The sequence below is a fragment of the Hyaena hyaena genome, unplaced genomic scaffold (genome assembly GCF_003009895.1).
Source record: "Hyaena hyaena isolate Hyena2069 unplaced genomic scaffold, ASM300989v1 scaffold_243, whole genome shotgun sequence".
Taxonomy (NCBI): Eukaryota; Metazoa; Chordata; class Mammalia; order Carnivora; family Hyaenidae; genus Hyaena; species Hyaena hyaena.
The window spans coordinates 339318-411406 of NW_024080872.1; the positions used below are offsets into that span (position 1 = coordinate 339318).

The following is a 72089-nucleotide window of genomic DNA, read 5'->3' on the forward strand; positions in this document are numbered from 1 at the left end:
TATTGGCACAAAGTGAGAGAAATAGAGCAACGGGGGCAGAACAGAGAGTTCAGAAACCAAGGTACACACGTATGAACATTTGGTTTCCCTGTAGTGTGGCAGGGACCTTTTCAATAAATGGTGCTGGACTCATGGCCTATTGGGCAGCAAAGAGAAAAAAAGAAAATCTCCCCTCCACAAAACGCCATACGCCGATCAATTCCAGATGGATTATAGATTTAAATGTGAAAGATAAAAAAATGATCAAGTTTCCAGAAAAACACATAGGAGAAGATCTTACTGACTTTGGGGCCAGATTTCTTAAATAGAACACAAAAATGTTATTGATCAAAGACAATGCTATAAAACTGGATAACTAAATGAAGAACCCGTGTTAATCAAAACCATCATTAAAGAGAGTGAATAATTGCGAGAAGATGTTTACAATACATACATCCAGCCACGTCGATGTAGCTAGGATATCTAAAGAATTCCTAACACACCAATAAAGAGAGGCAACCTGAAAATCAAAAGGATTAAACAGATTGAGGCAAACGCACATCCACTTGAATGACTAAAAGGAAGAAGATAGGTAAGAGCAAATTTTGGAGAGGATTTTACATCCTCTCCAAAGCCTCCTTTACAATGGCTTTACGCCATTGGGATACTCATGAACTGCTGGTGGGAATGCAAACTTACACGACCACTTTGCAGAATGAACATTCTGTACTAAAGCTAACACAGCCTATAATCCAGCAATTCCACCTTTCATCAGATACAAGAGAAATGTGAACATAAGTGCACCAAAGATCTGTACAAGAATATTCTTAGCAGTGCTCTTCATAATAGCCAATGATTGGAAACATTCCAAAGGTTCATCAAGTACAGAAGGAATAAACAACCTGTTGTATATCCACACAATGAACTTCTGTACAATAGTAAGGGAGTCTGATTACCGCCATATGCAACCACTTGGGTGAATCTTATACATATAATGAGCCACAGAGGAAGCTAGACACAAAAAACAAGCACATAGCAACAATTCCATTTATACAAAGTTCAGAAACAAAAGTAGTTGGACGGTGAGAGAAGTAAGGATAGTGTTTTACTTTTGGCCTGGGTGGTGTGGTTGGAAGGAAGCCCAAAGGAGAGGCTTAACTTAAGCCAGTAACATTTCATTTCTTGACCTGAGTGATTGATTACATGGGGCACGTTCACTTTGTGAAAAATAGTCCGACCATATACTGACATTTTGTTCTTTTTAAGTGTGATGTGTATATACATATATAGTACTTCTATTATATGTACATATATATGTATACACATTTTCACATGTAAGATAACAGGTAAGGGAAAACACTTGTTAAAAAATATACCAAGTGATCCTTTGTTTAAAATATAGTAAAACCTTGGATTGCGAATAACTTGTTCTGCGAGTGTTCCGCAAGACGAGCAAGCATTTCTAATAAATTTTACCTCGAGAAACGAGTGATGTCTTGCAATATTAGTATGTGATGCCGAATGTCACACGATCACAACTGAGCCAATGGTTCTTGAAATTCGCTTTGATATACAAGTGCTTTGGATGACAAGCATGTTTCCGGAACGACTTACGCTCGCTCACAAAGGAAGGTTTTACTCTACGCATCTCCGTGGAAAATGTTTTAAATTACGTATGTGCCAAAATACTATATTTTTGGCGGGTGGGATCATTGATGATTTAGATTTTATGTTTTGGACTTCTGTTTCTTGGAGGTAGGAGTAATGTAGAAAGAAACGCACGGACATCCTGAAGTCTTAGTTCAGATCTTGAGTAAACCAAGGGAATCTATAGGACGCCTTGAAAGGAAACAGCTTTAAGTCAGGCTGACAAGAGAGGCAAATGCTAGAGAAATCTCTCAGATCCCCCTTAGTTGTAATCATTACGTCAATCAGCAAGAGCTTTTGGGTTTCCAGGTCTGTGCAGGAGCCCTTCGTTGAAGGCTCAGTATAGATCTTCTCCACCAGTACAAACAACACTTCTCTTTCTTGAAGCACTGAGTTACTTGGCTGAGTTCACATCGACGCTGAAACGCAAGGGCCATTTAAGGAGGTTGAGACCAAACTGGAACACTTTCCCGTATTTTTCTCATGGCCCTCACGGAATCTTAGACTTTGTGCCTTAAAGAAAGAGAATAAAAAGGGAGGGGCTGAACAACATAGGAGATGTTTTCAACCGAAATTTTGATGGTTTCCATATTTAATTCGTTGTGATTTAGGGAGGGAGGTACGTGAGCTTGGACTTTCAGTTCAACTGGTGGATTTTTCTGAGTGATACAGGAAAGGTCAGACTTTGGGCCTCATAATGGTGTGTTTTGTCACAGGCCAATTCAGTCACACGTGAACCAAACAGGTCTAACATGGTTTTATTGGCCCAAATCCAGCCACCCTCTGCTGCACTGTCTCCTACTTTACAAGTTTCGAATAATCCTTGTAGTGGTTCTCTTGTGGCTGGAACGTTCTAGTTCCGGGTGCATGGGTGCATATGAATTACAGGTCCTGTAGGCAACACCTCAATGGTTTCCACCATTGTCCTGGCCTAGTTTCTGATAACCACGCATGGATTTAAAATTCAGGGAATCGCTTCCCTGTTACAAGGAAGAGAGCTGAATTCCATCTGGACAGGAAGATTCTTAGAAAGATTGTTCCCGAAAGTTTCTATGGATTAGCTCATAAAAATAGATACGGTACCACTTTGTTGTTGTCGTTTTTGAATTTCCCAAATCATAACATCTAAGTGGAAAAAAACTAGCCAAACAGCTTTCCAAGAGTTTTTTCTTTGTTGTTTACATAAAGGGAGTTACCTTTTTGAAGTGCCTTTCATTTTTTGTCATGATGAGCATTTTATTTACATTCTATTATTGAATCATCACAATAAGCCAATGAAACAAGTACTTTATCATTGTCCCCATTTTACAAGTGAGGAAAATGAGAGACGGAATGCTTAAGAATGTCACTCGGCCAGTACCAGTACGTAGCAGAGCTAGAATTCACATAAAGACCCATTTTATCAGACACATGAAGTTCCTAACCATTCCGATATAGTTCCCATAAATATGCGCTGTCTCACAGTGCAAATACACCTTTCTTGATTCTTAAAAACAGTTCACTAGGGGAGGTCACCTGGAGGACTCAGTCCATAGAGCATGCAACTCTTGATCTCAGGGCTGTGAGTTTGAGCCCTATGCTTGGTGTGGGGCCTACTTAAAAAAAACAAAAACAAAAACAAATAACACCCTCCCCCAAAAAACCTACAAAATAAAATCTAAAAACTTACAACGATGGTTAAAACGATGCAGTAGGGGCGCCTGGGTGGCTTAGTTGGTTAAGCGGCCGACTTCTGCTCAGGTCATGATCTCATGATTTGTGAGTTCTAGCCCCGTGTCAGGCTCTGTGCTGACACATCAGAGCCTGGAACCTGCTTCAGATTCTCTCCCTCTCTCTGCCCCTCCCCCACTCATGAGCGCACGCTTGCGTGCTCTTTCTCTCTCTCTCCTCTCTCTCTCTCCAAATAAGTAAACATTAAAAAAAAATGATGCAGTAGGGGAGAGGTTAAGAGTGTATCAATTTACATATACCCTACCATTCCTAGCAGCCTCTGTCCAACTCCAAGATTTTCCTCTCAAAAGCCATTTCTCCCTTCTTTACCCTAACCTCAAGCTTTAAGTGGGAACTAGAAGCGCCCACCCCACTACAAAGAAGTTACGAAGCCTTCCTGAGAGCTGTAGTTCTCACCTGGGGGAGATTTTGTGCACTACTCCACCACCAGGCACATTTGCCAGTGTGTAAAGACATTTTTGATGGTCGTGACTTGGGTGAGGGCTTCCTTCTGTCATCCACCAGGTAGAGGCCAGGGATGCTCTTGAACAGGAATCCCTCCCCAACAAAAGAGAATCATCTGGTCCAAACTGTCAACCGTGTTAAGGCTGAGAAACTCCAGTTTCGAAAGATCATCACAAATCGCCTTCCAAGGCTCCATGTGTGAGGTGATCTGGGACAATACTTGGTGTGTGACGAGCCTGCTATCTTGTAAATTCCAACAGCTTGAATGTATTCAAGATGGCTCCCGTGGACAGAAAGGATTGTCTCAAGAACTGTTTTCCAAACGTTTATAGGATTCTCACATAAGTGGTGAACAATTTGTTCACAGAAACCAGAAACAGATGCATGGAAAGCAAACCACGCCTTTTAAGGGAAGTGGAAAGGGAGAGATGCTTCGGAAGAAGTTGATTCATACATGAGATTAGTTCTGATCTCATATTTAGGAACTTAATCCGTGAAGCACAGATAGTCAAATTCTGCCCCCAGATATTTATGTGGCACCCTTAGACAACTGCAAGAGTTACAGTAAGGGTGTCTGAGGTTAAGTCTTCTTTCCCAGAAACACAACATAAGAAAGTGAACATCTACTGATAGACTAAGAGATAACATTAAAGTAGGAGCCACCAGGTTTAGGTCATTCCATCTTAGAGTACCTTTAAGGTCATGTACTTTACACAGCTGTGCTGTGCTATAACGTGGGCTGTATTTCGACTTCTAATGCGCTCTGCAATCGCTTATTGATTCATCTTCAGAATATCCCTGTGGCTGTAATAGTCCATGGTGGAAGGTTTGGGCTGGAAATGGAACCGAATGTCGTATGGGACACTAGGGACAGGATGAAGAATATCGAGCATAAGAGATGCTATCCCTGTTTCGACTTCACCTTTCAGAATTTCCTGTGGTGAGGTGGACAGAGCTGCAGCTACGATATCAGAGAGACCCGGGTCTCCCCGGTTGGCCCTGCCATTTCCTAGTAGTCGGAGTAGAGCTACTTAGCTTCTCTGAGCCTCAGTTGTTTGCATCCATAAAAGAGCATACCGCAAGTGTCGCCTAAGGGCCTTGCAATGATTAAAGGAGATGGTGCATGGAAGTTGAGAAGCACACAGTCTCGGGCACATGGTACCACTCAAGAAATCGTAGTCCTCTCCCATATACCTTCTACAGGGACTGAGCGAAGGTCATGGAACTTAGTGCACAAAGCACTAGGGAATTACACTCGAAATTTATTTGATGGCCTCTTTGGCCGTCTCAAAGCACAACTGGCAGATGGTAAAGATTTTCCCGTGGACATTCTTGTCCTGTAATTTTTAACACATTCTCGTGGAGAGTTCGGAAGTAAGTGGGATTCACAGAGAAATGTAGCTAAGAGAGATCGGATAACAAAATTACTCATTGGACTCCATGGCCATGTCAAAAAGTCACTATCTCTAAAGGCCCATAGAGATCCACAGAGAATCTTTCTGTTACCACCTAAACTGGTAAATGGCAGCAAATGGGGGATACAAATAAATAGGGGATACCCTCGCATATCTGGGACTGGAGCGGGGCTCCCAATCTATACTGAAAACACTGGCACAAAGTTTTCATGGACCAAGAATTGCCCAGGTTCTCTGATCTACTTCTGGCGATAATGTGAATTGGCACGCTTCGGGATGGTAATTTGGAAATGCGTCTTAAACCTGAAAACAACCACTCCATCTGATTTCGAATCACACTTCTGGGAATCTGTCCTGAGGGAATAATCCTTAACAATGTATAGACACAGATGCTTATCTCAACATCATGTGTAGCAATGAAAACTTGAAAAACTATAAATCACCAAGAATAGGTCAAATCAATTGCTGTACCCATGTGATAGGAGGCGATGGAGCCATTTTAAAAGATGTTAACATAGAAAACTGCTCAAAATAAAATATTAGGTGCAAAACAGTGGGCTCTAAAACTTTTCTTTATGATATCACACTGATTTTATTCTTTATACATACATATAGACATATAGACATTTACATATATATAAAGCATATGATCAAAAAATAGTTATATCTGGGTGGAGGTATTATGGATAATTTTTGTTTTACTCTATGCCTTTCTTATTTTGTCCTATTTTTAACAAAAATATTCCTTTTACAATCAGTAGGTAAACTAAATACTAACTGCTGTGCAGTTTTGAACTACTTAACAATGGTGAGTTTTACCTCAACCCTGAGAGGTGGGCCTGCTGTTCTGTCAGGAAAGAAGAGGGTCAAATGTATGAGCTGTCCAGCCTTGGAGAAAAATCTAGAGCAACAGCCTCCTTAAGGGCCTAATTAACAAGCAAGCTGTGTCTAGCTAATTTAAATAATAGGTCTGTGTACCTGCAATTGACCTAATCTGTGGATAGTTGATACCTTCAAATCACCACGCTCTGTAAGCAGCTTTGCACTTCAGTTGGCTGACTGAGCATGCGCGAGCATTAGACCTGGTGCAGAGGACGGTCGCAAGGGAGAAGGAAAGAGGAAAGGCTGCGGGCCATGGGGCATAGAGTTCAGAAAAGAACTGCCCTCTCTGGCTGCTACCCAGGCATTACCTTGGGTGATGTCAGCTGAAAGTCAGCCAGCAGGGAATATTACTGCAAAGTTGTTCGGGGGGGGGGGGGGGGAAGTAAACATTGTCAAAACTTCTATATTCTATTTCCTTAATTTTTTTGCAAATTTTAGAGGCGCCTGCGTGGCTCAATGAGTTAAGCATCTGACTTCGGCTCCAGTCATGATCTCGCTGTTAGTGAGTTGGCGCCCCGTGTCGGGCTCTGCGTTGACAGCTCAGAGGCTGGAGTCTGCTTTGGATTCTGGGTCTCCCTCTCTCTCTCTCGGCTCCTCTCCCGCTCACGTGCTATCTCTCTCTCTCTCTCTTTCTCAAAAATAAATAAATTAATTAAAAAAAAAAACCCTCAAATTTTAGACCAACTTTAAGGCCCAGCAGCAGAGGAATGGAGGTTTAGGCCAGAATTAAAAGAGATTCCCAGGCTTAGAGCTACACATGCTACTCTCTTTCCTCCCTGGGACATCACAGAGCAGAAAACCATCTGAACTGAACTGTGTTCTTTGGTTTTATCTTAAAAAAATTTTTTTGTTGTTGTTATTTACTTGGGCAGCCATATTGGGGCAAGCACTGAAGGTAAGGGAGGAATTTGCAGGTTTACTCTGGGAATAGGTTTAGGGAACTCAGGCATAGTCCCTAAATACCCACTGGTATGTTCCTAAATTGCATTGAATTTATTGTTACTTCCATTTCTCTATCCCTTCCCATTATTTTTTGCCTCTGCAGTAAGTATGAGAAGACAAAATCAAAGATAGATTATGAAATAAACTCAGAAAGTGTGGTTTTTCTCTGATTATAAAAATTACACATGATTATTTGGAATATGAATTGTTAATAATCTCACCGTCTGGAGAAAACTCCCTGTAATATTTTAGCATTTTTTCCCAGACTTACTCCAGTCTATTTTGTGTGTATGTTTACAGTTTTGTATGTCATTATTCTACAACAGACATTTTCTTGGTTGAATAGTACAAAATTTACTTGAACGTTCACAAATGTTTAGTTACTCAGTGTGTTACTGGTTTTTCTCAATTATGCTAAATTTTTGTTTACGTCTTCGTTTCCTCAGGCTCCGTTTCTAGAATTAAGAAATACCAAGTCAAAGTATGTGAACGTTCTTCAAATTTTTGACACATGTTGCCACATTGCCTTTCAGAAGTTTATACAAATTTACAGTCCTATCAACTATGCAAATGAATCTGAATCTGCATTTTCAAACCACAGGAAATAGCACAAATACTGTCAGACTTTCTATTCCGATGACAGCCATAGAAATAAAAACGGACACTACTTTGGTCATTCCTCAGCCTTGTTTCATGGCCCGGGACTGCTGGTGTGCCCTTATTAACTTGGAAATATCCTTAGGTAGACTAGAGGTGCAGGATGATGAAGATTGGATACAAAATACAGCGATAAATATTCATGGAGCCTGTTGTGCTCCAGGACTCCTTCAAAGCACTGGCGATACACACCGGTGGACAAGGCAAGGTCCCTCCGTGAATTTTGCATCTGGTAATTCTACAACACAGAATCTTCTGCTCTAGTCAGACGTGTAGGATGCTGCTTCATGCTCCTTCTTCCCTGATTATGTTCTCAACGGGCACTAACCCTTACAGTCAAGCTTTATCCTTAGTCCCCTGTGAAACTCTCCCCAGCTATTCCGATCATCTGAGCACTTAAATCTGTGTTCGCCATCGATTGTTCATTGTCTCCTTCAACTCCCTAAGACCCTCCGGAGCAAGACCACAAGCTCATGATGCATAGCTTGCCCACAGCACCCAGTGTAGTGGATGCAGCAAATAACCCTTTCTTTACCAGAACTTTGCTTTCATCAGCAAGATGAGATTCTGAATAAGGCTTCTCCATCTTAGACCAAGTCTGCCCAAGGAGATGTTATTACAGAAGTCCTGGGGGTCTTCACGTCAGAATAGGGGAGAGACTCTGGAGTCAGTGTTAAGAGTGTGGGCTGGGGGGAGGGGCTCTAGCAAATGGCAGGGGCCTGGGAATCAGGGAACCGGAGTTGGTTCGTGGATCTGCCACTCACAAAGGGGACCTTTGAAAACACTTCTTGAGGGAATCATATACTTCATGGGTTTTAGATTCTTTTGTAAAATGGGGACAATGAGATATTCGCTACCTATTTTGTAGTCCTGTTAGGAGGATCGTATGAGAAATTATGTGAACTTGTGTGTGAAAAGCTGTATGTGTGAAGTGTTATAGTTTTCCTCTTTTTCTTTGGACTTCTTTTTTTATTGAGATGCAACTGACATATAACATTATGTTTGTTTCACTTGTGCAACGTAATGATTTAATATCTGCATATGTTGTGAAATGATCACCACAATGAGACCTTTTACTTCTTCTTAAAGAGGAAGAGGAGGGGTGCCACCTGCGTGGCTCAGTCAGTTGAACTTCTGACTCTTGGTTTCAGCTCAGGTCACCAACATACGGTTTGTGAGTTCAGGCCCCACATCAGGCTCCGCGCTAACCGCCCAGACCCTGCTTGGGACTCTTTTTCTCTCCCTCTCTCTCTGCCCCTCTCCTCCCCCCTCAAAAATAAATAAAACACCTTTTCCAAAAAGAGAAGAGGGGGAGTGTTCCAATGGCAAGTTAGGGTGGAGAGGGCCCCAAGATAACTGCTCACCAGAAATCGCAGGCTTGGCACGTCATCTTTTCTTTCAACCTCTGCTAATCTAGTGGACCATCTGATCTGTCCCTTCCGATGCTTTGAGCAGCGGGAGAAAATAACAGAAGAGAAATGGCAGGGCAAAGAGAGGAGATGTCAGTGGAACCGCCTGAACTCCTAATTTGGCATAGAAACTCTGTATGTGTTTCCCGTTGGCCAAGTGGATGTCACCAAAGGCAATCAGGCTTGAGTCATCTCGCCAGGATGCTACCCAAGAGGGCTGCCAGCTGATGGTTCTCCCAGCAGTCAGAGGCTCTGAAGTATACTACAGATGCTGGCTTGGAAGAAACTGCAGGAGGAGAGCGCAAGCAGTCGTCATACAACCATACAGTTTCAGAAGAGCTCACACCCACCTGTGATTTAGACACCTGCCTCGTAGAGGACACTGATGGCCAGTCGTTCACAGTCAAGAAAGCAGTGACAGCTACAGACAGATTATATCAGGAGCTCTTCCCAACCCCAACCCAGCACGGGAGAAAGGGACCCTGAAAAGAGAGGGAGGAATAACAGCCAGTTGTATTTCCTTACTGCTCCAAGTCCGTAAAGCTGAAGTCTGGCTCTTACTGTGCAGAGAAAGGAGGTGAAGAGGAAATTGACAGTGAATTGGAGTTTAAATTTTTTTTTAATGTTTATTTATTTTTGAGAGACAGAGTGTGAGCAAGGGAGGGGCAGAGAGAGAGGGAGACACAGAATCCGAAGCAGGCTCCGGGCTCCGAGCTGTCAGTACAGAGCCCGACTCGGGGCTCGAACCCACAAACCGTGAGATCATGACCTGAGCTAAAGTCAGATGCTTAATCGAGTGACCCACCCAGATCCCCTATGATTTGGAGCTTTAAAATGGGTTGGACTGGGTGGACTTTTTAATAGCTGAAAGTGACTAAAGAGCTCTGATATATGCCTGAGGTCTTGGGGATTTTTTCCTCATGCGTCCTTTGCTTTGTTTGTCTGTTTCCAGCTATAATTGACATGTAACATATTAGTTTCAGGTATACAATATAATGATTTGGTATTTGTATATATTCCCAAATGATGACCACTGTAATTCTAGTTAATATCTTTCACCATACATAGTTAAAAAAGTTTTTTTTCTGGGCCAGGAAGTTTTAAGACTTATTCTCTCAGCAGCTTTCAAGTATGCAATACAGTATTGTTAACTATAGTCACCACACTATATATTATACCCCGTGAATTATTAATTTTGTAACTGGACATTTGTACCTTTGGACTCCCTTCACCCTTTTTGTCTATCCTCTCCACCTCCCACTTCTAGCAGCCTCCAATCTGTTCTCTGAATCTAAGAGCTTGCTTTTTAGATGCCGCATATAAGTGACATCATGATGTCATACAATATTTGTTTTTCTGACTAGCTTATTTCACTTAGCATAATGTCTTCAAGGCCTATCCATGTCCATTTGCAGCAAATGATGTGATTGTATTTTTTTTAAATGTTTGTTTTTTTAAGTTTTTTTTTTTTTTCGAGAGAGATAGGGAGCGAGCAGGGGAGGGGCAGAGAGAGAGGGAGACAGAGAATCCCAAGCAGGCTCCGTGCTGTCATGTGGGGCTTGAATTCCTGAACCATGAGATCATGACCTGAGCCAAACAAGAGTCAGATGCTTAACTGACTGGGCCACCCAGGTGCCCCATGATCTTATTCTTTTTATGGCTGAATAATATTCCACTGCATATATATATATATATATATATATATATATATATATATATACATTTTCATTATCCATGTATTCATCAGTGGACACTTAAATCTTGGCTATTGTAAATAATGCCACTATGAACAAGGGGGTATAGATATCTTTTTGAGGTAGTGTTTTTGATTTCTTTGGATAAATACCCAAAGTGAAATTGCTGAATCATATGATAGTTTTGTCTTTATTTTTATTTTTTGAATAAACTCCATACTGTTTTCCAAAGTGGCATTGATTTGCATTTCCACCAAATAGTGCTCAGGGTTCCCTTTTCTTCACATCTTTGCCAACACTTATTTCTTGTCTTTCTGACAGTAGCCATTCTGACAGGTGTGAGGTGACATCTCACTGTGGTTTTGATTCGCATTTCCCTGATGATTAGTGGTGCCAAGCATCTAATCATGTGTTAGCCGTCTGTATCTTCTGTGGGCAAATGCCTATTTAGATTTTCTGTTCATTTGTAAATTGAATTGTTTGTTGGTTGGTTAGTTATCGAATTATATGAACTCTTTATAAATTTTGGATATTCACCCCTTAACAGATACATGATTTGCGGATGTCTTCTCCCAGTCAGTACGTTGCACTTTTGTTTTGTTGATGCTTCCTTTGCTGTGCAGAGGCATCTTAGTCTGATGTGGTCCTACTTGTTTACTTTTGCTTTTCTTTGCTTTTTAAATTTTTTTTCTAAACATTTATTTATTTTTGAAAGACAGAGAAAGACAGGGCATGAACGGGAGAGGGGCAGAGAGAGAAGGAGACACAGCCAAAGCAGTCTCCAGGCTCTGAGCAAGCTGCCAGCACAGAGTGCGACGCAGGGCTCGAACCCATGAACCGTGAGATCATGACCTGAGCTTATGTTGGATGCTCAACCGACTGAGCCATCCGAACGCCCCTCTTGTCTTTGCTTTAGATGTGAGGTCTGAACTATCATCACCAAGACTGACGTCAAGCAGTTTACCACTTATGTTTTCTCCTTGGAGTTTTCTGGTTTGGGGTCTTACATTCAAGTCTTCTATCTATTTTGAGTTAATTTTTGTGTGTGATGTAAGATAGTGGTCCGGTTTTATTCTTCCGCCTGTGGCTGTCCAGTTTTCCCAACACCATTTACTGAAGAGACTGTTTTTTCCCCATTGCTTATTCTCGGCTCCTTTGTCATAAATCAGTTGACCATTTATGTATGGGTTTATTTCTGGACTTTCTATTCTGTTGCATTGATTGATCTATGTGTTTATTTTTATATCAATACCATACTATTGATTCTTGTAGCTGTGTTCTAGAGTTGAAATCAGGGGTTGTGGTGCCTCCGGCTTTCTTTTTCATTCTCTTTTTAAAAATTTTAAAGCATTTTTAATGTTTTATTTATTTCTGAGAGAGAGAGAGACAACATGAGCAGGGGACAGTCAGAGAGAGAGGGAGACACAGAATCTGGAGCAGGCTCCAGGCTCTGAGCTGGCTGTCAACACAGAGCCCGATGCAGGGCTCCAACCTATGAACTGTGAGATCATGACCTGAGCCGAAGTCGGACGCTAAACCGACTAAGCCACCCAGGCGCCCCTCATTCTCAAGATTACTTTGGCTATTCAGGGTCTTTTGTGGTCTCCCCACAAATTTTAAGATTTTTTATTCTATTTCTGTGAAAAAATGCCATTGGAATTTTGATAAGGATTGCATTGAATCTGTAGATGGTTTTAGGTAGCAGGGGCATTTTAACAATATTCACTCTTCCAATCCATAAACATGAAATATCTTTCCATTTATTTGTGTCTTCTTCAATTTTTTTTAATCAATGTCTTACAGTTTCCAGTGTACAGAAGTTGTACATCCTTGATTCAATTTATCCCTAGGCATTTTATTCTCTTTGATGCAATTGTAGCTGGGATTTTTATTTCCTCAGCTTTTCTTTCTGGTAGCACGTCATTAGCCTATAGAAAAGCAACAGATTTTTGGATATTGATTCTTCTATCCTGCAACTGTGCTGAATCACTTTATTAGTTCTAACAATTCTGAGGGGGAGTCTTTAGGGGTTCTTATATATCATGCCATGTCACCTATAAATAGGGACTGTTTTACTCCTGAGGTATTTCTAAGGTTCAGGAAATGGAGATTCAACACACTGGGGTAAAGGCAGTAAACAGAAAAAAAAAAGGTTACAGGTGTACACAGCACTGTTCAATAAACTGCATATCAATATGATTATTTTTTCTATTTCTTAAAGGATGTGCTAGTCAGAACAGATAATAGGGTTTAGTATCTCTGTCGGGAGACGTTGCCATTTTTCTAACCCCACAGAATTTTTTCTTTTGCATCACGAACTTCTGAAACGGCAACATGAGTGGTTTTCAGTTAACCATATAGAAAAATAAGACTAGTACACATTGCACCTGTTTCACCTGGTGTACGTCATTGTAATGGGCAACTCAAATTGGTAAAATGATTTAACGGAAAAGCATTATGTAAGAGGTTGTGTTTTCCTTTTTCCTGCACTTTTCAATAATATTTCCCAGTAAGTCTTAATCATATAGCTCTCTTCGTTTCTAGACACAGAAGATCTAAACAAATGAGTCAGTCTGTAACCCACACGGAGCCACTAGTTCGTGTTGTGTCATTACGAAACAGGTGGATCACCACTCCTAAGCCCGAAAACAACCACATCCCAACAACACAGGGTCATGGGTGGCCTGAAATCCTGATCACCAGGGGCTGGGGCCCTGCTGATGTTAGTAACTGTAAGGAAACTGATCATAGAGCTGGCCTCCATTTTATCTACAAGCCCTTCCTCCCATGGGTATGGGCAGAGGCCTTGGTCCTGGCTGTATGAACTGATCTCTGAATGCAGGTAAGCCCATGGGACTGATCCAACTGGCTTATACATTGAGTCGCCCCTCTTCGCTTCAGCGGTCCCCCAAAAGAGATCCCTAGCTTGGAGAAGTGAGATACCTGGCATGTGTTAAGGTGTTCCCTGTTCAGGCTGGGGATGAACACTGATTAACCTTTGTTTGTGTTTTAAAGAGAGGCTGACCGAGAGGGGAGGGATCGAGGGAGGGAGACTGCCAAGAATGAGAATATGATTTATATGAAGGACTGGGTTAGGCGTGATAAGCGGTGAAGGAAGAAGTCACAGGTAAACAGCAAAAGGGTGGAATGCCGGGAAGAGAGAAAGAAGTTATAGAATAATCAAGAAAGGCTGCGGCAGGAAGGAGAAGCCTCAAAGTATGATGAGTGCGGGGAAAGGTCGGATTTGGTTAACAGAACTGGCGTTTCCGGCTCGATGACCCTGGACAAGTGATTTCACCCCTCTTGCGCCTGCTTATGATTCTATAAAATCTTATCTGGGGATAAGAATAGGACGTATTTGGTAGATATAAGGATTGAAAAGAGCGCACACAAAGGGCATAGCTTAGGGTAGCTACTTAAACACAGGGTAGCTGCTATTATTACTGTTGTAGTGGTTATTGTTATTCTTAGAGGCAGTGACATTATTGTTGTTAGTGACAGTATTGTTAGATTGTAATAAAACACAAACAGGTCAGTTGCCATGGCACTCACCAATAAAAGAGAGTGCCTAGAGGCGCCTGGGTGGCTCAGTTAGCTAAGCGTCTGACTCTTGGTTTGGGGCTCGGGTCATGGTCTCACAGTTCGTGAGTTTGAGCCCCACATCGGGCTCTGCACTAAAAGCTCGGGGCGTGCTTGGGACTTTTCTCTCCCTCTCTCCCTGCCCTTCACCAGCTTGCTCTCTTTCTCCGTCTCAAAAAATAAGCACACATAAGCATTATAAAAACTAAAAGAGTTCATAGGTGAGGAAGAGGTCAGCTAGTTCTCCACGTGTCAGTTTCAGCAAAAGAAGCTAGAACATCGCTGTGTTGGTGAAGGAGAAAAAGAATTGTATTATGTTATTCACATATCAGACATTCTATTGCACATTACTTTTTAAAATAAATTTTTTAATGCTTACTTATTTTAGAGAGAGAGAGAGACAGAGTACAAGTGGGGGAGGGACAGAAAGAGAGGGAGACCCAGAATCTGAAGCAGGCTGACAGCACATCACTTTTACATTAAAGGACCTCAGCCAAGCAAGGAAAAAATAAATGCTGTATTTTATGCACATGATAGATTTTGTTCATCGCACTTCCTTCTCCGGTTCTTCAGCAGATGTAGCAACACCCAATTTGATCTTTATTAATTAGAATAAGGTATTGAAAATTCTTGCACAGGGGCGCCTGGGTGGCTCAGTCGGTTAAGCCTCTGACTTCGGCTCAGGTCATGATCTCACAGTTTATGAGTCTGAGCCCCGTGTTGGGCTCTGTGATGACAGCTGGGAGCCTGGAGCCTGCTTCGGATTCTGGGTCTCCCTCTCTCTCTGCTCCTCCCCCCCCAAATAAAATTCAAAAGTTAAAAAAAAAAAAGAAAATTTTTGTACAGGAACATAGATAGGATTAACATAACTATTCTTTAATTGATTTCGTGTCCTCAGAGGATTTTCTCGAATATAGATTTCAGATAGGTCCCATAATGAAATGATTTTTTTCAAGTGTATTTATTTATTTTTGAGAGAGAGCATGCATGAGTGCACACAAGTGAAGGAGGGGCAGAGACAGAGGGAGACACAGAATTTGAAGCAGGCTCCAGGCTCCGAGCTGTCATCGCAGAGCCTGATGCAGGGCTTGAACTTGAGAACCGTGAGATCATGACCTGGGCTGAAGTCAGATGCTTAACAGACTGAGCCACCCAGGCACCCCATGAAGTGATTTTTTTAATGCTCGCTTTTATTTAAGAAGTTAACGAGAGCAATTGTTCTGTGGCTTAAATGAAGTGAATGATATCTTTCAGTGGGAAAGCAGACGATCGGGCACCTGGATCTCTTCATAAAGGACCTAAGTGTGTAAGAGCTCTAGCACGTAGTTCTCATACAGTTTATTATTGTAAATGCAAACAGAGACTAAGCACGGCTTATAGCAATGCTTTTCAAAGGGGAAATACCAGTGTATCAAGAGGGAAGCCTAAATATTTCTCTCCTTTAATGCATCATTACCATAGTATCATATAAATAGGTCAAATTCAAATGTTTATTCATTGTTGTTAACAATTGAAAGAGTACCTCTAGCGGCTACAGTCCATGTTTAAGGGTGATAGAAAGAATGAATACTGATGTATTGGAGATAGGCCTGGGAGAGAAAATTCTTGATTCGTTTGTTCACAACACACCAAATAGATAAATGAGTAAAGATTTTAAAATTAAAACAATTCACATTAGCTCTATGGCCTAGTTTGATTCACATATCTCTTATATTAAGGATTGGTTTGGTTAAAGATACACCTTTGTAAAAAGCTGCACTGGATCCACAGGTTTCAAATCCCATGTGTTTGGGACAGAGAGCGCATTGCATGTCTTTCTTGGTCTCTAAGCTCTAGCTACTGAAATCCAGCCCTCACCCTCAACACTAAGAACTGATTAGCCTCACTATGAGTCAGCTGAATGCAAATCTCTCCATGGTGACTCTTGCAAGCTGACAATGTGAGACTCACCTGGGCAGGCGTCACAAGTGTTGAAGTCATGACTTCTCTTTCAAGGAGGCAATACGGAAATGCTTATTCAATCTTACCGAAGATGGCATCAAAAAGTTCCGTTTCTGTGGACTGTTCTACCAGGGTCAAGTGATGCCTAATCGCACCCTATCATCGCTCATGCTGATGCATTGCCTCATCCTATGCCGGAGGAATTCCACGGATAAAGCATTATCTAACATCTAGTGCTCATGCTCTTATAGTAAGGTGTTTTGAGGGCACAGACTGTTGAGTCAGATAGTCTGGGTTCAAGTATCAGACCTGCCACTTAGTTGCTGTGTAACTTTGAGTAAGTCATTTACCTTCTCTGGGCCTCTGGGTCCTCATTTGTAAAATGGGCGTTTCTACCTTCAAAGTGTCTTTATGAGATTAAATGATATCATCAATGCGGCTCCATTAACACAGTACCTGGCTCAGTAAGGATTCCTTCTCTTTTCCCATCAAGCACCCACTTCCTTCCATCTGCCTTCTCCTCCTTCCACAAGCCTATTCTATTCCTTGTGGCCTTTAAAACCAATATGGTAGTGCTGGTGGTAATGTAAATTGCAAAATTACTTGGGAAGAATGTTCGACAACATCTACTAAAGCTATATCGGGTAAACCTTGTGATCCAGACCATCCACGCAAGGCCTATGCTTAACAGAAATACACACAGAAGACCTGTTACAGGAAGTTCATGGCCAGTCTTCAATTTTTTCTTTTTATTTATTTTTTATATAGAGAGAGACAGAGCATGAGCAGGGGAGGGGCAGAGAGAGAGGGAGACACAGAATCCGAAGTAGGCTCAAGACTCTGAGCTGTCAGCACAAGGCCGGATGCGGGGCTCAAACCCACAAACCGTGAGATCATGACCTGAGCCAAAGTCGGATGCTTAACCGACTGAGCCACCCAGGTGCCCCATGACCACTCTTCAAAATAGCCCCAATCTGAAAACAGCCCAATGTCCATCAGTTAAATAGATAAAGGGGCACCTGGGTGGCTCAGTCAGTTAAGCGTCCAAGTTCGGCTCAGGTCATGATCTCACGGTTTGTGAGTTCGAGCCTCGCATCCAGCTCTGTGCTGACAGCTCAGAGTCTGGAGCCTGCTTCGGATTCTGTGTCTCCCTCTTTCTCTCTGCTCTCCCCTGATCATTCACGGTCTCCCCCCCACCTCCAAAATTAAAAATTAAAAAAAAAAAAAAACAAAAAACAACCAGGCAAGTAAATTGCGGTATAGTCAAACATGGGAATACCATGTTGAATGACCACAGATGAACTATAGGTCTATGTTAACAGTACGGCCGGATGTCCAGAACATAATGTTGAACCAAAAGAAGTCAGGCATAAAAGTATACATGCAACAATATCTATATATAAGAAATTAAAAAACCACCCAGAATAATTTATGGTGTTAAAAGTCCAAGATAGTGGTTAGCCTTGAGGAGGAGGGTAGGGAGGGATCTTCTGAGGTTCTGCTATTGGTGTTCCTTCAACTTGATATACGATGCATGAGGGTGCCATATTTGTGAAAATTCATCAAGTTGTACACCTTTGAACTGTACACTTACTACCTAAGAAAAGTTATACAATGTGCTACAGCAAGTGTAAAAATTATAAAGTTTAACAGAATAACTACTCTGGTGTAGAAAGCACTCGTCTGGAGGCGTCTGGGTGGCTCAGTGGGTTGAGTGTCCAACTCCAGCTCAGGTCATGATCTCGCAGTTCGTGGGTTCGAGCCCCGCGTCGGGCTCTGTGCTGACTGTCAGCTCAGAGCCTGGAGCCTGTTTCAGATTCTGTGACTCCCTCTCCTTCTGTGCCTCCCCTGCTCATGCTCTGTCCCTCCCCCAAATATAAATAAACATTAAAAAAAAGAAAGTACTCATATGAAACTATGCATAAGAGCTGTTTTTTCCTTTCAAGCTTCTCTGGTATGGTACCATCTGATAATCTGTGGGAGCGGAATGTATATTTTCTCAGTCCTTTCACTCGTTTTTCCAGCTAGAGAATCATTACCCTCTTGGATGGCAGCAAGAAGATCTGTGCAATTGTCTTTCCTAAGTAAGTCTTGCTTTCTAGAATTGAAAAGACCCTTTTTAAAGAAGTCATTAATTATTAATTTGTTTCGATGATGGGTAGAGTCAGATTTTTTATAAAGTGGTTAATGTCTGAAACTATAGATTTTAAAGGGATCACACATTTACTATCACAGGAATTTTAAAAATATTTATTTCTTTGTCCTGTCGATAGACTAGTAGGGTTCCTTTTCTTCGACTTTCAGCTGATGAAGTTTAATGGGGTTCTTCCAGACAAGGGCTACAAAACAGTGTGGTTGCTCAATAAGGCATTGGGTTTGTGAGATCATTCAGAGGCCTTCTGAATAGTGCAAATATTTCACGTCTAGGTAGCTAGGGGAAAGCTTTAAGTAATGAGTGTCCTTTGTTTTTAGTGACTAAAAACAATACTGAAGGGACTTACATGAATAATGACATAATTTGAATCTTAGTCTAAGGGAAAAGAATGTGGGATATAACGACTGGATTGGTTTTTATTTTAATTTTTTTCTGGACAAATCAATTATAAAATGATCTTTAGTTGCTGGTGACTTACTAAATAAATCTTTAAATTGCTATCGGGGCGCCTGGGTGGCTCAGTTGGTTAAGGGTCCAACTTCGGCTCAGGTCACCATCTCGGGGTTCGTGAGTTTGAGCCCCTCATCGTGCTCTGTGCTGACAGCTCAGAGCCTGGAGCCTGCTTCAGATTCTGGGGCTCCCTCACTCTCTGACCCTCCCTCACTCATGCTCTGTCTCTTTCTGTCTCCCAAAATTAAATAAAAGTTAAAAAAAATTAAAAATAAAAAAGATAAAATGCTGTCAATGATTTTTAAAACTTTTTAATGTTTGTTTGTTTGTTTTTTTCCTGAGAGAGAGCAAAAGACAGCATGAGCAGGAGAGGGTCAAGGAGAGAGGGAGATACAGAATCTGAAACAGACTCCAGGCTCTGAGCTGTCAGCACAAAGCCCAATGCAGGGCTCGAACCCACGAACTGTGAGATCATGACCTGAGCCGAAGTTGGAGGCTTAACCGATTGAGCCACCCAGGCGCCCCTCCCTTTTTTTTTTTTTTTTTTTTAAAGCTAAACAGATTCATGGCTGTAGTGCAGGTGTCCTTGGAAGAGATGACCCACGGCTAAAAGTCCAGCAGTGCACAACTTGGTGCGTGAAGATCATTAATTATAATTTTGCGGTGTTTTGCACAACAAAAGTAGAGTGTACTATGTGTCATTTCGAAGTTAACAATCACTTTACCATTGCCTGCTAGACCATGGCTTTGGCCTAGATTTCAAGGCACATAAATGGTCACACTTTCTCTCTCCAACTCTTTTTCTTATCTGATCAATGAACAGACTCTTCCCATATTCTCCCATGAACCCTGTGATTGAGTGTCTGTAGTTCCCTCTGTCTTATGCCTGCTCAACAACTAGACTTCTTTCAAGTCTCAAATAAATTTTTTAAAAAATTCACAAACACAATTTATGATCAGTTAATAAGTCAGAACCCAAAGGAAAGGAGATGCAGTCCTGGTATTTTATGCTCTCTCGGGGACGGATTGTAGATCAGCTGTCCTTTCCCCTTTTTTTTTTTTTTTTTTGACCACGGAGTTATTACGTGGCCTCTCTGAGTCAAATTTTCTCCTAAGCATTTACTGAGTTGCCTGTGTGTGTCAGGTTTTGTGCCAGGTGTTGGGAACATAGGGATGGTGAAGACAGTTTCCTCGACCTTCCTCAGAGAACCGGCAGCCTCGAGGGTCGTAGGCAAATAATGTCACACAGCGTAACCGGAGTATACGGTAGGCAGCATAGACCTACGGAGAGGCATCCAAACCCAGTCTGTGGTAACAGAGGTGCAGTCATCATGGAAAGATTTGGAAGAAGTGACATCTAAGCAGAGTCTTAAAGGATGAGTAGTAGTTAGCCAAATGAGTAGGGCAGGAATTTCCCAAAGAAGAAATAGCATGAGCAAAGGCACAGAGGTGGGAAACGACATGTATGCGCGTGCACAGGAAGGGACACACAAACTTCAGAGTCTGAGGCAGTGGGTGGCAAGAGATGGATAACAACAGAAATGTATCCCCCAAACAAACAAATGATACATTCTCTAAAATACCTTCCATTTTATTTTTTTAATGTTTGTTTTATTTATTTTTGCGAGACAGAGAGAGAACACAAGCAGTGGAGGGGCAGAGAGAGAGACAGAGAAACAGAGAGAGAGAGAGAGAGAGAGAGAGAGAAGAATCTAAAGCTGGTTCCAGGCTCTGAGATGTTAGAGCAGAGCCCGACGCAGGGCTTGAACTCACCAACCATGAGATCATAACCTGAGCCGAAGTCTGGCGCTTAACCGACTAAGCCCCACAGGTGCCCCTAAAATACCTTCTATTTTATTTTATTTTACTTTTTGTAATGTCTATTTATTTTTGAGAGAGAGAAAGACAGAGTGCAAGTGGGGGAGGGGCAGAGAGAGGAAGACACAGAATTCGAAGCAGGCTCCAGGCTGTGAGCTGTCAGCACAGGGCCCGACGCGGGGCTCAAACCCACGGACCGTGAGATCATGACCCGAGCTGAAGTCGGATGCTTAACTGACTGAGCCACCCAGGCGCCCCATTTTTTAAAAAATACCCTCTACTTTAAAGTTTATGCCTTTGGCGCTCTAACCTGTTGTTCGAAGCTCCTCTCCTGCATAAGAGGCAGGGAGAATTGCTAGTTCCTTCCTCTGAATCCCCCCTCCTCCTGCCTTGATATCCCCGTAATCTATCTATCCCTGAGGCTCCTATTCTCCTTCTAGTCCCACAGTCGCCATCTGTTTTCAGTGCCCCTTGCTGGGTCCCTCTAATTTCTATGAGATGTTGATCATTTGGCAAATGCTATCAGATTTGCTTTTCAGCTCATGCTTTTACAGAGAAGGTTATACCTCCCTTTTCCACTTCTCTCTTCTATCTGAGACAGGAGAGTAATCCCTTCATTTTAGCCTTTAGGTCACAGCTAGTAGTGTGTATATAGTACTAATAGGTAGTATATAATACTCATAGGCGCACGCGCACACACACACACACACACACACACTCACACACCAGCCTGCACCATGTTCAAGATAAAGTCAGATGGAATTCATGGATGCCTTCTCATTAACTACCTTCTCACTTCCCTTGTGAGCTTTCCTGTGCTTGACCTGCCCAGATTCCGGGGGGTATATTTCTACTGCAAATGGGAAATTCATGTCGGTTGATGGAGAACAAAGGACAAAGGAGCTGCACGTAGGATACAGAATTTGACTCTGATTCATACTGTTTCACAGAACTGCCACCGTCTTTTACCTGAGTCCGGTTAAATCCTCTGAGCGTTTTGATGACAAGGTGCCACACGGGTAAACAGCATTATAAAATTCTTTTCCTCCCTGGCCAGGCTGGGATGCTTCCTCATAGCTCACTTTCTGGGCCCTGCTCTTGCAGAGTGGAGTCCTTTGTTGGGGTTAGAATTTCCCATAAACCCTGCTCGATAATTTGTTTTTGTTTGGCCTCTTTGAAATACTACACAAAGCGGTCCCTGTAAAGGGCAACGTCGTCCCAAAGGCTGAGAAAGATCCCTGAGACATCGGCTCCAAGTGGCCCTTTTCAGACAGAGCCAGCTGAGTAATCTTATCTCAGGTGGCTGCTTTTCAAGGTGCCCAGTCTAGGAGCCTTTGCCTCTGGGAGCACCGTTTGCCCCAGGGGATCAAGTGCTTTCTAGTGAGGGGAAAACGTTGAGAAATTCCGGGGCCCAGGACGATATGGGCTGTTCGGAAGAATCTTGGGCAGCAGCATGGGCCCCCAGTCCGTCCCCTTCTTTCCCTCCTCTGTCCTGACCCCCTCACGCCAGTGGAGATCAGCACTTGGCGTCGGGACAGAGACCAGACTGAAAGAGGAGGTTAGGAGGAAGCAGGGAACCCGGGAAAGGAGGTGAGATTGCGAAGGCACCTGCTGGGCTCTGAGTCAAAGGCTGTCAGTCACTTCAGCTCGGGCTGCTCCCTGCTCCGCCGCTCGCTCACAGCCCAGCCCTTTCCCGGGGCCAGGGCAGGGGATTGCTCCATGCCAGCTTACCTGGGGAAAAACCAGAGCCTCACTTTGGTCCCTTCCGGTAATTGACACGACAGGGCGCCCTGAAAGGGGAGGGGAGAGCTCCCTCCATAAATGGTCCCACCCCTGGGTAAGGTGGCTCGCTCAGGCAGGTAGCAACGAGGGAGTGTGCACCTGCCAGCAGCCAAGCTCAGCCAGACTGCGAGACGAGGTGGAGCGAGCGGAGGGAGTGAGTCAACCATGGACAAGTTGAAGTGCCCGAGCTTCTTCAAGTGCAGCGGGAAGGAGGTAGGGGTCTGGAAGCGGCGGGAGGTGTGGGAGGCCTGGCAAGGGAAAACCTCAGGGGAAGCAGTCTCCGAACTTGCCTTCTGCGGCCGTTCCTTATTCTCCGCGTTTCTCTTCAACTGCCTTCAGGTGTGCCTGAGGTGTCCCCATAGAGTACCGGAAAACTAGAACAGCTCTTACTAGGGTCGCCAGAACACTTAGGATCACCTCAACCTGGGCCTTGGGTACATACACCCACAGAATCCTGTTTTCTGTCCCTCTCCGGACTGTGTCCATATGCTGGTGGGAAATGAGAAAATGCACTGTCCTCATCTGACCTGAGGAAGGCTCTATACCTTAGAGCAGCTAACAGGTTGGGAGAGAACCTCCTCCCTCTGAGGCTGAGAGAGAGAGAGAGAGAGAGAGACAGAGAGAGAGAGAGAGAGAGCTGCTCCACCTGGTGGGACAGGAGAATTGGCCTGGGAATACTACTCTGTGGCTTTCAGCAAAGCACTGATTTCACTCTCCAAGATAGAGAAGTTAAATGTCCCTTAACCCAAAACATCCCAAACTATGAGCCTATGGGGAAAAAGAGTCTGTAAATTCTTTTTGTTTGTCTGTTTTAGTGGAAGCTAAATTGAATCCTTCTTCTCAAAGATCCCCTACAGTCTCCGGAGTGTTCCTTTTACCTAATTCATCTTTAAGACTCTTATATTTGAAGCCTTGTTTATTTGTCCACCTTCCTTTGCTCCCCAAAAGTAGTTAGGATCTCCACCTAAAGAGTTTTTTTTTTTCTTTTCATTTTAAGAGGTAAATGTTGTAAAGTAAAAACAGCCAGTAGCAGAAAAGACCTCAGGCTTTGAAAAGTGTTTCCCTTGGCTATGGCTTTCTGTGTTCATGCTCTCTCCCTCTCCCTTTCCCTCTCTCTCCCTCTCTCTCTCTCATCTCTCTCTCTCTCTCTCTCTCTCTGTGGAATTACATTTCTGTGGACTTTTAATCATATGAAGACAAACTCTTGATATCTTCCCTTCTCCAGAAAGTGACGGCTTCATCTGAGAATTTCCATGTTGGTGAAAATGATGAGAATCAGGACCGTGGTAACTGGTCCAAAAAATCGGATTATCTTCTATCTATGGTTGGATACGCAGTGGGCCTGGGAAATGTGTGGAGATTCCCCTATTTGACTTACAACAATGGCGGAGGTATGTCCCACCCCACGCCCAACTTCTTTCCCTTCTAGTTTAAATGGGGTGCTGTGTGGCCTCTGAGGTTATTTTAAGAACTGAGGAAAGGCAGATGGTAGTTTGAGTTATTAGGAGGATAGGACATAAGCATGCTTCATTCATCATTAGACTATGAGTTGCTAGCTCAAGTTAGGAAGATTGCTTCACAAAATCCTCAAGTATCAACCTGATAAAAGTTGTACAGTTAACACTTCTGGGTTTGTGGTGTATGATCCAATGGAATCTTCCACTATGGCTTGCTCTTCCTGATTTATACATCTTCCGGTGATCATCTATTCCAACTCAAGTTGTGTTTGGCTCAACGTAAAGCTGAATCTAGGCAAAAAGCAGGGAATTTTCATTCTAAAGCCAAGTTCAAATATACTGTTTGCTTAAATAGCGTAAGGCATTCCATTTTGGAAATGAGTGTGGAAGGAGTTGATTAAAAAATAAAGGTTTAGTATTTTAAGCTGCAATGTTCAGTTACATGCATTCCAGACTGGATGGACCATGTAGAAGGTCCTTCCAAAATGCAATGAGAATTTAGTTCAAGATTAGGTGTTCAATTTCTGCAAAACGATACTATTTATCCCCATAGATCATTATGGAAGACTCAATTAGAACAAGGAGAATAAAATAACTCTGAGGTGACACACAGAGGGAAACAAAATGAATTGCACAATTCTCTAGTAATGTTGAAACAACTTTTCACTTGCACCATATTTTATTTACTTGTAATTACAGGTTCTATTGGAAGTGTAGAGGTGGCATGCCCTTAGATTTCATAATTGGGAACCAGTGAAACTGTGCCACTATAATTATTTTTCTTGGTATAATAGGATTTTGTGTGGTGATGTTTCAATCTCATATTCCTTGTTAATTGGTTGCAATAGAACATTCATATTGGCCTTTGGAGCCTCAAGAAGGAAGGTCTGTTTATCAAACACTTTTTAAGTGTTGGTGGCATAAATCCCCCTCTCTGGAGCCTACGTTGTTTAGTCACAGGCTTGGTGTAAGTTTGAACTTGAAAATGAGTTAGGAATCGCAATCATTTTGGTGTCTACATCCTCAGGTCACACGTAATGAAGAGCGTTCAGACTCCTTTCTAGCCTCGGGTGTTCAGGTTCAGAATATCCACAGGTTCAGAATTTCCCTGTGACCTGACATCATACATAGGCCCAGCAGTTTGCAGACATTTCCAGGAACTATACTAAGCAAGGTCTAATAGAGAGTTTTAAACGTAGGTCCCCAAATGGCGATTATTCAGTGTATGCTATTATCTCTGCCACCATTTCCTCTAAAAATTGATATATTGTATCAGTTCTCAGTTTTTAAAGATCATATCATTTGGGGAAAGGAGGATCTAGGCTCTTTCGATTGCTGCTTTCTCTTCTGTGCAAGGGTAGGAGAAGAACATGAAATTCAGATTCATCAGGTATTAATAGATCAGATTTTTAAATATGGTCAGGTTTGGGAAACAATTGCTAAAATCTCAACTCACTTTTATCTGTAGACTCTTCTTACTAGTTTATGAAAGAGAGGCAGCATACAATGTGAGGGTCTAGGTCAGCAGTGTTAACAATTTGTGACCACTGTATTTTATTCACGATTTACCAATTACAGTTGTTATTAATAAAAAAAAATAACATCATGGGTAAAAGGCTATATATACACCATGGAGGTAAGTAATCCTTGCTTTTGAAAAAAATCTATTTATAATGGGCTGGTAAAATTTACCTTTCTGTTGTATTTTGTATTACTTCTCTTCATATTTATCATTGGTAGGACGTAAACTTCTATTAGTCACAGCAATGATGGCATGTGCATTGCAACATCTATAAAAACATATTTGTCTCTATGTTCTAGTGACTAGTGACTTGTACATAACAAGTATTTTATTGTCTCATTATTTTTAATAGAATATATTTTGAGGGTTGGGAAAATGTCATTCCCAGGTATGATGTTACAATATCCTATTAAGAAATGTACATGAGGAAAAACAGTGTAGCACGGGTACGTGAAACATGCATAATTCAAAAACCCATTTTTTAAAAATTCACAGATCCCCGTGTTTTCTTATTAAACTTTGTTAAGACTTCTAGAGTGCTTGACCAATAAGTTTAATACTTTGTCCCTGCTTCGACCGACAACCTGGTAAAGGTTCGAATGAGCAATGGCATGCCCCAAATGTGGGCAGAAAACAAGTAAAATAATAAAAGCTTTAACCTACAATACAAAAAGGGATCTGGAGAATCTAAACATAGGAGAATTAGTCTTTGTAAAATAGAAAAGTTGGTGCAGCTGGGTGGCTCAGTCAGTTGAGCATCTAACTTTGGCTCAGGTCATGATCTCACCATTCATATGGTCCAGCCCCACATCCGGCTCTGTGCTGACAGCTCAGAGCCCACTTCAGATCCTCTGTCCCCATCTCTCTGCCCCTCCCCCCTGCTCATGCTCTCCCTCTCCCTAAAAAATGAATAAACATTTAAAAAAAATTAAAATAAAATAGAAAAGTTAACTATGAATGTACCACCACCCTTCAGAATCTTTTACCAAAAATAGGAAATTGCTTATTGAGGAAAGACCCTTATACTCTTTGGAGACTAACATCCTTAGCTGCAATGACTTCCATTCTAAAAGTCTTTTAGCATTTGCACCTGAAGTCTTAAAAAAAAAAAAAAAAAAACAGACTACCTATTTGGAAAGGAGGGAAACTAACTTTGAACATCTACTGTGTGCATACCGTTTCACCAAGTGTTTTCACGTAGGCTCTGTAATCGAACCCTTACCACGAACTGATGAGTTGTTATTGTTCTCTTCATATATGAGGAACCCAAGGTCCGGAGGTTAGGTAAATTGCCCCCCAGGTCTCATAACTAGTACATGGTGGAGTCAGGGTATTAACCGAGGTGTATCTGGCCCCAAAGCCTGTGATCATTCACCTCCTCTGGATTGCTTTTTATAGGCTATTGTTTTTCACTTTTATTTTTTTCTTATTTTGAGAGAGAGAGAGAGCTGGGGGGGAGGGGCAAAGGGAGGGAGAGAGAGAACCGTAAGCAGGCCCCATGCTCAGTGCAGAGCCCAATGCGGGGCTCGATCCCCAGCCAAAAATCAAGAGATAGACACTCAAACCAACTGGGCCATCCAGGTGCCCCTTTAGGCTACTATTTTTAATAACCAAAGCCACCTTTTAAGGTACTACTAGAATCCCATTTCACAGATGAGGAAATCAAGGTTTACAGCATCAACTACTTTCTCACAGAGAGTAGTAAAGCTGGGGCCTAAGCCCAGTCAGTCCTCTGCCCCCGCTGTATCAGAAAGTTTTCACGCTGCTATATTGGCTGTCAAACTGTCATCGAGGTTTTGTGGCATAATGGTGTTCTGGTTCTATTTCGCATGTTCCAGGTGCCTTCTTGATACCTTACGCGATCATGCTAGCACTGGCTGGTTTACCCTTGTTCTTCCTTGAGTGTTCACTGGGCCAGTTTGCTAGCTTAGGTCCAGTTTCAGTTTGGAGGATCCTTCCATTGTTTCAAGGTTGGTATTAAAATGTGTTCCCTATTGTGCTTACCAGTCTATTGGGGGTAGAGAGCGGTCCCCGCCATGTGGCATTAAAATGTTTCCAGTTTGGACATGGGAAAGGCAAAAGAAGCATCCTTGCTTCTCTGAATATTTTCCACTGTAGAGTTTAAGGACCAAAAGTTAATTTGTAGTTCTGTTTCTCTCGGGGTGACGGTATGGAAGGGACTGGGTGGGGGGCGTGGTTCTTGGAGGGGGCTTAAGGCTGTCATTATTTTCTTATTTTCACTTTTTAAATTCCTTTGGCACATAGTTATAGTTGTGTTGTGCATTAACTTCCGGGTCCTGGCTTTTGCCTACTTCCGGTGTGGTCTTTTGTCTTCCTGCTTCTGCATATCTTTTACAGTATCTTTTACAATTTTTTTGTGGATACTCCTAACAGAATAGGACACTGATGATGTTTCTCAAAGTGCCTTGATTGGTATTAACCATCAAACAGCCTTCCTGTCTAAAGATTAGATAGTATTTTGGTATGTGCCAGCTGCTGCAAACTCTTTGTAAAAGCCTCAACGCAGCATCAAAAATGGATTTACAGGGGCGCCTGGGTGGCTTAGTCGGTTGAGCATCCGACTTTTGCTTAGGTCATGATCTCGCGGTTCGTGGGTTCGAGCCCCGCATCGGGCTTTGTGCTGACTGTCAGCTCGGAGCCTGGAGCCTATTTCAGAGTCTGTCTCCCTCTCTCTCTGACCCTCCCCTGCTCACGCTGTCTCTCTCTCTCTCTCTTAGAAATAAATAAAAAATATTTTTAAAAAATTTAAAAAAATGGATTTACAGTGAGGTGAATAGAGCATTGTGCTGGAATATTGAGGAAGCCACCTCAAAAGCTAGTCTTGAGCATACGGGTTATGTTCAATATGTTACACTGCATTTTGACGCTATGGAGTTCACGAAACTTCGGAGGCTTAAATTCAGATTGGTATGGAGTCATGGAATGTTCTTTACATGTACTTGGAGAAATGCTGTACATTAATTCGGAGGCTTTGTCTCCTTCTTGGTAAAATATTGGTTTATAGATGAAGATGTAAGTAGTTGTCAGTGAGTCAATAAGATATGAGCTATAAATAGTGTTTGTTTTAAATGTTTGTTTATTTTTGAGAGAGACAGAGAGAGAGAATGAGCAGCGGAGGGACAGAGAGAGTGGGAGACAGAATCCCAAGCAGGCTCCTCACTGTCAGTGTAGAATGCAATGTCGGGCCTGAGTCCACGAACCGTGAGATCATGACGTGAGCCAAAATCAAGAGTTGGACGCTTAACCGACTGAGCCATCCAGGCGCCCCTGTTTGTTGGTTTTTAGGAATAGGACTCACTCTGTCAAGAATTTTCTCCCTCCTGCTCAAAACAACGAAAAGCAAAGAAAATGTCTGAACCAGTCTTCTCATTTTAAAGTAGATTTGTGGGAATTGAGATGCAGCTTTTTAAAACACAATTAGCAAAAGAAATTTCACTTGTTTGTTTTTTATTTTAATTGTTCTCTTTTCCAGGTGTGGGAATTACGATGGTCCTGATATCCATTTTTGTGACAATCTATTACAACGTCATAATTGCCTATAGTCTTTACTACATGTTTGCTTCTTTTCAAAGTGAACTACCATGGAAAAATTGTTCGGTGTGGGCCGATGATAACTGTAGCAGGTCACCTATAGGTAAACTTCATTTATTTATTAAAACATTTGTGAATGGAGCACTGTTCTTCTATATTTTCCAATAAGCTTAAAGGGTTACATGATTTTCTAACCAATTTAGGTCCAATTCAAAGTGAACCACGGGTTATTGATGAAAGCAGAATGAAGCATGGATAACTTGAAAATTGATTAATGCAATCCGTTAATTTCTGAGGACAGCCCGTAAAAACTAAGCCATTATTCTCCAGCCATAGGCAGGAGAGAGGGAAGAAAATGAGAAAGTGGTAGAAAAAACCACTATCCATGATAGTACTACAGTAAAACCTTGGATTGTGAGTAACTTGTTCTGTGAGTGTTCTGCAAGATGAGCAACCGTTTCAGATACATTTTAACTTGATAAACGAGTGATGTCTTGCAATACGAGTAGTACGTGTTGCCAAATGTCACGTGATCACAATTGAGCCAATGGTTCTCTAAATTCACTTTGATATATGAGTGCTTTGGATTACAAGCATGTTTCCGGAACAAATTACGCTTGCAAACAAGGTTTGTATTGTGTTTCAGAAGCCAGTGAGTGCTGTCCCCATCATACATTGCTGGTCTTTGGGATCACGTAATATTGATACTGTAGATTATTACTGGTGAGATTGCCTATGTATATCAGAGAATAAAGTGATAAAGCTTTAGTGCTTCTTAGCAATTTAAAAGTGTCACTTATCTGTATAGATTAAATAAGTCCACATCCTAAAAATTCCTTAGAGCACTAAATCCTATCTGAAATGACTTTATGGTGGTTATTACTATAAATATAATCATAGTTTAAAAGGGCAGATGTTTTCATACTCAGCCCCAGCTTAGTAGTGGGGAAGATTTAAGATGCTAAACGACATGCATGGCTTACTCCATTTGTAACATTTCTCCTCTGCCCTCACCAAATCACAATCTAAACAGTTAATTTTACCATCAAAACTTTCTTTTCAGGAAAATACTTTTTAAAACTAAGTACATGTCTCTGTGTGTATTCTTCTTTATAATTTTTAGTTATTCAATGTAGTGTGAGTACAGCTATGGGAGAGATCATCCATGTGAATAGAAGCTGGTTAAGCTCCAACAATTTGACCTGCATCAATGGAAGTGAGGTTTATCAGCCCGGGCAGCTTCCCAGTGAACAATACTGGGAGTAAGTATGTTAGATGATCTACTTTTTTTTTTTTTTTACTGTTTATTTATTTTGAGAGAGAGAGAGAGAGCATGAGCAAGGGAGGGGCAGAGAGAAAGGGAGAGAGAGAATCCCAGGCAGGCTCCACACTGTCAGCGCAGAGCCTGACACGGGGCTTAATTTCACAAACCGTGAGATCATGACCTGAGCCCAAACCAAGAGTCAGACGCTTAACCGAATGGGCCACCCAGGTGCCCCAGATGATCTACTTCTTAAAAAGACGTTATTTAAAAGTTTTTGTAAGTAACAATGAAATATTGATCAGCTCTTTCCTTACCTTATATTAGCAGAAAAATAAGGGGGAGTCGGAGCAAATTATACTTCATTCAACTCAACTGCTTACCCAGCCTGTGTGAGCCATAGTAACCTGCAAAATCAGCTCACTGTCAAGAAATTGCCATTTAAAAATTCCTTATTAAATGACCACAATACTGTCAGCAATGGTTCAGTCATTGCTTTTTAGGTCTAAGTTAGGGCATTGTTCTGAAGAAAAAATACTCAAATATTGGACCACAATGAGCAAATTCTAATAATAAACAGCTGGGTGAAGAGTAATATTTGGGCTAAAATTGCTATTTAACGCTGCAATTCTCCATTATCCATTTTACTTATAATTGTCATTATATGGTAAAAGTAGAAACGTGGGGTTATATTTACTTATATTAATTTTAAATGATCTTTTTTTACTCTCCTTACTTTTACCTACCTTATACCCTTGCCAAACTTCCTTGAATAATGCTGTAATGAGTTCTTCGTCATCTACATGTTGATGCTCCATGGCCCTTTTAAAATTTGGATTTAAAAATGTACCCAAACATAAAGCTATGAATTAAAATCTTAGATCTGTGCATGGCTCTAATAGAAATCATTGAATTTTACAGAAAGCCCTTGAAAAAGGGCATACAAATTGGGACCATTTAGGTTTGACGTTAACTACAAGCGTGATGAATAAGTGAATATAATTTTAGATGTTTTCTCCATCATTTTACTTGGAGGGAAAAATACTGTAATGAATAAAAGAAAAAATATGATGTCAGGTTAATTTTTTTTTTTTACATAGAGTCTTTGACATACTAGGGGAAACATCATAGCTAAAGGAATTAGTAGCTCTTTTGTTTGAGAGTTCGAGCCGCTGCATCAGCCTCAGTGAGCCCTAAAATTCAGAGCCTAGCTTTTCACTGAACTATGTCTGCCCCTCTTTACAATAGTATCAGTAAAAACGTCACATGACATTGATGCATTAATGAGATAGAATACCCATGAAACACCCCCCTGGATGGCAGATATTACAAAATTCGATGTTATTAGGAAAAGTGATTCTGTATATGTAAACCAACTTGACAATAAACTATTTAAGGGAAAAAAAAAGAAAAAAAGATAGATACCAGGGGGAGGAGTAACTGAAACCAGTCAGGATGGAACTTTCTGGAATGGAAGGAATATGTATCTTGCTCTGAATGGTGGCTACACAGTAAACATATAAAGATCCACAGCCTTTGGGGGGAAAAAAGTGGTTCTGTGTTCATGAAAAGGCCTTGTGTGTTTTCAGCAAAGTGGCGCTCCAGCGGTCAAGTGGAATGGATGTGACTGGAGTAATTGTGTGGTATTTAGCACTTTGTCTTCTTCTGGCTTGGCTCATCGTTGGAGCAGCGCTATTTAAAGGAATCAAGTCTTCTGGCAAGGTAATTTGGAAAACACATTAGATAGTGATATAGCTCTTTTCCAATGTCATCGCAGTTCAGTGTCAAGCATAATCAGATGCATGTTTTTTTCTATAATGGGAACATTCGAATGTGTGAGAAGCTTTCTAAGTAGGCAGCCTGGCTGTGAGAAAATACATAAGATCCCCGCTATTGGTATAAATAAAACAAGCAAGAACTGGGACCAGAGTTGTACAATTACAGATGATCCTTGAACAAGGTCAGGGTGGGGGACGCCAAAACCCCCACCTCATGCAGTTGAAAATCCTGCTCTAACTTTTGATCCCTCCCAACTGAACTACTAACAGCCTATTGTTCACCAGAAGCCTTACTGATAACACAGTCAATTAACACCTATTTTTGTACGTTGTGTGTATTTTTTTAAATGTTTATTTCGTTTTTGAGAGAGAGAGAGAGAGACAGAGCATGAGCAGGGGAGAGGCAGAGAGAGAGGCGGACAGAAGATCCAAAGTGGGCTCTGCGCTGATAGCAGAGAGATCCATGTGGGGCTCGAACTCACCAACAGCACGATCATGACGTGAACTGAAGTTAGATGCTTAACCGACTGAGCCACCCAGGCGCCCCTGTTATATGTGGTATATACTGTATTCTTACAATAAAGTAAGCTAGAGAAAAGAACATGTTGTTAAGAAAATTGTAAGAGAAAATATATTCACGGTACTGTATTTATTGAAAACAATCCTCATAGAAGTAGATCCGTGTAGCTCAAACCTGTGTTGTTCAAGGGTCAACTGGACCCAGAAGCTGGACCCTGCTAGCCAATACAGCATTCTGAGGCTTGAGTGTATACTTTAAAAATTGTCTTTACTATTATATAAATAAGCATCTTGAATGGAATTATATATTGCAATGTTTGGTTTGGAAGTCTAGATCCTTGTTATATAACATTAGTGTCAGGAATCCTTTAGCTGGAGAGAGAGAAAAAAATCAAATATACAGCTGTTCTAAAGCATCCCCAAAATGACTCAGAACCCTCTTTTTCAGCGAAGAGTCCTCTTCTGAAAAGCATTATTATTTTCCCTTTTTACGGTTTTGTGTTTTAGACTTTCAGAGAGCATCATGGCAATTTCAGGGAACAGCATGAAATTTTCTCCACGAACCATTGTGCAGTACCCAGAAAAGTGAATCTTTATGTGTTTGTAACTGCTAGGCTGAAATCTCCTTAAAGATGGAAGACAAGGGTAGCTGTCGACTCTTTCTATGAATCACTGGTACAATGTCTAGCACATTCAGTTAACATAACATTATAATGAGATGCTGCTAGATCACACAAATACTGTGCCCATCAGAAAGTCCATGGAAACTTTCCAAAGTAATGTTTCAGTTGCACATCTTTGAAACCTGTGGCTCCTTTTTGACGTTAATATTGAAATAATCCATTAAAGGCCATTTGCTCGGGCAGTTAATTTTTATTGGTCTCTGGCTGACTTTAAATCGTCTCCTTGGGCCTATTGTCAAAAATAGGACATCTATGGATCAAAGAAATCAGCCACATTGGTGAAAAGCTAGCCGCAAAGGCAATCTGTTCATCATGTATATGGGCTATCCAACTCTCTTAATGGCAGCTTTAAGGATAATAATATCAAGTGTTCAGTATTCGCTTTGATCAGATTTCATGGGATTTGGACATCTCCTAGGAGATTACGTCCCTTCTCCTTTGGGGGTGGGGGTGAATCTATACTAACCCATCGCAGGGTTTAACACCATTTCCCTTCCCACCTCAATGTAGTAATCTCCCAAGAAATGATGCTTAGTCTCCTCGGACATTTAAAAAGACCTATTTAGGAAAGCAGTCTACCTAGATTGCAAGTTGCTACTGCTGTTGTATGGTGTATTCACAACGTGAACCCAGGAAATATTGCTTCATACATGGGAGTGTCTTGACAACGGATCATTTGAGAGTGGGGAGAATGGAAAGACAAAATGATGGCAACTTTGGTATTGGTATCGCCAGATTCATCAGTAACTTATGAAGTCTTTAGTACTTTATTTTACTGGTTTCAACTGGCTAATAGCTTTGCATACAATTACATACCACGGCTTAAAAATTTAACTTCTTAACCTCCGGTTGTTTTTCTTGGTAGGTGGTATATTTTACAGCTATTTTCCCCTATGTTGTCCTACTCATCCTGTTAATCCGAGGTGCTACTCTGGAGGGCGCATCAAAAGGCATCTCATACTATATTGGGGCACAGTCAAACTTTACAAAACTTCGGGAAGCTGAGGTAAGACTTCACTTGGATTTCAGATGATCTGAGGGGGTAAGCCTTACAAGCAAACACTGAATAGGAGTGTTGCCAAAGAATATGCAGTTAAAATTATTAGTGTTTCTGTCCACGGATGTAGCCATTTTACATGACACCAGTGCTTTCTTATTGGAAGTGAGATAATCACTTTCAGCAGGAAGATTTTAAAGGCCGTTTTATTCATATAACTGATTCTATTTGACCAGAAAGGTTTGGGGTCTATTAATCTGAAAAAGAACACTTCATGCGAGATGCCTATCTACAAGTTGCTGAGTAGGATCGCCAGACTTCTTGGGTAACCTAGATTTCAAGATTACAGCGGAAAGTTTCCAATATACATTTTAATTGTCTTTGAAAGTTAATATCCCCAAATTAAGATCAAAATGTACCTAATGGATTAGGATGTTACAACACAGATGTGAGGTGAAGGAAGCATTCCATAAAGCTGTTACTTACAAACCTAAACATGTACCATGAATGTGAATTGGGTAAACCTTCTTTTAGCTTTTGCCCATCACCAGATAGTGGCTGTGTGTACCATGGGTACATAAAATCTTTTACATTTTTGACTGCAGATAGTATTGATAGTAAGTGTACTCTATATAGGATGCTTCTAGTCACACCGAAATCTAAGAACGGTTTCACTGTTTTAGTAATCACATCATCACATTCTTGGCACCCATTAAATGCCAGGTCAGCTAAAACCCCCTGTCTTATGTTGAAGTCAAGAAAGACTGTGCTACTATGATATTCTGTACTAGCAACGCTACCCAAAATGGAATTAGTTTGTTTGCAATTGTATTCTTTGAGGAACTCATGCTAATTTCCAGCAACTTGCTATTTTCTAAATACTTCCGATCCGAATATTTAATTATTTGTTGTAGAATTTTTCTGGTAATCAAATCAAATGTATCCGTTTTCAGTCATGGAAATCTATCTATCCTTTACCTTTTTTTTGAAAATTGAGATGTCAGTCTCTGGCCTTCCTGTACCCAAATAATCTTCCATCAGTAATTAATCACAACAGCCCTAAGTTACTTTAGAATCACGGACTTTTATTGTTTTAGTCTTGGAGATTTTGTTTGATGAGTCCGCAGGCCATTTGTTTATTTTTTCATTTTCTTGGATTTCACATCTTTTAATCTTGTTAGTTAATATCTTCCCAACTCAAAGGCCACTGTTGATGATGAGTAAGGAACAAATAAAATGGAAGTTGGTTTTCATCATCTTCTCTCTGTTAGGTTGTTAGACAAGATAAAATATTAATTAATGCACTTTCAAAATGGTAAACTGCTATCTAACTATCAGCAATGATTTTAATTACTGCTGTTAAATTACACTGTATTATTATAGATGCGACATCCGCCCTAAGAAGTAGACCCTCAATTTTCTTTAAACTTCATAACTTTGAGCACAGATGAAAAGCTACTTTGATATTCCTTAAGTGACTTTAACAAGCCTGAAAAATGGATGTGATTATTGCATATTGGTCTGTGTTTCATTGTCTCTATTACCTTTGAAATACCAGACCTAAACCTAAATCTCCTTGTGAAACATACAACTGAATCCTCCTTCCCGCCCCCCACCCCTATACAAACAGTACCCTTGTTCTTTCTTTGGGTTTGCTGCTACTGAGGATTATTTCTTAAGATTTTTTTTTAATTTATCACAATCTGTATTCTGAGCCTGGGATCACAAATACATATTCTTTCCTTTTCTTTGCCTGTCTGAACTCAGTTACAATCTTTAGGAGAGCAGAGAACCATACACATTTATAGCTAGAAGACTCTTCTAGTCTTCAGTGATGATTTTACTGACTCCTTCATTTTAGAGTGGTGAAGTTGAAACCCAGAAATATTCACATTTAGTTAAGTTTACACAGCCAGTCGGTGCACCTTGAATTAAGGTTTTCTAATCCCTAAATCAATAATTTTGTATATAGCTATGAGATTAATAGATATGGAGATTATAAGTATGTTCGGAATTTTGCTTCACTTTTATTTGCAACCTTGGGTACACATCCTGGCATTCTCTAGCATTTTTATAGAACCCAGACCTGCCACGCCCATTTCTAGGCTCCCTCCAACTCACATATGCATACAAAACATGTCAAGTAAAAGCAGCTGAGACACCAACATACGCATGTTGTCCATCTCTTAAAATGTACAGCTGCCTAAGTAATGAGCACTTCATTTCTAATGATTTGTTACAATAAGTGAAACAATCATTATCTATCCATCTATCTATCTATCTATCTACCTAGTCTATCCATCCATCCATTCATCCATCCATCCATCCATCCATTTTGCTTTCCACTGGAGTCCTACCATTATAATTATAATATAATAATAATATCACATCAAGCTCTATTCTGAAGACCTAGTAATATCTTACTCCCTAACAACTTTTATTCCTACTGAAACTGGAAACAGATTACATACTTTTCAAGGAGGAAATTAGAGTTTTTAATTTCCATAGAAAAAAACAAGTATCAATTTATCATTATTTTCCATAATAGCAATAATTATGTCATCATTCTTTAAAAATTGCCTAGCACTAGCCTTGTGAAAAATTGATGTGTTTCTGTTGTCCCCGTATTGATGTGTAGAGTCAGTAGAACTTTAATCAGATTTAGAGCACGGTCTTCTTTAGACCCCGAACACTGATTGTAAAGTGTTTGTGAAGGAGAAAAAGGTGAAAGAATAAAGGTGTTTCTGAAGAAGTAAGGAAGACTCGTTCTACCAGATATGAGGCAATATCATAATGCTAGAGGAATGAAAGCAATGTGGAATTCCATTATTTCTGGTCACGTTCTTTCTGACCAGTTGGAACAGTAGTCCCAGAAATAGATTCATGAACATTTGGAACTTGAACGTGGCAGAGGTGGCGATGCAGATCAATGGGGAAAGGATGGACTATCTAATTGATATACCTGACATCCAATTGCTACAGGTTTCTTTTTAAGCCAGAGGAATCAAGGACAATACATAAAAGCAAAGAAGGACCCCTTCAGTTACATTAAAACAACACTAAAATCTTTGGCTCCTCACAGGTCACAATGTTAAGAGGTGAAAAGAGCAAGCCAATAATTGGGAGGAAAAAATAACATATATAATAGACAAAGGATTAGAATCCAAATATAATTCCTAGAGGTCGAATGAAACAAAGAACCCAAACAAAAAATTGGCAAAAGACAGGAAAAGGAATTTCACGGGGCAAAAAAACCTATGGAACAGAAACACATATAAACATGCCAAACCTTGTAAGTAAATTTAGGGTAATTAAAGCTCCCATTTCACAGCCACCAGAACTGTGCCATATTAAGAATCTTGACCAATACTGGCAAGAATGTGAAGGAATGGGAACCCTCACAAGTACAAAGCGATAAAATCATTTAATAAAAGAGAAGATGCATATACTCTTCGACATCACAGTTCCACAACTACATATGAGGAGACGTGCACAGGGCTACTTACAGCTCTATCATTTTTCATAACAAAGCTGAACAACCTAAATGTCCATCAACAGGATAAAGGATAACATGTGGTATCCACAGTGGGGCAATAGAGCAGTGTAAAAAAAAGTTCAAAACCATGGAGGGGCACCTGGGCAACTCAATCGATTAAGCGTCCAACTTCGGCTCAGGTCCTATATCACGGTTCGTGGGTTCGAGCCCCCAGTTGGGCACAGAGCCCGGAACCTGCTTCGGATTCTGTGTCTCCCTCTCCCTCTGCCTCTCCCTTGCTCGTCTCTCTCTCTCTCTCTCTCAAAAGTAAACATTGAAAAATTTTAAAATAGTGTTCAAAACTATGCATATTTAACTAAACCATATGAATTTGTCAATATTTTTTCAATTTTGACTTACAAAATTGTAATTTCACTTGGTTCAAACTGACAATGGAGAAATCTCATTACTCAGTACTCAATACTGAATGAAAAAAAGGCAAGTCGTGCAAGTTTAGAATGCATTAAGAAAACTTTTCCATAAATTCAGGAACACGAGAAGCTACATACAGTATTGTTTGGGTTTACACATTTATAGAGTTACAAAGAATAAAGAACAAGGAAATGATACACACACAAGTCAGGATAGCAGTTACCACCAGAAGTTTAAGGGTGATATCAAAGAAAGGTGCTTGGAGGCTTTCAAAGGCTGGTAACCTTTTACTTTTTAAGCTGAGCAGTGGGTAGTTGGCGTTTACTTCATTACTCTTCATATTCCTTCATTTGTATGTAGGAAATATTTTATATAAGTAAAACATTTAAAGTGCATCTTTTTAACTATTAAATCGCTTTCTCTTATAGGTCTGGAAAGATGCGGCCACTCAAATATTTTACTCCCTTTCGGTGGCTTGGGGCGGCTTAGTTGCTCTATCATCTTACAATAAGTTCAATAACAACTGCTTCTCAGATGCTATTGTGGTTTGTTTGACAAACTGCCTCACTAGCGTGTTCGCTGGATTTGCTATTTTTTCCATATTGGGACACATGGCTCATATATCTGGAAAGGAGGTCTCTCAAGTTGTAAAATCGGGTATGTAACGCTATATATTAATGACTTTGATTAATTCAGTGCAGCTCATTTAAGAAACAGTAATATCCTTTATAGCAATATACTGAAAGCACTCAGGCAGGATTTAAGGTGTTGCATTCTCTTTCTCATTTCATCTTAGGTAATTTGTTTTAATGATGTGATAATTCTTAGTTGATCTCAGAAAACAGGACTATATTGGGGAACAATTGTTTAAGAAGATGCTTTTACTGACTTTTGTTTAATCCTTAATATGATCTGCTTACTGTACAATTACAAGCATCAGGCATCATGCATGCCTTCACATGTGTTATCTTCACTTATGTGTGTGTGTATATACATGTGTGTATTCATATACATATGACTGTATGAGAGTATATTCTATGTGCAAGTACAGTATTGTGTCTGAATTTTTAAAACACATCAATATCATATAGATAGAATCCCAGGTGACGTTGAGTGTCCAGCTTTAAAGGAGTCTGATTAACAAACTTCCTACCATTAAAGACATTAGCTAGGGATGCTTAATTATCTGGCTAAGATTCTTAGGAAAAGAATTCTAGAGTCTGTAGTGGTAGGAATTCCTCATTAAATTTTTATTTATGGCTAGTATTTGATGGAGCGACCCATGGAGGAGAACAGAATGTTAGGACTAGAAGGGACCTTATGGATAATCTAATGTCCAGCTCCTCATTTCCAGAGGAGTGGATCGATACACGGAAATTTCACGTCTTGCAGAAGATTAAATTGTTAGGAAGTGACAGAGCACAGGCTCGCAGCTAATTCTCCTGAATCCAAGGCCAGTCCTCTGGGAGTCTGGAGAAACTTAAAATACTTAAAACTAAATACCACAGAATTGGAAAAAAATTTAAAAGCACCTCTAAAAATAATACACATCAAATATGAAATAAGAGTCAATTCCTAGTTTTGTTACACACAATCTTTCAAGTGTCCATATACTAATTAAGATGACACTACAAATAGTAGTTCTGACTAAACATTTGGTGAGATGGCTGAAGACTAAAAACATATCTTTTTTGATAGCATAATTCTTTTAGAATTTCTAGGCCCAGATGACTTCCTTTAGATTCCCGGAGTTTAAGACAGTTGCTATTCTTCATGAATCATTAAAAAAAAAGAAATATGTTAAACACAATCATTGAAATAGTTGAGTTTTTTATGTGAGAAATGTACTACTTACGAAATGGTTCTCACTAGCTTAACTCTTGTCACATACATGCTCATATTATCACATCGATGAACAACCAAATCAAATACTTTTAAAAGTGGAAATGAAATAGTTGTTCAAGAATGTATATCATGGGTTGGGTTGCCAAATTAACATGAAAGTTTCCTAGCATCTTATTTTGAAAATGTCCAGATATGTGAACTTTCTGTCAACTAATTTAAATTCAACCTCATACCCTTTTTTCTTAGGTTTTGATCTGGCATTCATTGCTTATCCAGAAGCTCTAGCCCAGCTCCCAGGTGGGCCATTTTGGTCCATATTATTTTTCTTCATGCTTCTGACTTTGGGTCTTGACTCTCAGTTTGCATCCATTGGTAAGTAATATTTCACGTGTTACCATATCCCTCTTAATGTTTTATTAATTTCAAGTTTCCCCTGCTTAAAAATATCCTTTTCTTAACCCTGCTGCCCCATTCGCTTTGACTCTTAGAGTCTGAAAGTTCTTTGTAACTTAATTTTAAATACAGAAAAATACGAAGTACTCGTATAGTAGATACCCAAAAGGAACAGGCGTTAGTATTTTATATTTGCTTCAGAATTGAAATTGAAGCTCCCTGTGTTCCCCTCCCAAATACGATTCACATTTCTTCCTTCCTAGAAGCAACTGTCACCACGGATTATGTGTGGTATTCAGCCCACGTTTGTCTACGTTACATATGTATCCATAAATAACCCCTCAATAAAATTTTGTCACATAAACATGAAGTTTTATAACATACATATCATCCTGACTGTTGTTTTTGAACATGTATTGTGAACCTATGTTGATACATACTCATGCAGATCTAGCTAATTCACAATCTTTCACCATAATGATGGGCATTTGGGTTACTTCCAACTTTTAAAAATCACATAGGGATTTTCCCTAGGGTACGCAGCTAGAAATTCTGGAACATTCTTCATCGTATCACTCTTACATAAAATATTTTATTCATTAACTCTATACAGTGTAAAGTCTGGCGTCTTCTCGTTGACGTTCAAAGCCCTTGAGAATTTTAAACCTGAATCTGAATCCTTTCGGCCATACATCCTTCTGCTTTTAGCTGGGACTGTTTTACGAACCCATTTATTTCTTAAACCTGGAAGGCCTTTCTGTCTCCATGATATTTATTCAAAAATTCACCTTATTTAAAAGTTCTCCTAGAATTCCTCCTTCCCCATACCCCTCTTTCAAACTATTTCAGCCCCAGAGATCTGTTACCTTATAATTACCACCAATGAAAAACCTTAGAAAACAGACTAGAAACAACCATTTGGTTTTTATCAGAACCAACAAGTGGTGACTGCCAAGAGAAAGGACCCTATGGATTTTTAAAAGCCAGGAGTAGGACTCAGAGTATATTCTCTTCACATATTTGTAAATGTGATTAATAGAAATGGAATTCTTGGATTAAAATTATTGGCAAGTGAGTTGACATTAACACTCCATTTCTCTCCCCTTCTGAAGAAACGATTACAACAACGATTCAAGATTTATTCCCCAAAGTGATGAAGAAAATGAGGGTTCCTATAACTTTGGGGTGCTGCTTGGTGCTGTTTCTCCTTGGTCTCGTGTGTGTGACTCAGGTAAACTACAGTTTTTTCACAGACAGATCATTCGTTGGAACGTATTTTATAATCTAAATGAGCAAACAAAGGTTCAAGAGGATGCTCAGTGACGAGTCCAAGCCTGACTTGGATCAAGGTTTTCTGAGTTGTAGCCCAGTTTTTTTTCCCCATGATAGCACAATTTCAATAGTTAAGTCTAGTTTGAAGAGGGGAGGAGACCCAATGAGGGAATAATGGACAATTTCCCCAATGACAGTGAAGTTACAGACTTTAAACACACACTCTTTTCTTGGCGGCTACTGCAGAGCGTGCAGACACTGCATATCATTTTAATACTCAGCTATTCTGAAAGCTTATTTTTCTCCAGTGACTCAGTGCAGGATGAAAGGTGCATCCTTTTTGAGGTAGTTAAAGCCACGTCTGTGTTTACATTTGAAGATATTCTTGGTTCACACCTTAGCACAGGTGAAACCAAGGAGCATTTGTTAAAATGAAATTAATAGATACACTTTAAAGACTCTGTCAATCATAAAAGTAATTAAAATATACTTAAACGTGGTTGGTATTCTTTTTGTAGGCTGGAATTTACTGGGTTCATCTGATTGACCACTTCTGTGCTGGATGGGGGATTTTGATTGCGGCTATACTGGAAATAATAGGAATCATCTGGATTTATGGTAAATAGTAACTACACAATTATCTGCACATATTATTAAAGTAATTTAGCTTGGTTCCTTTTCATTATGTTTGTAGTAATAGTAAAGTATAATATACCTGGGAAAAATTGATAACGAAGCAAATATAACTAAAAGCGTACACTCCATTGCTGTCGTATAGGATAATGTTTAAACAGAAAGATAATTTGGGGCCACAATGATTAATGGAGGAAAACGTGAGCAAGGGCTGAATGCACTTTTTTTTAAAGGCGGGAACAGATTCATTGAAGATATAGAAATGATGATTGGAGCAAAAAGGTGGATATTCTGGCTCTGGTGGAGAGCTTGCTGGTTTGTCATTACACCTCTTCTTCTGATTGTAAGTATTAACATGCCATGAATTTGGTATCAATATATGGACGTTTCTAATATAAACTTGAAGAATAATTCATGTTGGAGACAATAAGACAAACTAATGTCATAAATTAATGACTTCCAACTTCTGCTTTATGACTGGCACCTGTAAGTGGCCCAAATTAAAATGCCTTTGCAATATTGTTTTTGAGGCTATAGGTTTAAACACTTACCATTCGAGAAAACGAACAGGCTCCTATAGACTTATAGATCTTACATACTTAACAATGATCAATAGAATAAGTAAAAATAAGTCATTCATTTCTCATTCCCTATTCCTAACCTCTCTGCTAACACCCAGACTCTGTCTTCAAGGAATGTGATCTAAATGTACGAATTGCTAAGAAACAACACTCAGATTTTAGTGCATAATTTTTCTCTTTATGGGAAGTATTTATGATCTGAAACTACTAAGAGAAACTCACCACTGCCAACAGAGACAATGGTTCATGTTAAATTCAACAACTGGTACTATTTAAGAACTGAAGGGAAGCAAAAGATATCTTACTGGACAGACAGGGCATAGAGCCAGGATGCTTTTAAAGAACAGTTCAGGGCAGTACACGGCTGATTGACAAACATTTAACAGGATGGAGAATTACTGCCTTGGTGGAGATGGGGTGGCAGCAAAAACTCATAAGAGGATATGGTTTAGTTCTCACTGTCTTCATGCCTCAAAGCTTTTTCTAGAAAAGGGCATTAGATCATTCGATCCAGACTCTGATTCACATCGGAAATATTATGTTTGTTTTAGAGGGTGTTAAGTTTTATTTATTTATTGTGTTACATTTTATAAGGTCAGTTTCAAGTAGGGAGCAATTTGGGCCTGGATGTACTGAATTAAAATATTTCGGAGGCTCCACATTCTAGCTAGACAATTTTGACAGTGCTACTAATGCTGTTTTCTTCATTTGACAAGTCCCCATAATCAAATAAGCCCTTTATCAATTTAGAAGACCTCGCTCGACTTTGTAGCCAGCTAGTTTTCATTGATTACATGGCTTTGACAACGGGATTTAATTTAAAATGCAAACGTGTTAAATATTAAATGATATACATCACTATCTATTTTGTATAAAGTCATGTGAGGTCATGGACACTCTCCAGGACCCCTCCTCCATTCTCTTGTAGTTATGTAAAAAATTACAGTCATTGGGAAACTGTAATTAACAGAATTAATCTATTTAATTCTAAAATCAACTTGAATATCTATTTGATAAAGATTCTTACATTCTAGTTCTCCACTGATTTTAGTAAAACAAAGACAGCTAAATTTAGAGAAACTAGGAGGTGACTCTAGTTTCTGTTTATGTTGTTTTGTTTGCTGTACGGATTTCTAAAGAATTACGTTTAATCTAATGTCTAGATTTTCTTAAAGATTTTTTTTTTAACTTGGCCTTGACGTTAGTGTTTTCATTGTTAAGATTCCGATTTCGCTGTTTTGCCCAAACATACACTGAGCTTGTTTTTCTTTGGTAAATGGGTACCAACTGTGTGTGAATGCATGTATGTTTCAGGTGTGGAGTAAGGACTGCTCTGTGCAGTGGGAAATAGAAACAATTGCTAAGCAAGGGAGAAAAGCATGTTCACTAAAGTTCATTCTCCTTGAATGAACTAATATGCTGGCAACTTACGGCATAGAATAAAAACATACTATTATGGATTAAAGTTAAAAGTTCAAGGACAGAAATTTTCACATATTATTTTACTTTCAGCCTGGTTTATATCCTGGTCGTTGAAAAACATGTCGGACAAGTATTTGTACCTTTTGTACATTCATGGAGGTGCTCACTTTGGAAGAACCTATTCAAGGTCAAATGCAAATTATTTAGATTGGTTCCTTTAGGATTCTCTTCTGGCTGGATTATTGGTTCCTTTAGGATTCTCTTTTGGCTGGATTATTTTAACTGCTTGGATGTATCTTCATTTTAATTGCTTTTGATGGATTATTTCTGAGGAATGGGATCAAATTCCTAATAACTGGTGCAACTGAAATCATTAAGTGCAATAAAGTCTAATCTTTAGCATCTTTTTTTTCCCATACTTTACTTTCACAGGCAATTTTGATCTGGTCATTGGTGAAATTTCATAGGCCTAGTTATGCCAAAATTCCATACCCTGACTGGGGCGTTGCTCTAGGCTGGTGTATGATTATTTTCTGCATTATCTGGATTCCAATTATGGCTGTCGTAAAAATAATTCGAGCTGAAGGAAATATCTTCCAAGTAAGCACATTTATGTTATTTATACTTTATGTAAAGCACTGACGATCAAAATGAAGATTACTCACATGATGGTCATAGGGGATTATGTGCCTTTAGGCTACGTCTATACCTGATACCATCATCTGATTACTATGCACATAACATTGCTTTATACCATTTATATATTTGTGTATCTTGTACTAGACTATAAGCTCCTTTAGGGAGGAGTCCTATGTTGCTTGCTGCTGTACCCTCAGGCCCTATTACAGCCCTCAGCATGTACATATGATATTTATACTTGTACTGAGTTCTCCTTGAAGGTGACATGAAACAACTGATCTTTTTGCTTTAGATCTAGAATCTTCATTTTAAAAGCCTTGCCCGGTTATAATACGTGTCCTAATAGTATGTGTAGACTCGAAAAAGCCTGGTAAATGATCTGGGACCCCATCTAGACCCTGAGTGATCCTTCTTGCGTGGAGGCCTAGGGGGACGGAGTTGACTATGACATCTCACTAAGACAGTGACTAGGACAAATCTCAGAAGTCAGGTTTTAAGTAATTTCCCAACCCATCCAGATCAATGGTTTGACCTTGGCGTTCCCTTTCTGTGGTCCTTGAAACCTCGCAGCCATACACTGGTTTAAACTGTCACTTGACTCTCACTCTAAGGGAAAGACAAAAATGTCGGAGAATTCAGTGAAAAGACATGGAGCGACTGTGTTCTTCACACGGGCTCATGCACTTTCTTTCAAAGTCATTTATAGGCTCAGTTAGCCTTGTTGTGTAATCCTATTAACAATAAGTTAAATTTGAGTATCTTTTTTTAGCCCACTATATTAAGAATTTTGATGACCACGTTTTACTTTTCTATGGTTCCTATTTCATTTTGGTTAGCAAAGAAACTTAATATTCTGCAGTGAAAATATGGTTTGTTATTTGCTTGCTTACAGACTGTCACACTTATGGTCTAAAACATGCTTTTTTTTTCTTTTCAGCGCATTGTAAGCTGCTGTAGACCAGCTTCTAACTGGGGTCCATACCTGGAACGGCATCGTGGGGAGAGATATAAAGACATGATAGATCCTAAAAAAGAGACTGACCATGAAATACCTACTGTTAGCAGCAGTAGAAAACCAGAATGAGATCTAATTTTTAAAAAAAGCTGTGGTCATGTAAAGTGATAATTTTAGAATTGAGGAAAATTTTATTTATTTGTATGTTAATTGAGTAGGAAAATGTATATACTATGTCCATAATAGTATAAACTTTTTTTTCCCACTTAAGCAGGAATGTGATATAATGTGAATCTACTAATATTTAACAATGTGATTATTGTATTTCTTTTTAGATCATCTATCTGTATAACACATGCATAGCTGTCTCTATCTCATAATAACACTTTTGTAAATAGTACCTTAATATTTTTCTAATATACTGAAGACTTTATTTTGAGCCGGTTATTTAGAAAATTGTTATATTTTCTATTATGTAAGTTTTGAAAAATTATTTGCTATATTTTCTTAGTATATAAGCTTTCTTTTCCATAAAGCTGGGGAAATAAAATCAGCATATTTAAAAGAAAGTGTTAAAATGGAAGGCCCTATTTAACTAGAAATGCTATACATATATGCAAAAACCAGACTGTGTATGTGAGCACCATGGTTTAATAGTTTTAATCCAAATATATCTAAAATTTTCATGGATTTGTAGGTCCCTTTTCCTAGGTGAACTTAGTGGTTATGCTCTTTATTTACAAAAAATGAAGAGAGAAAAATAAGGATTCTATGGCCAGTAAATCATAAATCTTGAAAACGGAATCCGGAAACTTTGATACTTCTTTCCCCATATAATGTCTCCCTTAGGTTATATTTGGAAGAAAATAGCTCCCATCTAATTTCTACTCTTTCACAAAATTAAGAGTTGGTCATTATACTCTCTGAAATCTAGGTTTAATATCAAATAGAACATGGGACAAAATACAAATGAGGCAATGGCTTCGATCCAATCCAAGATCTTATGATTGTAATAGGTAGTTAATAGATCAAGCAAAACGATTTTGTCTTATGTGAGTAAGTTACCACTTACAGTGATAACTTATTTACATACTTAGAGGAGATAAACTTGTCAAACTTGTCAAGAATGAAGGAAGGCAATTAGAAAGTCCTATGTCCCTGTTTCCTTACAGAAGACAATGAAAACATACCATTGATAGGTTTATACACCGATTAGATATTACTGACCACTGGTTTAAACATCATAGCCTGGGATATTGAACATTTCCTAAATATGTAAGAAACTTTTCAGCTATGCTTAAGGTTCTTAACTTGGGCTTCAGAGAACATATAAAACTGACACTATACATAATATCTTTCTACATGTATGTGTATGCGCATTTTTCTATGGAGACAGACTACCAAAGGGATCTGTAGTTCAAAACAGTTTAAGAACTGCATACACTACTGTTAATCTGTTGTTCAACAGATTAATTCCTCAGTTACACTGGAGTTTATAAAATATTTGAAATAGATGGCTGATCAGAGTTTAGAAAGACTTTTTCTTATTCTTAATCCATATTACCTTACATGCATCCTATCATTGTATTTTGCTGCTAGCTGAGGTGCCAATTTTTCACCAAATAGATAGGGAAATCTTGCAATTCAGGAAAGCTTTAGGCACACTTCTAGTGAAATAATACCAAATGGGTGGGGGAGAAGGTGATGGGGAAGCAATCCATTTCAAGAGCTGACTACAAAGAGTAAAGAGTGACTATCTTTACAAGTGTATAAAATGAGATCTTAACAGTGCCTGGCATATTTTAGGGGCCTCAGTGACAACTCTCATTACACAGACCCAACAGTGGTGAGAGAGTATTCCGTATAACAGAGTTCCATTGGATCCAATTTTTTAAATGTTTATTTATTTTTGAGAGAGAGACACAGAGTACCAGCAGGGGAGGGGCAGAGAGAGGGAGACACAGCATCTGAAGCAGGCTCTAGGCTCTGAGCTGGCAGCACAGAGCCCGACGCGGGGCTCAAACTCACGAAGCGCAAGATCATGACCTGAGCCGAAGTCAGTTGCTTAACCAACTGAGCCACCCAGGCGCCCCAAGATCCCAGTTTCTTTAATGCAAAAAGACATTTGCAATATTTTATCGTACACCAAAACTCTTTTCCACATGTGAGTGAAATTAAAATCACTATATTTCAAATCTATTTTTACTGTAGCTTATTATTTTAAAACAAACCTTTGGAACTCTTTTTCTCTATTGTGCTTTCATTCTTTCCCCAGCAAAACATTTATATATTTTAAACAGCATATATACACGTATATATAATAGATAAACATTATAGATATAAATGTATACATATATAAAACATGTAATCAATTCTTTAAATGTCAGTAAAAGCAAATTGATAAATGTCTGGATCTTGCACCTGACTTGGCCCCCCCTTAAACAACAATTCATTTGGTATAAACACAATCAAATGAATTCACTCAAGGTGCCTTTAACGATTGCCTTCACTGTCATTACAGTCTCTACGCCTATCACTGGATTCCCAGTTAGCTAATGTACCATTTAAACTTTTGATGATTAGGAGATGTTCCAATTCAGCCAGCTTGTATTCCACGATCCCGAGGTTTACCAACATTCGTTTCTGCATGGCTATCATGCGTGGGTAATTAATTACGAAATCTTGAGAGCTGCTGTTGACTGAAAGATTCTTATTAGACTTGCTCTTAGTTGACCCAGTAGAAGAGGGTGTTCTTACTAGCGCAAGAGAAGTCGAATTTGATGACACTTCACCAACGCTGCTCTGTAAGGGAAGGAAATTTTACAGATGTAGTTTTATTGAGTTGAGCGATTTTCAAATACAGCCGATGTTTGAATTGCTATGCCCAGATCGCGGTCTCCCCAAAATTCTAAGACCATGAAGGAGTCCGAGTCACATATGCAAAAGCAAAGGGCATTTATTCGGGCTTAAGCTCGGACTCTCAAACCTCACCTACGCAGTGGATCCGTGCTGAGAGCCCTGAACAATGGAGGAGCAGGGTTTTTATCACAGTTAGGGTGGGGGAAGGGGTGATGGGCAGGGACTACAATGTGATAGGACAGGGTGACGGCAGAGGTTGATGCGGCGCGGAGGGATTGGTGAGTTTAAAACTAAGCGGGCCAGGAAAGTGGCGGGAAGGTCCAGTACTTTCCCAACCTCCGGGGATTGGTTCCGGCAGGGGGAAGGGCGGTTGCTTAAGCCTGCTGAGTCATGCCTCAGAAACTTGGGCCTTTTAATTTCTGGGGCCTCCTGAAACCTGTCACGCCAGACATGGCGCTGGTTTGGGTCTTCAGAATAAGGTGGGAGGTTAAGGGCACTGATTCCCTTGGCAGTCAAAAACCCATATATAACTTTTGACTCCCCCCAAAACAGAACTACTAATAGCCTACTGCTGACCAGAAGCCTTACAGATAACAGTCGATGAACACATATTTTGTGTATGTATTTTATCCTGTATTTTTACAATAAAGTAAGCTAGAGAAAAGAAAATGTTATGAAGAAAATCGTTAGGGGGTGCCTGGGTGGCTCAGTCACTTAAGCATCTGCCTTTGGCTCAGGTCATGATTTCACAGGCTGTGAGTTCATGCCCGCGTTGGGCTCTCTGCTGTCTGAGCAGAGCCCACAACGGATCCAGTGTCTCCCTCTCTTCCTGCCCCTCCTCCACTTGCTTGCACACGTCTGCTCTCAAAAATAAAGACAAAACTTTAAAAAGTTAAAAAAATAGTAAGGAAAAGAAAATACATTTATAGTAGTGTACTGTATCAAAAAATAAAAATCAGGGTATAAAAACCCATAGAGTTCAAACCTATGTTGTTCAAGGGTTAACCTGAACTACCAAATAAGACTCTTAGACTTGGTTACCAAAATGAGCTGATTGTTCTCCCCTCAGAGATTGAAAATCTGCTGAACAACATTGATTTGGAAACACGCTCTTCCCAGAGACTGAAAAATATATATACATGAAAGTAGCCCTTTAATATCAAAATGTTGTATTTTTAGCTTACGTTTGCTGGACAGCCCAGTAGGTGTATGCTTGGACCCGGATCTTATCTAAAAGGACCACTAAAGATTTAAAGTCACTTGCAACTTTAAATATCACCACGAGAGCCACATTTTGAACTCAATTATTTGTGAATGCCCAAAAACCTGTCATAAAGGTGGCTGAAACCAGGGGAGAAAGAGGCAAACAAACCTAGGGGGTAGTAGAAGCTAGAGAAAGAATAGATTCTTAAAATAGAAGGTGATGGCGGACCGTTGGCACTTTGAACTGTCCTTCTCAAGTGGATGAAAAGCTGACCACATTACTTAGTGACTTGGGACTTTTCCCAACAGACCTCGGCTGTCGAATCGCTGGGCAAGAAGGGGGTAGTGTCGGGGAACATATCTGGGGCTCCTTCAAGAGAGGAAGAATGAGGTGACCTCCCCTTACTCTTCTTTTACTATTTTAGTATCTTTCTATTCTCAAATACCTCCCACCCCGCCATCCAAGAACTACTTAACTTCATCCAATTCTAATTTCTCTTACACACTTTACCTGAAGGCAAATTTTCACGATGACAAACAGAAAAGTAAATAGTACACAGCTCAGGAGAAGCAATAGAATGCTCATGTTTTCTCTTTGGCCTCTTCTGCCCTCTCGGGCACAGAGGCACAAGACTGGCAGTTGGGAAGTAGGGGGACACTAGTCACCCCGAGTATGGAAGCCACCGGCTGTGATGCTGAGCGTCCGGACTGCCTGGTGCGACTGGGAGCCACTTGAGTCTCTGGCTTTACATCGCCTAAAGGGCGCATGCCCTCACAATGGAGCACGTATGTGAGGGCGCTGCGTCACAATCTGATGACGTCAAACCCGGAAGCAGGCGGCACTTACAACGGCCTACCCGGTTGCCCGGTCAGGTTGTGACGGAGGGCTGTGAGAAGGAACGGGGCGTTTGGGATTTCCGGGGAGCTGCAGCATGGTAGAAATACAGACTCCAAATTGACTGATTAAATACAAGTTCTTAAAAGGGCTCATCCCTCCTTTTCTTTCTCTCTTAAGATAGGATTGTCTTCACTGCAGCCATTCCATTATTCATTTCAAAAGCAAGTTCAGAAAGGAGATGGAAATGTACTGGGAAAAGTAGTTACCCGCAAACTGTGTGAGTCTTTGCCAGAAACCTCCTCCACACTCCGGTTGCTATTTTAGGATTCATTTTAACCCCAGTCACGTTGGGCTAATGATGTGCATTTGTGCCACTGTATGGTCTAAAAAGTAATTCCAGGAACATTATTCTCCCATTTCTTACAGTAATTTTGTGCTGTAGGAATTTTTCATACTGTGTCTACCTTCAGAAGTGGCAGAAACAGATTCAGGTGGTAAGTAAACTCGTTGGAAACTAGTAGCAAGAGCAGGACTTGAATCCACAGAGCTGAGTCCTGAGGTAATTACCCCCACTCGCTTGTCCTCATCCCGATCCTCAGGACCTGTACATGTGCTTGCTGACTTGTGAGCATCAAGAATTTAATATTTTCCTCTCAAAGGACTGAACGGTATGTTTTGATTAACATTAATGCGAGCTAACAGATAGAGGAATCATTGTACTTGACAGGAAATGTTCAAGAAATTCAGGTAGATGTACAAAATGACGCCGAACTAATAATTCAGAGCTAAAATTAATAGCCAGGGTGAGCTCAAGATGAGTGTGAAACTACAACCCTTAACTGCTTGGGGGATAACTCACATCTTCATATAGATAGGAAGGAGAGGAATTATACATTTTCCACATCAAAGTTATTTCCCAGTTAAGATTTCAAAGCCTTTTTTTTTTTTTTTAATTTCAGAGAGAGAGAGAGACAGCGTGAGCAGAAGAGGGTCAGAGAGAGAGGGAGTCACAGAATCTGAAACAGGCTCCAGGCTCTGACCTAGCTTGTCAGCACAGAGCCCGACGCTGGGCTCGAACTCACAAACCGTGAGATTATGACCTGAGGTGAAGTCAGACTCTTAACCGACTTAGCCACCCAGGCACCCCAGGATTTCAAAGCATTACGTGTTCAACACACACCTAAAGGGTGGGCACTGTGATGTATTCTGGAGAAATGATTTCAAGCAAAAATAAGGTCTCTCTCTGTTGACCTGGAATGTGCACTGTAGTGTGGGAGACAGACATTAATTAAATACCCACAGAGATTAATGTAAAGGTGCTAATGAGATAAGTGGTAGCAAGAAGTACATGGTGGCAAAGAAACTTCTGATAGCATATGGGATGTAAAGGAGAATGAAGCTTCTGGCTTTACAGCTCACTCAATTGGACGCATGGGAAATAATCACGTCCAGGATTACTAATCATGAATTTGGTGTTTGACATGTTGAGTTGGAGGTGACATTGAGACAAGAAAAAGTTGACCTCAGGGAGAGAATTGAAGACATCAGTTTGTGAGGCGTCTGCATATAAGTGATAATTGAAACTCTAGATATGGAAGAAATTCCCTCATGTCAGGGTAGGACATACACACAGAGAGAAAGAATAGAGCATGGAAGGAGTTCAATATTTAATGGCTGGGTAATAACACTTCCTTTGGTATGTTATTGTGGTTATGTTGACATCTAACTTTCTTTTTTTTTTTTTTTATTGTTTAATGTCTTATTTATTTCTGAGAGAGAGGGAGACAGCGTGAGCAGGGGAGGGTCAGATAGAAGGGGAGACACAGAATCAGAAGACAGGCTCCAGGCTCTGAGCTAGATGTCAGCACAGAGCCCGTCGCAGGGCTTGAACCCACGAACTGTGAAATCATGACCTGAGCCGAAGTCGGACGCTCATCTGACTGAGCCACCCAGGAGCCCTGACATCTAACTTTCTTGTTTCCTAAATAAAATGGAGTGCAGCCTGGTAACTTTGTCTCTACCAAAAGCATTTTGGATTTTGATCCTACTGGAATCCAAGGGAACACTTTGAAGACCTCAGAAAATATTCTCATCAAGCGCGCATTGCAGTACTATTGCTAACCATGATTTTTTTCGTTTCTTTTTTATTGCGGTAAAATATACAAAACAGAGAATTTAACGTTTTAACTAATTTTTTATTTCTTTTTTCTTATGTTTGTTTATTCTTGAGAGACAGAAAGACAGAGTGTGAGCAGGGGAGAAACAGAGAGACAGACACAGAATCCGAAGCAGGCTCCAGCCTCTGCGCTGTCGGCACAGAGCCCAACATGGGGCTCAAACCCACAAACCGTGAGATCACGACCTGAGCCGAAGTCAGACGCGTAACCAACTGAGCCACCCAGGCGCCCCACATTTTAAACAATTTTAAGCGTGCACTTCTGTGGCTGTAAGTGCACTCAATCACCACCATCTCCAAAACGTTTTCATCTTCCCTAGCTGAAAATCTATACTCATTAAACACTAATTTCCTATTATCCCCTCCTAGAAACCACCATTTTACTTTCTGTTTCTACAAATTTAGGAGGAATAGTTACCACATAGGAGCAGAATGACACAATATTTGTCATGTCGTGCCTGGCTTATTTCACTTAACAAAATGTCTTCAAGTTTCATCCACGTTGGGGCATGACAGAATTTCTTTCCTTTTAAGGCTGGATAATATTTCATAGTATATATACATACCACATTTTGTTTACCCATTTATTCACTGATGGACACTATGTTGCTTTCACCTTTTGGCTATTGTAAATAATGCTGCTATTAACATGGGTTGTATATTTTAGATAACAGTCCTTTATCAGCTATGATATGTCCTTTGCAAATATTTGCCCCCAGTCAAATGGCTCTTACTTTTACTGTCTTGACAATGGTTCTCACAGAACAGACATGCTTAATTTTAAGGAAATCCAGCTTATCAAATCTTTCTTTCATGAATAGGGCCTTTGGAGTTATGTCTAAAAAGTCATCACCAAACCCAAGGTCATCTAGATCTCTTCAAATTAACAACTCTTGGTTTAGGTTTTTTTCCCCCTATTTTGATATACTCTACTTCCTCTATTTCTGCTCTAATATCTATTATTTTCATCTTTCTGCTAACATTGAATTTAGCTTGTTCTTTTTCTAGCTCTGTTATTGTTCCTGAGAATAGGTGAATGCAGGTTTCTCTCAAGTTCACGTGAAACAGTCTTCAAGACAGACCATATATGTTAGGCCACAATACAAGTCTTCATAAATGTAAAAATACAGAATCATATCAAGTATCTTTTCTAATCACAAGGGACGAAACTGGAAATTCACAGCAGAAGGAAGACTGGTAAATTCACAAATATGTGGCACTTAAACAACATGCTATTAAACACCCAATGGGTCAAATAAGATATTGGAAAGGAAATTAAAAAATATCTTGACACAATGAAAATGAAAATGCGATATTCCAAAGTTTGTGAGATGCAGCAAAACCAGTAATGAGAAGGAAATTTATAAGTTTTAATGTTTTCTTAAAAAAAAAAAAAAGACTTAGGGGCACCTGGGTGGCTCTGTTGGTTCAGCCTCCAACTTCGGCTCAGGTCATGATCTTGGGGTTCAGGAGTTCGAACCCCACATCAAGCTCACTGCTGTCAGCCTGTCAATGCAGAGCCCAGTTCAGATCCTTTGTTCCTCTCTCTCTGCCCCTTCCCCACATGCACTCTCCCCAAAATAAAATAAAATGTATTTATTTTATCCCCAAAATAAATAAATATTAGAAAAAAAGATTTAAAATAAATTTTAAAAAGACTTAAATCAACACCTTAACTTTACACTCCCTTTTGATTACTAACTGCATGAAATATCTTTTTCCATCTTTTTGCCATCAATCTCTGCATGTGCTTATATCTAAAATTACTCCCTTTTAGGCAACATATACTCGGATTCTGTTTTTAATTCATTATGCCAATATATGTCTTTTGATTGGGGTGTTTATTTACATTTGAAGTAATTACTGGTGTCAGCATTTACTTTTACCACTTTATTTAGTTATTTTTTTGTTTCCTGTACCTCTTTTTTGTCCCTCATTCTCTCCATTATTGCCTACCTCCTTCATCTTTAGTTCATTTTTTTTGTAGCGACACATTTTGACTGTTTTCTTATTTCCTTTTGTATATATTCAATAAGTATTTTATCGTGGTTACCATGGGTTACATATAACATCCTAAAGTTACGATTATGTCTTAAATCGATACCAAATTAACTTCAACTGCATACATAAACTTCACTCTTTTATAAATCTACTTCCTGCTTCTGCTTTATGTTATTGACGTCACAAATTATATCTTTATGTATTGGATACCCACTTATGTACATTTATAATGACCTTTTATGATTTTGCCTTTTTAAATCCTGTAGAAAATAGCAAGTGGAGTTACAAACCAAAATCACTGTAATACTGTTGTTGTTTTTATTTTACATTTGCCCATTTGCTTTTACCAGAAATCTTTATATTTTCATGTGGCTTTGAGTTACTATCTAGTGTCCTTTAATTTCAACTTAAGGATTCCTTTTAGTATTTCTTTTGAGCATTACTATTGGTCATGAACTCTTTCAGATTTTGTTTGGATATGTTTTAATTTCTCCATTATTCTTTTTTTTTTAATGCTTATTTTGTTTTTTGAGAGAGAGATAGAGCATGAGTGGGAGGGGCAGAGAGAGGGGGAGCACAGGATCTGAAGTAATCTCTGTGATGACAGCAGAGAGTCTTGATGCGGGGCTCAAAGTCACAAACTGTGAGATCCTGACCTGAGCCAAAGTCGGACACTTAACCAACTGAGCTACCCAGGTGCCCCATTTTTTTCTCCCTTATTATTGACAGACATTTTTGCTGGATGTGGAATTCTCACAGTTTATTTCTTTCGGCACGTTAAATATATCATCCCACTGCCTCTGTCCTACAAGGTCTCTGCTGAGAAATGCACCCATGATCTTTTTAGTCTTTTGGGGATGTCTTGTGCATGATGAGTCACTTTCCTCTTGCTGTTTTCACAATTCCTTCTTTGGCACTCAACAATTTAATGATAATGGTATCAGTGTAGGATTCTTTGGGTTCATCTTAAGTGGAGTTATTAAGGTTCTTGGGTTTGTACTTTCACATATTACCTTAAATTTGATAAATTTTTTGTCCTTATTTCTTCAAATAACATGTCTTCACCCTTCTTTCTCTTCTTCTGGGGCTTTTGTATTGCATGTGCTGGTCCACTTGGTGGTGTCCCATAAGTCCTTTAGGCTCTGTTCACTTTTTGTCAGTCTTTTTTTCTTTTTACACCTTAGACTCAACAATTTCTAATGTCCTCAACTTCACTGATTCTTTTTTCTCCTTGCTTGAGACTTTTTTTGAACCCCCCCCCTCTAGTAAGTTTTTCAATTCAGTTACTGTGTTTTACAGCTTCAGAATCGGATAGTCTATTATTTCTATCTTTGCTGATATTCTCATTTTGTTTATATCCTTTTCCTGCATTCCTTTAACTTTTCTCCATGTTTTTCCTGAGCTCTTTGACCATATTGAAGATAGTTGTTTAAATATCTTTGTGTAGTAAGTCTGATGCACATGCTCCTTCAAGAATGATTAACTGTGGACTTATTTGGTTCCTTTGAATTGGCCATGTTTTCTTGTTTCTTTGTGTGCTTTTTGATACCTTGTTGAAAATCTGGCGTTTGAAAAAAAATGCCTACCTCTTCTACTCTTTAAAGACCGACATAGACGACCTTCACTATTTAGAGGCCCCCTGAGCCTTAGGGTCAGCTCAGGGTCTTCTCTGGACATGTTTATTTTGTTTTGTTTTGTTTTGTTTGTTTGTTTTTTTGGGTCTGTGTGTGTGCTTTTTAAATTTTTTATTTTTATGTCCCAGCTGCTTTTATTTTTATTTATTTATTTATTCATTTATTTTTAAAGTTTGTTTATTTATTTATTTATTTATTTTGAAAGGGAGAAAGCGAATGGAGGAGGGGCAGAGATAGAAGGAGAGAGAGAATCCCAAGCAGGCTGATGCAGGGCTCTAACTCACAAATCATGAGATCACAACCTGAGCCGAAACCAAGAGTTGGATGCTCAACTGACTGAGTCACCCAGGCGCCCCTTCCCAGCTGCTTTTAAATGTCTCAATTTTGGGGCGCCTGGGTGGCTTAGTCGGTTGAGCGTCCGACTTTCGCTTGGGTCATGATCTCGCAGTTCATGGGTTCGAGCCCCGCGTCGGGCTCTGTGCTGACTGCCAGCTCAGAGCCTGGAGCCTGTTTCAGTCTGTGACTCCCTCTCTCTCTGACCCTCCCCTGCTCACGCTGTCTCTCTCTCTCTCAAAAATAAATAAAAACATTAAAAAAAAAATTTTAAATGTCTCAATTTCACAAGCTGTCTCACTCTAGCTTCTCCTTGGGGCCTTAGGAGTTCCACTGTTTTCCTGTACTTGTAATCTCTTGCTCCCAGACACCGACAGGTCTGTAGTCTCCCTGTAGTTTTTGCATGCCAAGATTACTCTCCATTGTCTTGCATGACTTCCAGACCGAGATCCAAAATTTCCCACTGTCCCTCAGCTGAGCTTCAAGTCAGGCAAGACGTAGACCAGTCACTCAAACAGCCCAAGGACAGAGCAAATCCTTATAAACAATTTTCACTCTGCTTCTGCCCAATGCATGGAATCAGGAATTGGGCTGCTATTTTTCAACCATGCCCCCATCGGGAATGGGTGAAGCAAGAGTGAGCCAAAAGGCTGCAAAACCTACCCCTGTTTTCATTGTGTTTTTCTTTTTTTTCTTGATTGGGCAATTACTTGGTTTTATAGATCTTTCACTGGTTTACAGAGTGTCTATAAAGTAATTTTAGTTGATCTGTCATTGTTTAATATTTCCATACAGAAGAGAGGGTAGAGACCTGGGGTTTCCTAGTCTACCATCTTGTTGATAGCACCCACTAACAATTGATTGTTAAAATATGACAACCAGTAGAAATAATTAAAAGTATAGAGTCTCTCCACCTGTGAGAAACTGAAAGAAAAACAAAATCAAATAATGGAATGAATGCCACACATACTATTAACTTTTAATTTTGTTACCTCCTATTCATGAGATGCCAAATTTTTCTTTTCTTTCCTTTTCCATTATTATTAATAACTTAAAACCACTTCCTTTGTTTCCATACTTCAGGAAATAATATGTATTTCTTTAAGGTGTGAATGTAGAATTGTCACTCATCTTACTTACTGTTTAAACCAGCTAAAATAGTCATTTTTTTGGCATGTATATGTCAAACTGAGGTTTCCTGACTCTACCATTTCCCAAACTTGTAGAGGAAGTGCAGTTAGCTTTTTACTGTGAAAATTTTATACATATCTGGAATGGGCATTCACTTACTTCTCTCTTTTCTTCTTCCTCTTCTCTTTTTCTATCTTTTTGGGAAATGTTAATGTTTAATTGATCAAAAATTTGTTCTGTCATTATGTGAACACTACAGAAATATGGTTATTTGGAGACAATCAAGAACTTCCAAACAAAATGGAAATTTAAGCATATGTGTTTTGTTCCATTGAGTATATTGGCTTCTGGAATTTTTTTTCTTCTCGCTACAACTGTAAGTCAGATGAAAAAAATTAACTGTGACTTCAAATATTGGCATAGGTTGGTAGGTAACAAAATAAGCAGAAAAGTGAGACACTTAGTTTCAGGAATGACTTCAAGAGTTTTATGAATTATATCAGAAAATAGTTCATGTAATATCCCAAATAAGTAGATGACACTTTGGACAAATCACAGTGAGTTAATTTCAGTTTAATGACAATTTTTTGTCTTCTCCCTGATTTCACCATTATGTAAAAATAATAAAGATATAATATTCTAGATAGTTCAAGACCTTAATTTATGAAGGTTTAAAATATTTAAATGTACTGTTTTGTTTTATAGATCAAATAAATTTTCATTATTGTTTCCACAAATACTTTTAAATTACTAAAAATATAAAATTTTGTGAACTAAATGAATTTACAATAATGGGTATATTTTAAAAAAACATATTCTTGTGAATTTTTTATAATGCCACAATCATAAAGACTTAATGTATTGGCTTAAATTATAAGTTCCATGTCCTTAGTGAACTTTGTATCCTTCAACTCATATTAAATTGAGCTAATTAGTAAATATTCTTTGGCAATCTGAACAATTTCTAAGCAAGAAAAGTGTATAAAGCATTGGTCAGTATATAGAATTTTTCATTTATTCGTGTTCCTTATTCCTATAAAAGCTATGAATTAATAGGATAAAGAGGTCTTTGGATAGTATTGATATATATGTTTATTGTTACTTTAAGATTTTCTGTATTTTTTTAATGTTTTTTATTTATTTTTGAGAGAGAGAGAGAGAGAGCATGAGCAGGGGAGGGGCAGAGAAAGAGGGAGACACAGAATCTGAAGCAGACTTCAGGCTCTGAGCTGTCAGCATAGAGCCCGATGCAGGACTTGAACTCACAAACAGTGAGATCATGACCTGAGCTGAAGTCGGATACTCAACTGACTGAGCCACCACCCAGGCACCCTAAAATTTTATAAGTAATATGAAATGTATGATGGTGATAAAAAGAACTAGACAGTTCTTGACTTCCTGGCTTCTAGTTTTCTCTGTAAGGAAAGAAGTTTTTGTGTTTGAGAGAGAGAGAGAGAGAAAGAGAGAGAGAGAAAGGGAAAAAGAAAATACAGGGGAAGGCAGAGGGAGAGAGAGGGAGAGAGAGGGAGAGAAAGAGAGAGAGAGAGAAACTCAAGCAGCCTCCGTGCCCAGCACAGAGCCCGACATGGGACTTGATCTCATGACTGTGAGATCACGACCTGAGTCAAAACCAAGAGTTGTACTCTTGACTGACTGAGCTGCTCAGGCTCCCCAGAAAGAAGTTTTAATGGTTGATTCTGGTAAACATAAATGGTTCAGTTTAGACTAGGTACAGTAGTTAGAGAAGAATGAACACATATAAGATAATGTATATAATTTACGTTTTAATTTATTAGAAAAATTATTACAGTTTTATTAAGATGATAAATCCAACATACCTTGCACAGTGTTTTATTTAATATGCTTATAAAGTTAATTATATTTTAAAAATAAGATTGAAAGATTCCCATTATCATGTAACTATGCAATTATATATGTATAAACACATTCGTATAATGCTATGTTAGGATTAGAAATAAAGGTAGTTTATGAACCCTTTACTGGAAATTATTACATTAAAATATACAGAAAGTAAAATCAGATTTTGGGTTTTCTTTCTCTTCATAGATCAACTTATTATGTACACAGAAATCAGGTTACCTTTTATTATTAAAAGGTTTTGTAAACTCTCTGTGTTTCTGGCCTATAACTAAATCCTCTTTTTAAAAGTTCCTTATTTGGGGGAAAAAGTTAAGTTCCTAATAATTATTGTTGCTTATTACTGTGTTTCTAAAATATTCGTTACAAATATTTCAAGTTTGTACATCGTGGCCATTGGCAAGAAGGTACTTATTCATTAATTATTATATTATATTATTATATTATTCAATATAATTACACATTATTACATTATACATCGATCTCTGTTGCAAGTTTGTTTTGCTTAATGGTCATATATCTATATTTCTTTACTACTTTTCTCCCTTTGTAAGGATTTTACTTTTTATGCTAGCATAAATAAAAATCCACTCCATTCCCCACCCCACCCCAAAAAATCTTGGTCTTGTTATGAAATTATGCTTCTGACTGTTCTGTTATCTTTGAGAACAATTGTGGGTAAAAATAAAAATTTGTATTTGCCTGTTTGTGCCTTTTCCTATTATGTATGCAAGAAAAGTATTATAAACAGTGAGAAAGGTGCCTTCCAGGTCTGTCTGTGTGCTAATGATTATTCCTTCTCTGGGTCCCTAAGAACATGAGCTCCGTTTGACTCTGGATAAAGCATATGCATTCCCAAGTACCTGTTCCTTTATAAGTCAGTGTACTTAATGAAGATGTCATCCCTTGGGCTATTGTTTAAGTACTGTGACTACCAGAAATGTGAAATATTATTGATTTGCTGAATTTTATGAAGTGCAAAAGGTTATTGATATTTTAGTCATATGAGTAATTTTTAAAATATCTCAGAAAGGACGTGTTGGATACTATGAAGTGTGATGGTGGGCATTAGACACAGACATGTTGGCTTTGATAGACGTCCATCATCCATATATAGTTTCAATAATGGGATAACTGCCTCTTGGTGCCACGGGAAAAAATTAAGCACTTTAGGAGGGAAGAAGTCAAGTAAGGATGGTTTAGAAGGACGGTTGAGAGATGAGAGGTTGTGTGTGTGTGTGTGTGTGTGTGTGTGTGTGTGTGTAAAAGAGAGAGAGAGAGAGAGAGAGAAAGGCAGCTCAAATTGTCCCAAATAAAGGAAAGATAGGAAACAAGCAGCAATACTCTGCTTCTAATTTAACTGCCATTACCAAGCTACCCTGGTGCAGATGCAGTCTTATGAGTTCTATTTTGTAAAGCTACCTGGTTCAGATAGGAATTACAGAGGACTATCTTACTGTTGGGGTATGATGGAAAAAGTATGTTTTGACCTTGATTTCCTGTCAAGATTGGGCTTATCTCACATGCTTATAGCACGTGGTTATTCATAAGAAACTCTTAAAAACTGAGAACAAACTGAGGACTGACGGGGGTGGGGGAGAGGGGGAAATGGGTGATGGGCATGGAGGAGGGCACTTGTTGGGATGAGCACTGGGTGTCGTATGGAAACCAACTTGACAATACATTATAATAAAAACAAACAAACAAAAAGAGCGTGGTTCTTTTTTTCTTTCTTTACTTATTTATTTATTTTTTATTTTATTTATGTTCAAGTTAGCTAACATCCAGTGTCGCCTTGGATTCAGGAGTAGGATCCAGTGATTCATCTCTTACATATGACACCAGTGCTCATCCCGAAAAGTGTGCTCCTTGATGCCCGTCCCCCATTTAGCCCATCCCTCCACCCACCTCCCCTCCAGCAACCCTCAGTTTGTTCTCTGTCTTTAAGAGTCTCTTCTGGTTTGCCTCCCTCTCCGTTTTTATCTTATTTTTCCTTCCCTTCCCTCATGTTCATCTGCTGTGCTTCTCAAATTCCACCTATGAGTGAAATCGTGTGACATCTTTCCCCGACTGAGTTATTGTGGTTTTAACGTCCTTGGGCTGGTCCTTGGCCACTTTATTTCTACATAGGAAAGGATTAAACCTCCTACCAAGGAGCTGAAACTCTTAGGGGAGGAGCTTGTGAAAACTTTTGTTCACACCACATTTTAGAGAGAAGACTTAAAATTCTTCTCCCTCCTGAGACTGCACTTTATGCTAAGATGTACTCGACATCAATTTTTTAACACCTGGATTACATTAGTTACTTGGTGGGGTACTGCAAGTGGAAGGGGGTAAAATCAGAAAATGGGTTTAATAGAGTTGTGTGAGGGTAGGGAGGAGGATAGAATCTGAAGGGAAAAAAAAAAGGCTACTAAGGATATCATGTGCAAATTTTATTACAATTTTCCCTGAGTCCTGACATATACATCATACAACATTGATCTTGAAAATACCAGATTCCCCAGCCATTTGGATGTTATTATGAAATATTTGTGGGCCACTTGGTAAGTGTTTCCAAGGCTGGCATTTGAATATATGTGATTTTTAGTTGGATCATTGACAGTGCTTTTTACGGTGATGGAAGTTGCATTAGTGTATTTTGTTACACGGTCAGTTGATTTACGAAAGCAGTTTGCTATCTCTAGCGATCTGGATAGAAAGGTGATGCCCTTACATTTGTTTATCAATTCTATGACGCCCAAAGCATCTTCATCTACATGATTTCATTTAATCTTCCCAACAATCCTGTGTGTTAGGTGTGACAAGTGTAATTCCCATTTTCAGCAGGGAAAGCTGGTGTAATTTAAGCGCTTTTGCTTAAGGTCTCAGAGTTGGTTCACTGGGAGCCAGGTCTCCTGATCTGGGGCCCCCCTCATCATACTGCCTCCCTATGCTTATCCCCAAATAGAGAAGAATCACAAGGTAGATAGTCTATGGTATTAATTTTCTGTTCCTGCTTTGAAAAGAAAGCAGGTCTTTCTTTCTTTATAATGTCAGGTCGCTAGCTGTGAAATTGACATTATACACATTATATAGATTTAATGTATATAGTAAACTGCTGCTAATATATTGCCCTTTATTAATCTTTTCAAAGCAGGAACAGAAAATTAATACCATAGACTCTCTATCTTGTGTGAGATAGAGACACAGAGAGAGGAGAGAAGGAGCACAGAGTGGGAGAGAGAATCCCAAGCAGGCCCCACACTGTAAGCACAGAGCCCGACGCAGGGCTTGAATTCACAAAGCGTGAGATTAAGACCCGAGCCAGTGAAGAGTGGGAGGCTTCATTGACTGAGCCACCTGGGCACCCTAACAATGTCATACATCTTAAGCTCAAAGTATAGCAGCTCTTGGTGTCTGGAAGATGTGAGTCCATTTCGATTTGACTTTGAGGTAAAAGTGGTATGAGTGCAGAATGAAAGCCTTAGTTTTCTCAAAATAATCCTTTGTCCATAAAAAGACACCCTATCTTCGACCTGAATCATCCATGAAACTCTCCTTAACAAATGAGTCAACATGACCACAGGAGTAAGATACTTCATATCCAGAAAGTATTACAATAGTTTTCATTGTATGGCAATAAAATTATACAGTGTATCTCTAACACATTCAGTGAAATTTAATGCAGATGTTTTTGAACATGTGGTAAAGGTTGTGCGAGTAGTTGGTATAAAACCACTTATCATAAAGCTTGATGGTGTCATAGTCTGAAAATTTTCACCTAATATTCCTTCTTTATCATTTAGGTTTATTTTTTTATTTTTTATTTTTTTCAATTTATTTTTGAGAGAGAGAGTGGGGGAGGGGCAGAGAGAGAGGGAGACAGAATCCGAAACAGGCCCCAGGCTCCAAGTTGTCAGCAGAGTAGTCCAACAAGGAGCTCGAAACCATGAACCACGAGATCACAATCTGAGCTGAAGTCAGAGGCTTCACTCACTGAGCCACCCAGGCGCCCCTTTATTTAGGGTTAGATTCAGGTGTAGCTGAGATCCAAAATAATAACTTAACAAAAATTAGAAAAAATAGCTAATTAAGAGGCAAGCAGTCCAGCATGACTAGGGGAGATTCATAAATGTATTGGGAACCCAAGTTTGTTATATTCTGTTGATTTGTCATCTTCAACTTACATTTTCGACATCCTGATCCAAGATGGTTGCCGAACCGTTCTGATTTGCCAGGCTGGTGGAAAAGGTGAAGGAGGACATGCATCCTCTCTTTTGAAGACATTTCCCAAGAAGTTTCAGGTGTTACTACCACTTTCATTTTACTGGCCAGAATGTGGATACATCGCCAAATCTAGCTACAAAGGAGGTTCGGAAATATAGTATTTATGCTGGCTACCAATATACCCAACCAAAATGTATGATTATGTTACTAAGGAGAGGGAGAAGAGCTATCAAAGGGTGTCTCTCAATGTCTACAACACCTTCCAGAAGAGGGGATTTAGATTTTGTTTCAGCGTACCAACCCATCCTTGCACCTATGAGCCACAAATGAACTCCATCATACGGGAGGACTTGGCTGATAGTTGAAGACTAGGGAAAATGAAGGGGAGAAGAGTCTTTAACTATTTTGATTTTGTGTTTTTTTTTAAGTTATTTGTTTTATTGTGTGAGAGAGAGGCAGAGAGAATCCCAAGCAGGCTCCATATTGTCAGCCTGACTCGGGGCTCGAACTCATGACTCGTGAGATCGGGACCCCTGAAGACAAAATCAAGAGTTCGATGCTTAAGCAATTCAGCCACCCAGGCGCCCCTGATTTTTCCCCTATTCATTTATATAATTCTGTGCTCACTGCTATAAAAACAGAACATTCGTTTTATGAAATTAAGACATATTTTAGAGAAACTAATTTAAACGGATACAAAAAGGAACTAAGAAACGTATGTTGAATTTTTCCTTTCTGATCATGCATTTTCTAGTCACACATTTCATCAACAGAGGGCATTGTAGGTTTATTTCAGTTTTTGGTTGCTCTATACTTTTCAATCGCAGCTTCTTTTCATTTGGAATTGCACCAGAATATCCACGGTCAAATAAATAAGCGGTATGTTGTATTTGTGAAATATTCCACAGATCATTGATCTATGATGCCATAATCCAGAAGTCACTACATAAAAATTACCATAGTATTTTGCTAGGTCATGCTTTCTAAAATTAACCATATTTGAGTTAAAATTATTAGGCCACGTTTCTTATCTTTGTTTTAAAAAAGGGGGGGTTAAAAACTGTCTCTAATAGGATCGACCCGAACCCGAGACATTTTTGCTCCTCTACCTTTCCACCCCTGACGTTGTAATACAGGCAAAATAAAAAGAATGCATAATCTGAATGATGATCCTTACATTTGGTATTTAATTTTCAGAGACATAGTTTTACTTTAAGTGACATTTAGAGCTTATTGTAAGTGACCTTTAGATCTGTAATATGTTCTGGAAAGTATTAAATGACTTGGAAGAGAAATTGCTTTTAGCTTTTTTACTAAGGGAATGAGCTACTTGTCCATCTCGAGTTGAGGCTAACAGTTCATTGTCCATCACCAAAATTTTGAAATGCCAACTTGAAATTTTTCTTAAAATATAATTTACAGCCTCGTTATAACTTGTCGTGTTGGAAAATTGTGGAAATTTTTGATAATTGCTCTTAGTATCAGTGGGGAATTTAAGTACAAGATACGATCTTTCTGGTAACACCTATACTTCAGCGGTCTAAAATAAACGAGTTTTTTTCAGGTGTGTGTGTGTGTGTGTGTGTGTGTGTGTGTGTGTGTACACGCGCACGTATGTGTTAAGTGATACTCTAAAAGAGCTTTATTGAGCAAAATACAGAATAAATCAGAAAAAAGAAACCTTCCAAACAATACTATAAAAGGTCTGAGGATACTATTTATTACATTTATTCAGCAAACATTTACTGAATATCTACTCAATGCCAGGAGTAGTTCTAGACAGTAGAAATACAGTCATGAACAAAACAGACAAAAATCCTTCTTGCAGCTTATATTCTATTGGGAAGCTATACTCAAAATCCAAGACTATTATTTATGGTTTTATTTTTTCAGATTTTTTATGGAATAGCCAGTCATTTTTTTAAAAAATCACATCATGGTAAGAGAGAAGTCTCCTAAACACATTTTTTGAAGCTAACCTCACCCTGATACAAAATCTTACCAGATATAGAGCACATAGAAATTAAAGACTGATTTAGTTAAATTTAAAAAACATAAAACACTAAGCCAATAACATATGGACAATATTAAAAAGAAAAAACTATCACCAAGTACAATTTATTCCTGAAGGTCAGGGTGACAACATTAGGAAATCTCATACTATATCCTATCCATCGGGCAAGAGAAAGCTGAGTTACTAGACGATCTCAATATATGGCCCAAAGGGGCATTTGTTAAATTTCAACGCCCATTTCTGGATTAACAAAGCTAAGCATGAATTTTTTAAAAACCTAGGCATGAAAGAATAGGTTCTTAATGTTATGATACTCAGATGAAAACAATAACCAACATCACCTGTAACAGTGATACACTAGGGACATTATAATAAAAAATAAGAGGGGCCCCTGGGTAGCTCAGTCAGTTAAGTGTCTGACTTCAGCTCAGATAATGATCTCCCAGTTCATGAGTTAGAGCCCCACATCGGGCTCCATGCTGACAGCTCAGAGCCTGGAGCCTGCTTCAGATTCTGTGTCTCCCTCTCTCTTTGCCCCTCCCCTGCTCACACTCTGTCTCCCTGTGTCTCCAAAAAATAAATAAACGTTCACAAAATTTATTTAAAAAAAGATAAGAATGAGACAAACATGCTTCGTCATTACTATTATTTAGTAATGGCATAGAAATTCCAGTGAATGCAGTAAGAAATATCTGCCGAGAAAATCTAAAAGATTCTGCATTAAAAATCTTAAAACTCAGAGAGCGATTTGTCAAATGCTTGAATACAAGGGGAATGAACAGACTGAAGAGGTTTCTTACGTATTGCTAATAACTAATTAGAAAATATAGTAGGGAAACAAGACCACTTAAAATGGCAGCATAGTATGCAAAATACCCAGAAACAAATGATTAAAAATTGGCTGAAGAAAATTACAAAACTTTACTGGGAGAGATACAAGATTTACGTAAATGTGGAAGAATAACACGTACTTGGATAGGAAGACTAAACAATATAAATATGCCAAGTTTTCCAAAATTCAGATGTAAGTTTATTGTAATTCAGATCAAGATCCCAATAGGATTTCTGAAACTTGAGGAAAGGATTTTAACACTCATCTGGAAGTTTTAAAACACAAGACAGCCAAGAAAGTTTGGAACAACAGAAATAAAGCGAGGATGCTTGCTTACATAAAAATGTATCAAAGAAACACTTTAAAAACAATATGATGTTCGAACAAGAATATGTCGACATGGAAAGAGACTGGGAAACTGAACAAAGATGAGTATTTTAATAGAAAATAGATAAGGACATGAAAAAGAAGAGAAACAATTCACCAACAGTTTGTAGTAACAGTAATGTTCAACTTAATTCGCATTTCAAAGAAATGAAAATTAAAATGAGGTGTATATGTTTGACCAAAAATTTAAAAATACTAATTCTCAGTGATGAGGGTGGATACTCATTTTACTGATAGGAATGCAAATGAACCCAAACGTTCTCAAAGGCGATATAGGAAAATATGTATCAAAAGCCTTAAAATGTTAATATACTAGTAATTCCACACCAGATATCTATCCTAAGAAACTATTCAGGGGTGTCTGGCTGGCTCAGCTGGTAGACCACACAACTCTTGATCTCAGGGTTGTGGGTTTAAGCCCCATGTCAGGTGTAGAGATTAGTTAAAAATAAAAATCTTTAAGAGAAAAAGAGAGACTCTTCACAGATGGGGCCAAAGATGCACATCAGAAATGGCCGCCATTTCTTATTTATGTAAGTAGTGAAAAATGGGAAGAAATTGAAATGTCTATATATCAAATGCTCACATGCCTATTATATGATGTTACATGAAGAAATAAGTATGTAAAACTGTTATACCGGATTTGCGAGTCCCCAGAGACCACCAAGGAGCCGACACCAATGCAAGTACAAAAGTGTCTTTATTATAAGCTCAAGCAGGGACTCCAATGCACCCCGACGCAGTGGTGATGGTATGGAGCCCCAAACTCGTGATCACAGGGCTTTTTATTGCGATTACAGTAGAATTTGGGGCGTTCCAGCTTGGCAGCCTCCTGATAGGTATAGGCTGTCTTGTCAGCACCCGATTGGTTCGGCCCATCTGGCCTGACTGCAAACTGCCAACCGGAACGTCTTGGGACATAGGCACCTCTTTTAAACTGATTGGCTGTTGCTGTTGCTAGGGAAGTAACTAAGGGCCGGCTGCCTATTTGCTTCCTGCGGTCTTTCCTGGGATTGGGTCGGGCCTAGTTCACTCTCAAGATGGAGGCTTTTTCTAAAATGGAATCAGTTAGATTTAGGTGTCACAAAACTTCATGATTCAAATTTACACACACACACACACACACACGGAGGGGCAGAGAGAAAGAGAGAGAGAGAATTCCAAGCAGACTCCGAACTGTCAGCACAGAGCCCGATCAGGGACTCGAACCCAAGAACTGTGAGATCATAACCTGAACTGAAATCAAGAGTCGGATGCTTAACCAGCTGAGCCACCTGAGCACCCCCATTTTCACAGATATTAAGATTTTGCCATATCAGCTTGAGTCTTTTTTAAAGAATAAAACTTAAAGATGTAGTTGAAGCCCACTTCTTACCCTGAATCTAGAATAACCACTATCTTAAAGTTACTTTCTTCCATGTCTCATTTTATGTTCAGACAGCAAAATGTTTCTATAAACCATTTACAGTGTATTACTGTTGTGAAAATTAATAAAGCTAACCTAATTCATTAAAATTTTTTTTATAGTTTATTTATTTTTGAAACAGAGAGAGACAGAGCATGAGTAGGGGAGGGGCAGAGAGAGAGGAAGGCACAGAATCTGAAATAGGCTCCAGGCTCTTAGCTGTCTGCACAGAACCTGATGCGGGGCTTGAACCCACAAACTATGAGATCATGACCTGAGCTGAAGTCGGACACTCAACTGACTGAGCCACCCAGGTGCCCCAAGGCTAACCTAATTCAAAATGGAGTTGGGAAGCAATGAAGGAAGGTTTCTCACTCCTACACCATTCTTCACAGCTTTCTTTACATACTCAGCAGGAAGAAGAAAGATTTTCTCCTTGCCTAGCAACAACCTAGCTAAAGAAAAACCGCCACAACCCTGAACTTTCAATCTGCTTCAATGAGCTTTTGTTCAAAATAACCCCTCTCAACTTCCGCCTTTACTCTATGAAAGCATGCTCTCCCGCTCAGCTCTTTGAAGTTGACTGTGGTTTGCCTTAATTTGCATGTCCAGGACGGCAATTCCCATGTTATTTCCAAATAAACTCATTTTTAACGATTTGATAACTGTCTACTTTATTTTTACGACTGATACTCTGTTGTGTGATCTTTTAAAACATGTAAACATTTTACTATTATATATGAATTCTTTTATAACTTCTTTTATTATTCATTTTGTTTAAGGATGTATCCATATTGGCCTTGTTCATTTATCTTACTGTTGAAAAGAATTCCATTATGTAAATAAATTTCTTTCCAGAATTGTCTCAACAACTGCACTCCAACTGCCCAGCATTTGAGAGAACCTGTGTTTCTACGTCCTTGCCTAAATGTATGCTGACATGTTTAAAGTTTTGTCAATTTGTTGACTGTGAAAGATATTTATTTAAATTTGTATTTCCTTGATTATTATTGAGATTGAATATCCCTTCATATGTTTATTGATTCTTCATATTTCTGCTCTGTGAATTACTTGTCCATATTCTTTGACCGCCTTTTCTCTGCTTTTTTCAAAAAACAAATATATAGGTGTTCTTTATGGATTCTTGATCCCCTATGTGTTTTTGGCTTATATGTATTGGGAATGTCTTCTCCCAGTCATACATTCTAATTTAACCTTGTCTTTGGTCATACAGAAAAACGTAAATTATTACATACTCAAATTTTGATCTTTTACTTTATGCTTTTAGCTTTGGTTTCTTGTATTAGAAAGCCATTGACATCTCCAAATCATAGATTCTCTGACATTTCGTCGAAAAGTTTTGGTTTTTTTCATATTTGGGCCTGCCTGCCTTCCTTCCTTCCTTCCTTCCTTCCTTCCTTCCTTCCTTCCTTCTTCCAAGATTTTATATAAATTCAAGTTAGTGAACATATAGTGTAGCACATTTAGGTCTTTAAATCCATCTGGAATTGGTTGTTATTATTATGTGATGTAGGGATCCAATTTTTTTTCATATATATACTCAATTGATCCAACGCAATTTATAAAAAGCTTGTACTCTTCTAATTTTAATGTCATCTCTATTGCATGCTAAATTGTACAAAGGCATGTACAAATGTGTGCATATACATTTGGCTTCATTCGGTTTCATTAGTCTAATTGCTTCATTTTGCCAATATCACACTGTTCAATTACTGTAACTTTATAGCAAATTCCTATATGTGGTATTTTTGTGATTATTCAATTACAATATATATAATCATTTCCTTTATGATTTCTTTGAATCATCCATTAAGAAAAGAATTCAATTCTACTCTTTAATTTTACAAATCTGGTTTTAAATAGCATTCTGTGCTTTTCTTCATGGCTTTTATTTATTTTTTATAATCTGTATTCATTTTAGATATTTACAGTGTCTTTCTTATTGTTCAATTACTGTACTGTGTTCAAAGAATGTGGTCTGAATGCAATCAGTCCTTTAGCATAAACATTTTTATGATGCAGCAATTCTTTAAAGGAAACATTTAAAAAAATTTTAATCTTTATTTATTTTGAGAGAGAGACAGAGTGTCTCTGGGAGGCATGGGAGGGGCAGAGAGAGAGAGAGACACAAAATCCAAAGCAGGGCTCCAGGCTCTGAGTTCTCAGCACAGAGCCCAATGCCAGGCCTTGAACCCATGAACTGCGAAATCATGACCTGAGCTGAAGTCAGACATTTAACTGACTTGAGCCACTCAGGCGCCCCTTTAAAGGAAACTCTTAATTTAATATATTTATTTTAAAGTATTTACTTATTTATTTATTTATTTATTTATTTATTTATTTATGAGAAAGAGAGTGAAAGAGTGAGCATGAGTAGGAGAGAAGGAGAGAGAGAATCCCAACCAGGCTCTTTGCTATCAGTACACAGCCTGATGGAGAGCTTGAACCATGAACTGTGAGATCATGACCTGAGCCCAAACCATGAGTCAGATGCTTAACCGACTGAGCTACCCAGGAGTCCTCTTATATTACCATTCTGAGGGAAGTGTAGCAATCTTACTTCACTTTATGTCCCATTACTGTACCCCTTTATTATAAAAGGGGTATATATTTATTATATAGTTGTCTTAAATATTTCTACTGCATACATTTAATTTTTTTAATGTTTATTTATGAGTGAGAGAGATAGCGCCAGCTGGGGAGGGGAAGACAGAAAGGCAGAGAGGGACAGAGGATCTGAAGAGGGCTCTATGCTGACAGCAGAGAGCTGGCTGCGGGGCTTGAACTCACAAACCATGAGATCATGACCTGAGCCGAAATTGGACACTTAACCAACTAAGCTACCCAGGAACCCATCTACTGCATACATTTGAAACCACATCAGACAGTGTTATTTTTTTTTTTTAACCAGCAAATATAATTTGGGAAACTTAGAGAAAAAGCCTGTTGTATTTACCCATACTTTTGCTTGCCATGTTCTTTCTGCTTTCTTGGCGTTTCAGAGTTCTCTCTTCTATCATTTCCTTTTTGTTTAGAGAAGTTCCTTCAGCCATTCTTTTAGAGTGTGTTTCTTAGCAACAAATTCTCTTAGTTTTTCTTCCATCTGAGAATGCCAGATTTTCTTTTTATTCCTGAAGGGTACTTTTGGTGGGTATACATTTATGGGGATACCAATTTTTTTCCATTTCAGAAAATTCTAACATGCCTCTCATCTCAACATTGCCACG

General features: G+C 39.3%; 2 protein-coding genes across 2 annotated transcripts; one reads left to right on the plus strand and one right to left on the minus strand.

The window, feature by feature from the left end:
• Nucleotides 1–22690: 22690 nt before the first annotated feature.
• SLC6A14 (solute carrier family 6 member 14) lies at nucleotides 22691–46070 on the plus strand. Its single transcript, XM_039244396.1, has 14 exons — nucleotides 22691–22738; nucleotides 23751–23916; nucleotides 27343–27474; nucleotides 28998–29159; nucleotides 30180–30318; nucleotides 31907–32039; nucleotides 34163–34303; nucleotides 38630–38858; nucleotides 40293–40418; nucleotides 41552–41670; nucleotides 42230–42329; nucleotides 42578–42687; nucleotides 44780–44947; nucleotides 45924–46070. The coding sequence occupies exons 1-14, from the start codon at nucleotides 22691–22693 to the stop codon at nucleotides 46068–46070; spliced, it is 1920 nt and encodes a 639-aa protein (XP_039100327.1).
• Nucleotides 35359–50740, minus strand: CT83 (cancer/testis antigen 83). Its single transcript, XM_039244397.1, has 3 exons — nucleotides 50515–50740; nucleotides 48503–48743; nucleotides 35359–35558 (listed from the first exon to the last, which is right to left on the minus strand). Exons 1-3 carry the CDS (start codon nucleotides 50587–50589, stop codon nucleotides 35548–35550), a joined length of 327 nt encoding a protein of 108 aa, XP_039100328.1. The 5' UTR covers nucleotides 50590–50740; the 3' UTR covers nucleotides 35359–35547.
• Between the last annotated feature and the right edge of the window lie 21349 nt (nucleotides 50741–72089).

What these genes read in the sequence shown, in the direction of transcription:
- SLC6A14 (XM_039244396.1), top strand. Translation starts at nt 22,691, where the DNA reads ATGGACAAGTTGAAGTGCCCGAGCTTCTTCAAGTGCAGCGGGAAGGAG. An exon ending in GATCCTTCCATTGTTTCAAG is followed by an intron (nt 27,475 to 28,997) that starts GTTGGTATTAAA and finishes TCTCTTTTCCAG; the next exon opens with GTGTGGGAATTACGATGGTC. An exon ending in CTCTCAAGTTGTAAAATCGG is followed by an intron (nt 38,859 to 40,292) that starts GTATGTAACGCT and finishes CTTTTTTCTTAG; the next exon opens with GTTTTGATCTGGCATTCATT.
- CT83 (XM_039244397.1), bottom strand. Translation starts at nt 50,589, where the DNA reads ATGAGCATTCTATTGCTTCTCCTGAGCTGTGTACTATTTACTTTTCTG. An exon ending in TCGTGAAAATTTGCCTTCAG is followed by an intron (nt 48,744 to 50,514) that starts GTAAAGTGTGTA and finishes CTTCCCTTACAG; the next exon opens with AGCAGCGTTGGTGAAGTGTC.